This window comes from Scatophagus argus, chromosome 3 (genome assembly GCF_020382885.2).
Source record: "Scatophagus argus isolate fScaArg1 chromosome 3, fScaArg1.pri, whole genome shotgun sequence".
Lineage (NCBI taxonomy): Eukaryota > Metazoa > Chordata > Actinopteri > Scatophagidae > Scatophagus > Scatophagus argus.
The window spans coordinates 10,486,053-10,551,010 of NC_058495.1; the positions used below are offsets into that span (position 1 = coordinate 10,486,053).

A 64,958-nucleotide genomic window follows, 5' to 3' on the forward strand; every position below is an offset into this window, starting at 1 on the left:
AATAACTGAAATAAAACACGGTTTTAACTTGATTAGTCTCATATTCAGTTTTCAGTTTAGGGTTTAAGGCTGCATATCACACTAAATATAGAGTAAAGATTGATTAAACTTATCAGAGGACAATGACATTTTGCCCAGTAGGGGATCAGCATTTTCTGATAACAGCAGCATCACTTAATTTTTTATTTTTATCTAGCGAAGGGGAGCCCAGTGTGACCATGCCCCGAGGAAGATCAGCTACAAGTGCCCGCTCAGACAGCAGTGAGATGGATGCTGATGGTACTGGTTGTATTGTTATTATTAACTATTAGATGTTGGTGGGCTCTAGTAGTTGCATGCTTTAAACAAATAACAATATGTATGTGATGTTTTTAAAGCAGAAACAGAGATGGACAAACTGCAGAGACAGTTCAGGGTCATGGAAGGAGATCGGCAGGCCTACAACATTCAGGCCCGGGAGCAGATACGCAAACAACAGTGAATATCCACTACACTTATATGGTCTTTTCAACAGTGTTTGTGTGAGTTTTTATATTTACCTGATATGTGCTGTGGATACAGGCAGGAGATGGACAAGCTGCTGAAGGAACAGGAGGAGCTACAGCGAAACCTTGTTGCGTGTAAGAGCTTTTCACGCCAACAACAGGACAGTGAGGACATACAGAGTCTTTGTGCTCTGCGGGAGCAGGAAGACATTGTAGATGAGGCGATAGAGAAAGAGAGGCAGAGCCAAAAAGCAGTAGAGAAAGAGGTGATGTAGTTATTTTCTCTCTACATGTCACTAATTTTAGTGTCATTTCATGTTTACTGATATTTTAGGACACAGTCCACAGATTATGTCATGTGTCTGTAATGTGGGCAGGTTGCCAACATGCAGCTGAAGCTAGCAGACCTGAGAAAAGGGGAGGCTGGCACTAGTGATACACAAAGGTCTGAGCAGCGGCGAACTCAGAAGGCCATACGCACTTTGGAATACAAACTTGACAGAGTGAGTCATGAAACTCAATACCACAAAAGCAAGAAAACAAACACATCACTTATCGTGTCATGTCGAAGTTATGTTGTTGCTTTTTGTCATTCAGTAGCACTGGTTTTCACAAGTGCATTTTATCACATATTTCTATGTTGCATTGTATTTTTTTCAAAGTTTGTGTGTGTTTGATATCCTGCCCAGGCCTTGACTCGATTCAATGAGCAACTGACTAGCAACAAACACCTGAGAGAGGAGTTGCAGTCTCTTCACATTGAGCGTGTCCGTTTCCAGCAACTACAAAACAGGCTGGAAAAGGTCAGAGGTCATACCTTAGGTGATTCAGAAACAAGGCCCCAAACAACTTTTGGCTTTTTTTGTTTAGGCTTCTTCTTACTAAGCTTGTTAGTCGAGTTTTTACATTCACAAATACATATCTCTGCACTGATTCTTGAACTTTGTAGGAACTTCACGATGTCCGTAAGAAAATTGGGGAAATTGTCAACCTTTCCACTGCTGCTTATGACGCCAGGTCAGATTTCAGACAGTTATGTAGTAAAAACCAGCACTGTAATATGCCCCTCACAGTCTTCGTCTGTGAATATCTTATGTATAAAGTTTTCTGCTTCAGGGTGGAGGCTCAGTCCAAGATCACCATGATGAGAGAGAAGGCAGAGAAGGATCTTGACCAGTACAACACTGAGATGAAGGAACTGGAGAGGATTATTGCACATGAGTGTAGCCTGAAAGACTTCATGACCACCAAGTGCAGTGAGAGGAGCAGGCAGGATGATGGCCACGAGATGGGACACACACAGTGTAAATTAAAGTTGTATGATCTGATTTTGAACTGAGTGCTGCATAGTAACAAAAATACAGATATCATTTAGATGTAAACATTTAGGGGAATGAGACTTAAAATATCAACCAATCAAGGTAATTTATTTATTTATTTATTTATTTTTCATCGCAGAAATGTAAGTTGTAGCCCCTTTGTGCAACACACACAGAAACAAATATTTAAGTTTAGAATAAACTAAAACTTTTAAATATTTTAATATATTTGTATATATATTTACTTTTGCTTTTATTTATTTGTATATATTATACATGCGTATACAGTACATAAGGATAGATGACATAGACGCTCACCAAACGTGAAGCCAAAACATCGCTATCGCCCCCTGGTGTTGGGACCCATTATAGGTCATTAATCCCTATTATCTATTTAAGTTTGCCAAATATCGGCAGTCAGACTAATGAGGAATATGTGATTAAGAAAAATTTTTGTTTCATCATTCTTAGTAGTAATAGTATTTCTGACAGTGCTGCTCTTACAAAGTTTTGATGATACTGATATGATGATAATATTGTTCATTTGCCCCAGTGTCAGAGCTGAAGGAGCAGAGGAGGATGGACACGGGGGAAGAGTCACTAGACGCTCTTGAGGAGGTGTTTAAAAGGATCCAGGCTGTGACAGGGGAGGACAACCTGGACATGCTGGTCACCAGGTTCATCCAGGGTAAGTCTTAGCAGCAAAATGTGGCTATTTGATACTCATACATACCCATCTTCATGAATATATAATAATCATTAAAAACAAAATCGACAAATTGTACACTATGACTAGATCTGTTTCAGTGTGTGTTAGAAAAATATCTCTTGTATAAAGTCCTACTTTAATAATATATAATCAGTCACAGTTCAGAAGATTTAAATACATCTCACTGCTGTCTTGCTGTTTTGCTGTGCAGTCGAAGACCGGAACTTTGCACTCTTTAATTTTGTAAATGAGCAAAACAATGAGGCCAAGGGACTAAGTGATCAAATCAGCCAGGTGAGTATCCTTCCTCTATTTGACTGTGGTAGAATGGTAGAATGTTCTCAATTTCTTGTTCACAAGGCAAGCAGCATTAAGAACTTCAAAATCCAGTTGAGTTCTGATGAGATTTACCCTCTATTGCATGGTGTTGTCATACGGTAACAATTTCTTTATCTCAGTTTTACTGAAAGGTAGTAATTTAGAATTCACGTTTTACTGTTTAGGCGTGAAAATGGGATCTTTTATTTTGATAGGACAAATACACATGACATTACACGACCAGGAAACCCTGTTTGTACCTTTTATATGGAGACTTTTCCATGTGAGACTAAGAGGACCATGATATGAGGGCTCCAAAAATTGACAAATTGTTCTACATTTTGGCAAAATTTCTTTTAAAAAAAGGAAAGTGAAATACTATCTGGAGTGAATTAACTTTGAATTTTCTTCTTCAAAACCAGTGTAGATGTTTTTTGTAAGATGGTACATTGAATTTGTTGTCATATGACATAGTAGTCTACAAACAGTTCATTTTCATGTTTGTATATAATTGGATTCTAAATGACCTTCATAGCACTAGGCTATTCTGAGGCTGTGGTTACAACTTTGATGACATTTAAAAGAGAAAAAAAATGTTATAAATATTTTGTGATCTTAGATATTTTGTAATTGTAATTGTCTGGAATATAAATTACACCACCAGAATTCATAATGCTGGCAGATTTAATTACAATATCCCATCCAACCCAGCTAGAGGACAGTGATGAGGAGAAGGATGTTGACGTGAAACTGGATGAGAGCAGTGACAGTTTGCAGTCAGAGTCAGGCACAGATACAGAGCCACAAGCAGAACCAAGAAAACAGGTTGTGGTATCAGATATTTCATCCTTTAGTGTGTGTCTTTGTGCAGTGAGATTTGATTGAAAAGTATGTTTGTGATGACCAAATGCAATGAATTATAGTCAAAGAAAGTTATTAAATTAAACAGGAAATATTGTGAGGAGCAGTTGCTCCGATTGTTTCATGTTCCTCTGATTCAACAGTGACAGGGATCTTCTGACAAGGGGTGAAATTGGGTCAAAATGGAGAATTATTATTAATTTGTTCAAAAAAAATGTTAATGATGTCTAAATGAAATGAATGATATTGAATGAAATGATTAAATGAAATTAAATAGTAATATGGAAGGAAAAAATATGTCACTGTGTCCTATTACAGGTGCATTTAAGTATATTATTATAGTATTAATATTACCATACATTCCATCTAACAATTGAAGTTCTGTTCATTTGAATGAAGAAGAATGTAGTCCTGTTTGTATTATGAATGAAACACATTAAAGCATTTTGTCATGTTTAAGTAATAATTGATGCAATAGAGGGTTATGATAAAATTTAAAGAGGACAGCTCTGACAGCAGTCCTTTGTGAAGTGGATTAAAGGAAGCATGTAGTTGCATGTATCAAGAATCTATATATTTATCTGTTTATGCTGAAATGTTTGAATCTGCAGATACAAGCAGAAATTGAGCAGTTTCGAGTATCAGGTTTGCAAAGGGAGAATGATCATTGCTCTTTGCTGAGAGACATTGATGAGCAGCAAAAGAAAACCGAGTCTCAAGCTGAGGACTATGAAAACCAAGCCAGCATCATAAGCAAAGTCCTTGATGAGATTAAAACAGGTTTGGGAACACTTCTTTTTATGGGTATGTAATTTCTTAATAATTTCCTAGGAAGTTTCCCTGCAAGATGTCATTTGATAGTAATTACTTGGGAAACAGAGGCAGGCTTTACTTAGCATGATCCATTGATTGATGATTGATAGCACAACCTGGAGTCTTTCAGTTAGTCAGTTAATCCTCTATTTTCTCCCAAATTTGCCTCAAATATATATATAATATTTTTTAAGTTTTTTCTTTCTAGGAAACTTCTCATGGAATTATCAGAAAATTACAGACAACTAAAATACTGTAAATTAATGTTCATCAGTATACACACTCAAGTTATTACAACTAAGACGAAACATGCTGCAATTTTGGCTGGGTATTTGTATTCCACAAGAACACACAGACAGTTGTAGTTGCTCCTGACTGGTTTCTCCCCACTCACAGGTGTGAACAGCATCTTCTCTAAATTGGAATGCGACCGCTCTGTAATAGAAGACACGCTGGGCTCCTCTACAGGGATCAGTGAAAACAACATCATGTCCTTCCTGGGTCTGGTGGAACAGAAGACCAACGAGCTGCTCACCATACAAGCTTTCCTCAGTTCAAAAGTATCCTGTCAGCCTGTGGCCCTGTCCTACTCTCTATTACATCCCTTCCTTTTGTATTCACACTACTTTCTTTTCTTCCTCTTCAGAATCTGGAAAAGGACTACAATTCAAAAAACCTGGCCAAATTCCTTTTGGGTCAAAATCCAGAGCTGCTTCAGCAGAATATTAGCATCCAGCCTGCAATCAAGAAGTGGGCCTTTTAGCTGTTTTTTTGTTTGTTTGTTTGCTTTTCTATATATACATTTAAACACTTTGAATGTCAGGTTGATGAGTGTGTTGGTTGGACTCCACAGTGTGGATTATGATGCAGAAGAGTCTCCTGTCACTGATGAGGAAGAACAGCCCCTTTCACAGGAGGAACTTCGCAAAAGAATAATGAAAGGGGTTAGTGCAGTACATTTGAGTGATTATGTATGGCTTATGTCATGATCACTTTTTTAAGGAACTTTGTTCATTTGAGTTTTCTGGATTTGATTTATAGATTCTACAGAAAGAGAGTTCGGTCCAGCAGGCAACCACCAAAGCATCAAAGATCGGTCAGCAGTTTGATGGCAGACGCCGCTCCCTGGAAGAGCCACTTATCTGACATAATGACCCGATCAGTGTCCCGTAATAAAAAGGGGATCTTCATCCACAGTTGAAGGGCCTGCTTTCATTATTTACTGTAAAATAGATCAATGATCATGACCGCTGATGGCGCCAGCTGGAGCAGCTTGCACACGTAAACATTTAAAGCTTAATTATGTTATGTGTGTGGTGCCTTTTATGATGAATCATTGGCATGGCCTGTATATTGTATCTTGGTGTGATTTGTTTAGTTGTAACTAATTACATTTTGAGCTATAAAGATGCCTTTTCAGACTCTGGTAACCAGCCGTCCTTTTGATGTGTGACTTGCCATCTGGCTTTGACTATGCAATCTGGTTTCAGTAGAGACCTCCCTCACTGGCAGCGTTTCCTTACATGATGCTCGCTGCTATGCTCAAAAGGAAAGGTTGGGGGCAGCAGAACCTTTTGTAATCATAATTGGTATGCTGAGACCTTGGGTCTGTTGCCAAGAAGGAGGTGAGAAGCTTTTTTCTCTTTATTGTACATACTGACTTTGAACACATTTGTTGGAGAAATAATAATAATTTTTCCAGTTTATTTTAGTACATCATGATCAGTTATTTAGATTTTATTTGTCTCTGTGTCATTATTAAACCAACCGTACTCAATTAGCTTTCTATCAGATGACTTCTCCGTTCATACACACTACAAACATTAACATTAGCCCATTTACCTTTTTTTTTTTTTTTTTAACATGGGCATATGAGGCAAATTACCATATTATTCCCATGTGTGCCCATGTATCTTTTTTTCTAAAGCAGTCAGTGAAAACTTCACTTTGATCCTCAGGAGTTTCAAATGTCATCTTATCCAAACATCCTGGAGCGAGCCTGTGTTGGGGCAAAGATGGCAGTCACTGTGCGGAGAGCAACTTCCTCTGTACAAAAGCGAACGTCAGGATGAGGAACTTATTTTAAGAAACATATTTTTAACAACAGCTCAGTGAAACAATTAACAAAGCATCTTGTCTATATTTAGGTTTTACAGCTCACTCTGATACCATCATGGTGTTTTTTGTTTTCTTTTTTTGTCGTGTGCTGTACACTGAAAGGGTTTGATTTGACAGAAGTGTACCTGTCAAAGCCAAAAAGAGACACATTCAGGTCATTATGTTAATTATTTAGCTTGTGCTTTTTGTAATCAGCTTATCTGTTAATGTTTTTTATGCAGAGATGTTGACATTTGTAATTTCAGGAAGTGAAACTGCTACACATTTATGCTACATTTATGAGTGGCTTGGTTTGCTGAAGATAATCCCCTACACACACACACACACACCGCCTTTGCAGTCTCAACTGTGTGGCTATGAAAACAGATTATTAGCGATAAAAGGGTGCTGTGGAAAAGCAGAGGGGTGGCAGCGGTGGGAGATGAGATGGAGGAGGCTGCTTTCTTTGAAATTCTACTCTCACTTAGCCCCCTCCACTCCCAACAAATTCTCTGTGCACACGGCTCTCTACATTGCCATAGAAACCTTCCTTTTAATCACAACAGAAACCTCATTTCCTACTCATGACAAAGAGTCCTCATTGCCTGTAGAGACCGCCCGCATCAGCCATTTCTAAGGCCCACCTCCTTCTGCAGGCTGCGCCTACCAGCAGCACCCCTCCTCTCCATATAAGCACATTTTCCACCTTTTCTCCTCCTTTAGCCCAACAGTTTCCCGATTCTCAAGCACACCTTCTGCTTCACACCTCATAATCTCTTGTCATTTTAATGCTTCTTACTCATTCTTTTGTATGCCCTGCTGGCAGTTGACTCTGTATTTAGTTCAACTCATCCTAATTAAGAAATAGTAATCCAAACACTTACACACCCAACTGTGCAAACAAAAACATGCAAGCACAGGTAGTGTTTCTCCACATTGTTATCTGGGAGCTACATGCATGTCTGCAGATTATTCATCTGTTCCTTGTCAAACTGTTGGACCAGCTGTAACAGCCCACGTGCTGTTATGCTAGTCATAGTGTTTCTCTCAGTTTCACTCAAGTCTCTCCAAAAACGAATGCTGGCATCAATCATTGTTTCAAGCAGCTAGACGTTTATAATGTATTGAATAGATCTTGTTAACTTCTCAACAAAGACAAAGTTTTCAGTAAAATGTGGTCTACTTCCTGTCCCCGGTCTGTTTTAGGAACGAACTCTGGTAGCACTTATAAAATGCCTTGTTCTCTTTATCTCTACACAAGACTGTTATCTGGACTACACCCCTGTCCTCTGTCCTCTCGTCCTCTCTCTCTCTCTCTCTCTCTCTCTCTCTCTCTCCCTCTCTCGTTTGTTTATTTGGGAATTGTGCCAGGTATTTCCCCAGTCAGTCTGCCTGCACCCAGAATGCTTCATCCCCTTGACGAACACCCCCCCCCACACACACACTCACGCCCCACACCCCATCCCCCCAATCACTCACACCCTCCCATTCACATCCCACCCTCCCATGAGTGTTGCTAAGCAACCACCCACTGGTGCATTTTCCAGCCAATCAAATGGGTGAACATATTTTTGAACAGTGTTGAGGAAGGAAAGAGGATAGCCTATCACTTTCTTCCTGCCAAGTCCTTCATCAAGTATGGAGTTTATACCTTGCAGGTAATTGCAGCTGTTCCATCTTATTACACATGCATGCTTTGGAGAAATGAGCCTTTGATCATTTTCTGTTCATCTCCAGCATGTACTGGCAGTCCACCGCTGGGTGGCAGCAGGATCGGTTTCTGTGTTATCACACAGGCTGCAAGAATTTTTTTACCCCTGTTGCTAAGCAATCCTGACTCTCATGTCTTACCTGTGAAACATTTGTGATTTTTACAGATGTCCCTGACACCATTTTGTCTTTGTTTTACACCATTTTGTAATCCACAATATTCCATGTGAAAAAGTACACAAAATTTTGATTGGACTATAAAATAATATTCACATAGGACTGAATGAGATGCCTGTTGTGTTTGAGGAACAGGTTTGGGTTAAATATTAGCCTTGAACAGCTTCAGCTGACTTCATCTCATAAGGCAGGAGGCAGGAAATGTGCTCTTGAGTGATTAGGCCAGCAGCTCTTGTCTTCCACTTTACCAGCAGTGGAGAGAGCCATATACTCTCTGGGTTCACATGTTGAGTGGCTTCTTGTTTTCTTCTTCGTCTACAAACCTCTGAGATATGAACATCTACTGTTTTAATGTTCCAGGCATCAAATCTAAATGTTTCTTTATTACTGATTTGTTTTCTTTATTTACACTCTCCAGGTCCCTGTGTGTCATTGTCCCACCCCCCCTTTAGTTCCCCTGTGTGCGAGTCCCTCATCTGAGCTTTGGTTGCTGTGCAGATGGCTCTTTGTTGGTGCTTCACAATGGGTCTAAGGTCAATGTGGCTCATGCCATCAACACATTCAAACTTCTCCACTCCAGCTGTCTCGTGGCTGTTTTTGCACTTTATCTAAAACAATTGTCTATCAAGCATTAGACCTGCTCATGTGTACATGGTTGCAGTGTGGTCTTGAATCAAGAGGAAGTTAAAAAAAGAAAGAAACCACAACCATGTAATGTAAAGGTAGCCTGGACCTCTCAGGCTGTAAACACGTTGACAGATATCATCTTGTTTTCTGTATCTGAGCCACACCTTCTTTATAATCTCCTAAGTTCTCGTCACATTTCTCAGTTGTAGGCAACCTACATAGCATGCAGTATTTCTGAAACAAACCAGACAGCAGAATATCAGATCAGCCAGAGAAATAGAAATGCAAATCTGCCATCTGTTCTGTGATCCTCAACCAACCCTTGTTCAACATTCAAGAGCAAATGTAACAGTTACACATATCTTAACCATTAATATTTATTCAGAGGGTAACAAGATACTACACATCTTCAAAATAGTAAATAAAGTAACGGCTGAGTAAGCTCTTCCACTGAGAGATCAGTGAAAATGACACATATAAAAAAAACACTTCACTTAATACACTTTTGTATTGTGGGTCTGGCTGACATCCAACTGAAATAAGAGATGACACTCAAATCTTTTACATACTCAATATGATGATCGTATTTCTGTGGCAGTATACAATAATTTATAGATCAATGATGGTGCTGGGTAAATAAAAATATGTTATTTTATGTTTTATGTGAGAAATAGTGCACTATATAAATCATAGACATCGCAGGGTTCAGCAGCAGAGCGCCATGAAGTCTTCAGCAGGAAAGAGCAGGTAGAGTGAAAGGCGGGAAACTAGAAGGAGGAGGAGGAGGAGCCTTTCTTGCAAAGCAGAGGAATTACTGGAAATTTCCACTTTTCTCTGGCAGGGCAGTTGCAGGGGTGGAGCTAAGAGGTGAAATAAATAAGGTAGTAGCTACAGCTGGACTTAAACAGAGCAGAGGGAAAACTTTGTTTCTCTTTCAAATACAGTCTGCTGAGGTTTATGAAATCTAGTGGACATTTTTAGATTATGTGTAATATTGCAGTGTAAATTAGAGTCCATTTTTATGTTTAATTTACATAATACCATGACACATTATGCATACATTTTTCACATATCCATCTGATCACTGACATCTGTGTTTATATTTTGTATTACTGTGTTTGTTGAATTATGCGCCCTTAACATATTAAATTTGAGCATAAGAAAATGTACCAACAGCAATAGGTTGCAAATAATTATGTTTTGGCCAAGAAATCAGTACATAATTTTTGATCAATCATATAGCAAACACAGACAGTAGTGTTTTTTTTTTAGTGTTTTAAAACACTTAGGTTATCTGACTTGAATGAATCAAAAGTTCTCTTTGATAGACACTCAATTGAATGTACAAAAATAAGATCAAACTTTCTCTCTCTTTCTCTCACTCTCTCTCTCTCTCTGACACACACACACACACACACACACAGATAGACAGATCCCCAGCAGTGTTGTCCAACACTCCCGCCAAGCGATCCAATGCCAGCTGGGAGATGTTGTCCCTGTGGTAGGACCAGGGTCTGTTCTGGGTTGTGTCCTGGGTTCTACGCTATCCAGTGTGAAGTTTGGCAGTTTTCCAATATTTCAGCTGCTTGTATTCACTTTATGATTTTTGGTCAGGTTCAAATTAAAGTCCAAGAACTGCACCAAATGGTTCAGCTCTGTCTTCAGCACCACAGTCCACTACAATGGCTGCATTACTGCAGTTGATGCACTTTACCTGCTCTCATCTCATAATCCTTTCCACCCACATTCATTAATAATGAAACCCTGAAATATCTGAACTCCTTTGCATGGGGTGGTTGCTTTCCCTTAGCTTGGGACAAGACATCCTTTATTGGACGGAATCCTGAGCCTCAGTTTAGGAGGTTACTTTACACCCAGTAGCAGCCGGCTCCTGTGGGATCCGAAATAGAGCCAGAAGCAACAAGGTTGGCAAATCCAACATTGACAGAGAAACATTCTCCACACTTTGGCTGCACCTTACATCCTGCCCATGATTATCGCTAATAGGGAAGGAGACAACGCACATCCTTGAATAAATCCAATGTCCATTTTTGAACTGGCTTGAGACAGTGGTAAACTCTACTTTAAATCCAGAGTGTGCAGAGACCAAAGGACTTGCAGCACTGAGAAACACATTTTCCACATTGTCAAAGCACCTACAGGCTAATCCATGTGACACTGAAGAGACACGTCAACCACAGCAGCATCAACCATAGAACCAGAGGATTTCAGGATCTCTTGGCACCGCGTCTCTGTGAGGAGCTTTGGTTTACATTATGTGTGTTTCTGTTAACTCAGATACAGTTTTTCACATTACTGTTCCGTGTTGCATATACATTTGGTTTTTGTTTCTTTCCTGACTTGTATTTTTAGTTTTATTGTTTTGTTGAGTATATGTATTTATACATACTGATTCAATGCAGTATGTATAAATACATGGGTTCACACATAACTGATGTGAATTCTTTTGTTTTCTTTGTTATGTACTCTTTTTTAAAAAAAGCTGTTTAATTCTACTATTGACTGCGGACAGTACAATTAATAGATTACATTCTTTTATGTTTTACTCCTGCATTAGTCTTTATATGTAAACAATTTATGCAACAATTCATTTCAATTGTTGATTTATGCTTATGTTAAGTGAAAGCTTTATTTAACCCTGGAATGTGAAATTATTTTGTTCAATTATTATTTTATGTATTATTATTTATTAAATTATCATACTGCCCATCTATGTATTTATGTACTTATTTATTTGTTATTCATTGCAGTTGTAGTCTTGCTATTGTTTTATTTTTTGTGTATCTTCTTATTGCTTCTTCAAGTATTTGCTCCGTATGTCACACAATAACTAAAAAAGAATGTTTTGCTTTTGCGGAAAAGACATCTCACAACAATATTCATACATTCAGTGCTGTTTCCTTCAAAATAGATGAAACTTTATTTTGTGTGTGTGTGTCTATCACACATTTACTGTGACACTTGGTCAAAATAATTACTTAAGGAACATCCCTGCAGATGTTTTTTTTAAAATACAGCATGAGCCCCTGGAGGTCTCGTGGCCACGCTACAAATGCACATGTCTTCATTGTCAACGGTGACTGTACTTAATTGTGTTAATTATGGATCAGTTATATGAACGCGCTTTCTCCCTCCCTGTGTATTAGACTGAAGAATTCCTGTGAGAAGTCAAATTTATGTTGTGCTCTGAAAATCAGAGAAAGCCAGCCAGACCATGCAGGACACTGCTGTTCAAAACAAAAGAGCTCAGTTTGCCCCCACCGATCCCTCCAATTATAAGGACCCTTCCCCCGCCTAATCCTGACCTCTGCTCTTTGATGGGCCCCACTTTGCTCTACCCCCGAGCACTGACATTCCTCAAGTCAGGTCAGTCCTTTGTCCTAAAGAAATTAAGGTGAAATTTAGGTGCTGTACTTCCCATTCTATATCCTTTATCCACTGACCTGCAAGCACAGCAGTGAACAGTTGAACAGTCAAAGAAGTGTTTCCTCAGGCTATGGGAAAGGAAGCAAAATACTTCATTTACTTTCAAACGTGTCATTGTGAACACAAAGAGGCTTTTCTTTTATACAGTATTGCTTTTTGTGGTTCCATGAAGTTGACTAGTATAAAAAAAAGTTTTCCAGTTCATACTTGTGGAAATTGTGGTAAACACTCCAGTTGTTGGCAAATAAGAAGTTAATAAAAGTCACTACATAAAATGCATCTGTTCTTTAACTTCCCTTCACTGTCCAACACACTACAACAGTTTGGTTCACTTCTTTACCTGCAAAATGAGCAGGCTGCCCACAGATAGGTTTTTTCTTCTTTGCAACATATTGGTGGCACATGGAAATATGTTGAAGAGGGCATACACGGGAAAAAAAAACAGACAGGAAATGATCTCACAAACACTCCCCCTCTCTCTCTGATTGCTCCCATTTTCCAGTTACAGAGTGAGAGTGAGTAATGCCTGCTTTTTAGACTGTTCCTCCGTTCCTCCCATGGATCTTCTGAAGTTTCAGCACACACTGAGGCCATTACATTGTTGATATCTGCTTCAGAGCTCTGCACTCACCGCATGGTCTTCATTTCTTAAATAAAAGGTTAACAGTTTATGCAATACCCCTTATCTTCAAGTGCAGTCAAGTGTGATAATGTCTTTCATTGCTGCTTTGTGTCTTAATTTGAACCACACAATATGAAGTAAATGCTGGGAATAATGCAATATGATTATCTTTTTTTTCCACTTCTGCGGTATAGTCACCAGGCCATATAATGGCTTCAGCTTAAATGAATAAATGTCCTTATATAAGACAGAAAATAAATAACCAGCTAGTACACTGACACGCGGCCCTTTGATCTCTGTATGTAATTGCAGTCTTCATAATTATATTTAAGATGAATGTGAGGTGAATGACTAAAGAGGGCCTGAAGGCTTCCTCAAAATCAACGGTTTGAACATTATTCAACATAGCCAGGAGAAGATAACTGAGGCAGCTTAGGTCTGAGGAGGCCCTAGAATTAGAGGCTGAAGAAACAACTGTGTGAAGATATGAATGTGGAAGGGTGAAAAAAAAAATGTTGTTTTGGGCCAGACAGTTCAGATCTTCTTCCACATGTGATCTTCATTAAACTGAAGATATCATTCAATAAATGACACAACAATGTTGAGAATTCAATGTGGAATATGTTTTACTGATGGAGCAAAGAGCAATTATTGTCAAACAATTATTGTCTCTGTCAGTCTTTGCCACTTTGAAAGTAAGTTGATAATTTATTAATATTCTACACTGTTGTGTGAGTTTAATTATCAGAATCAGAATCAGAATTCCTTTATTTATCCCCGAAGGGAAATTCTTTTTCGTACAGACATTGCACTTGCAGTTTTCCCGACCAAGAAAGAAAAGTGAAAGCTATAAAAATAGAATAAACAAAAGCAAGATAAGTATAAATCTAAAAATCTAAAAATACAGGTATTTACATGTGTTAAAATTTTACAAATACAGGTATTTACATTTGTGAAAGTGTGTCCGTGGAGAGTTTAAATGTTTTATATGTTATATTTATATGTTTTGATTCCACACATTTTGATGTGTGACACTAGAAAAATATTCACCAAAATATCTTTCTTGGGTGTGTTTTGGCAAGTTCAGCATACAAACATTAAGTAAGGCTGTGTGACGAGAAACATTTGAAATCCAGATCACACTGGTGTCATATCACGTTGAGAACATGCAAATATGTTTTGTACATGTGAGTTAAGCAAGTGGAAATTACACTGTTGCTTTGTCAACTATGTGACAGGTAAACTTTATGAAAATAAATGACAGCTGCATGTGGGTAGGAACAGTGACAGGTGTGGCAAATAAGGTGGTTTAAGGTCAAATGATTTTGTTTATACTTGAGGAATTCTACTGTTGATCAGAAGGGATGACACAATGTTTGTAGATTTTACCTGTGATTATCTTTTTTCCCTCTTTTCAGGTCAAAAGGAGACGCTGGCCATATGCAGATTTAAAGACTTCAGGGCCTGCAAGGTTTTACGTTGCCACTTCCTTTGGTTTAACAGTTGAACGAGCGAGTGCAGTGATGGCACAGAAACTTCACCTCAAATAACTTCTGAAGGAGAACGGGAAGAAAACAGCCAGTTTGGGACATCAGACAATAATTTCCCAACAAGAGCAAAGAGTTTTTAATCAACAGGAATAGGGGAAACATTTTTTGAAGGAATGTTACATTTAAATCACGTTTTATTAGTTATGGTTAAAGTATGAATTAAAGAATATGCTGTTTTCAAAAAAATCAAAGGCCTCTGAGGTCTGGCAAATCACTTCAATTTGCCATCAAATACAACCAGACGCTGTATTCATCAAGTGCAAGCTCTAATTTTTCAGTCTTGTGTTAGTGCACATGTATATATTCTTGTAAATGTCACTGCCATTTTGTGATTAAGACCTTACCTCAGATTTGTACAGCCCTTCATTTCACCTTTAGTGACATTAGCTGTAACTGAACGCATGCCATAAAGTAACCTACTGTAGGCAGGCGCACACACTGACTGCACCACACACTACACCCCGGTGTCTGATACACTCACAAATCACAAAGCAACATATTTATTGCTTAGTCAATCCTCAGCTAGAATGTGGAACATCTTTTTTCCCCCTTTTCTTCTTGTATCAAATAATGTTTGAAACAGACAGCTAGTTTGTTTGTGGATTGTTCTTCAACAACTATAATGACATTTAAAAATATAGACCTTTTAAGTTAGGTCATGTTTATGTTGATATGAAAGAATTATTCAATTTCCAACTGTAATATCTGAAAGGTATTTTGAATTTCTAAAATGGATGTATACCTGTGTGTGCATTGTATGCCATGCATCTGGATTATCATTTTGTAACAGAATAATGAATTAAATATGATTTGTGTGTTAGAGATTGAACCGTTTACCAGGTTTGTAAATAGTGAAAGTGTAAGCACACTTAAGCAGGAACACATTTCGTTAAAAGTGTTAAATATAGAAGGGAGGAGTGGCCACATGGTTTTCACATCGTCACATTCCTCTTTTGCATGTAATTTGATACCGAACGTTTGCAGAGAAAGAGCGCTAAGACAAAAGATGTCGCCAATGTTCTCGAACTTTTACAATCTATCACTTAAGACAGTCTTCAGTCATCAGTAGACTCTGGAGATTTGTCGAAATGTTAACATCAGGCCATTTACATTCGTTGTTCGGAATTTGGTACAAACATCAAACATAAACTGATGTGTAGTACAAAAAAGAACTCTGGTGTCATAGTGCAGCGCTTTAAAACAATTGACCAATCAACAATGAGATTGGCAGAAGGCGGAACGTTTCGCCACGTTTGACAAGACATTTACCCAATAGAATACTGCGGTGGTCGACATTGTCCAATCGCGTGCGGGATCGACTTGCAGTATCCAACGAGAGTAGATTTTCAACGAGCTCGAGAGAAAAGCGGAGACGGGCAGACACCATTTCTCTCTCAGCGTCTTTGGACTATCTACACGAAGGCAAAGAGACGAGATTCAAAAGTCTTTTTCGGAACAGGAATATAGTTATCTACATTAATTCACCAAATTAACCATGGCCGACACAGCTGTTGACACGACCGCATCTGCAGAGGTTACAGCCAAGGTGAGTTTCATTCACTATTTTTTTCGGTTGAACTGTCGTGTTAAAAGATTGTGGGAAGTTTATTTAAGTTATATTATTTGTATGAACGGTTGGTTTCGCTCGCACCTGTTAAATAACCTTCGGTTATTCCGCGGTTGCGATAACGTTTAACGTTACCATTAATTTTAATGTAAGTTGAAACAGTAATTGGGGAAAATATTAATTACCTAAATAACTGTTATCGTGAAATGTACCTTGTCGACAACCATACACTGCAGAAGTGAATTGTGTGTAATTAGTAGCGTCAACAGCTAAATATTCTGTCTGGAAACTCTAGCGTATGTGATGTGGTTAGCTAAAAATGTCTTGTTTAGCAGACAAAGCAGTAGAAACGGTACAGCTGGTGAAGCGGAGCTGCTGCTGTGGGCGGGAAGCCACAGTAACGTTAACGTTACATTACTGGCTAGAATGAAAACGTTCAGCATCGCCAGTAATTATTTTTAATAGTCTTATTTAATTTTTAAATACGTGATGTGTGATTTCTTTCAATTAAAACCAGACGTGGCAAGAGCGCGTGGCACTTCAGAATAAACTCTTTACTGAACGTCACGTTTTTTTAATGGACATGCTTTTATTTTGTAGGAGCTGAAAGAGAAGAAAGAAGTAGAAGTGGAGGAGGAGAAGACCGACAACGGGGACGCACCTGCCAATGGCACAGTGAGTTGAAGACGAGGACCAGCCTCATGGCCTTTTGTCTTAGCACCCCTCATCATGCAGGTGTCGCTGCACCCGCCTCCCCCTCCTGTTCAGCTGCTCTTCACACAGTGCTTTGTTTGGGTTGTGAAATAGCACAGATGTTAGTTAGCCAGTCTTTGGACGTTTCCATTGGTGTCTCATGTGTATCTTGGTAGCTAATCCCCCGGGGAGTAATAGGAGCTCTAAACATATCATTTTTTGCATCCCCAGAGGAGTCTGTACATGCAAAACTCTGGGAGGATTATTTAAAATATGCTTGGGATTCACAGTGTGTGTATGTGTGTGTACCCTACAATATAAGAAAAGAAAAAGTGCAATCATGGCACGATGTGTAACTGGATTGACATTTCCCTCTCTTCATTCAGAATGGCGCTGAACACAGTGACAAAGTGGAAGAACCTGTGGAGGAGAAACACGAGAATGGAGATGGTATGTTCATGTAGAGCAGTTATTTTCTGAAAAGGTCTCCAAAATTCTCAGTTTGTTGGCTCTGATTTGCCTCATAAATGCTGTTATACTGTGTGGCATTGAGTTTGAAATTACATCTTCACAAGATTTGTTTTTCCATGAAGATAATTTTTTTCATTTATCCTCTTTTAATTACACTCTAAGTAAGGGATGTGTCTTCTGAAGTGACTAACTGTGCTTGCAGGGACTGCAGAGGAGGCGCCCCCTGCTGAGGAGACTGATGCACAGCCCGTGAAGCGTGCAGCTGAAGAGGAGGAGGTGGGTGGTCACCAGGCTATACAGTTTTATTCAATTAGTTTTTAATATGTTGACTAATCTGGAGAACTTTAATCTTTGCTAATGAAAGAAATATTTCATGTTTTTTATCAGGAGAAAGTGGAGACAAAAAAGCAGAAGACAGAGGAAAATGGAGAGTCAAAAGAGGCAGAAGTGGAGGCTTAGGTCTCTGCCCTGCTACTCATTTGCAGCACTGTCTTACCAGCCTGGTCAACATTGTGTTGTAGAGCTTGTGCTTTCTCCTACCTTTAAGAAATATTTTTTTTTGTTTGCTCCCATGTTATCACATTGCACTGGAGTCCTGAAAGATAGTGGCCCTGCATCCTTTTTTATGAAATGTTATTTATTGGTCTTTAAAAATGATCTTTTTGATCTTTTTTTCTTTTTTTTTAACTTGTACAAATAGGGCCACACTATGAGATCAGTTTTTCATTTCTTGAGGTTTTATATCGGTATGTTAGAAGCACAGTCTCTATTATGCCAGTGATGACCAGATAATTCATTCATACAGGCAGCTGCTCACCCCCTCCAAGGCTCATGTTGACCTCTCAGATTCACTTAAAGGACCAAAGATAAGTTTTAAGCAGGGGCTAATGGACAGTTGTTTGCATTATTAGTTGAGGCATAATTTTTTGTGTTAAGCTGCTACTTAATCCTTGGCTTGGCTGCCCTGTTAACATAACAGATGGTGCAAATGAATAAAGGGGCTCTGTCTTGCACCTTCATGATAAGATTACTTGATCTTGTTTTGTGGAAGCAGGATTTTGCAATGTTAATTAACCCCTCTTAAATCTTAAGGCTTTGGTCATTTGTTCTGTATGCATTCCACGCAAGTTTGTACCATTTATACTTGTTTTTCTTACATTTTCAATGAGTTTTATGTTATGGCTGGGTAGCCCAGTTTTGTGTCCAAGACTGCCTTTTTCAGAACCAGAATGACATTCGGTTACTTCAGCCACTGCTTTGTATATTCTGATTAACAAATAAATTGTCTTTTTACTTAAGTATCTGTTTTGTGTCTGATATCTGTTTATAAATCCTTATTCTTCTTACGACCATGGCTTTATAAGTAGATGATGTCACTTGACCCAATTTTTCTTAACATGGAAAATGGCTGGCTTAGATGCAGGAAGGAACAGGAATAATCTCACTTGGTAATGGAAAAGGGTACACAGAACCAGCCGATTGTGGTTTTATGTCTTCTGGCTCCCCCATGTGGTGTACTTTGACACTGGAGATTATTAATACTTGAGTCAAGTGAGGTGACAACCAGTATGAGCCACAATGATAATCGGCAAAAACAATAATTGACACAGGAGTCCAAAATGGCAAAATCATCATTTTAGTTGTAACTGAACCCTGAATAAAGTTAGCTTTTACAGTGACACTGCTAATATTAAGCAATAGGTGGTAACATATAACACAAAAACTCAATGTTTTCTTTTTCTTTTAGTCAAGCAAGCTGCAACAGTATGACCCATACAGCTACTGTTTCCTCAGAAACATTAGCATGGTGTGCAACCAGTCTGTTCAGTTGGCTTTAATAGTAGGAAATCACTGACATTCTGCTGAGGCCGCACCTATGGTTGGCACCATAACGTGTGCGAGCCAGTCAATGAAACCATCGTGAGGGTGGGCTTAAAATAGGTTATGCACAAAACATAACCTTTTGTTAAAGCCCGAAAGTCAGGCTTGGTGCCTGGGTTGAAGCATAACAGACAAAGCATATTGTATGCCATGGCACAACAGATGTAAGAAATACATTATATGTGCCATTTTACTGATGGAGATGGCATCTTCAGGATGGAAAAAAGAATGAAGTTTGATGCCTCCTGTTGAGAACTTGGCTAACAAATGCAAGGTCATCATCACTACTCTGAGTTGATGGACTGAGCGTGGTGGTGCAGAAGCCTACTACCTTGAGCATGCGCCCTAATGATGACAATAAGCACTTTCTGCTGGCTCTATGAACCCCCATAGTCTTTCCTTTCAGTGATGTCCACCTTCAGGGTTACCCATTGTTCACATGAGTCTTCTCCCTGTTTGCTGTTCTTCTGTTTTGTTCGGTTTCCAACTGAATGCAGATTCACGCCCCAGTTTCAACTTCTCCTCTTCCTGATAATGACAAGAATCACTGTCATTATTACAATGGCATGGCCAGGAGCAGGGTGACAGCTCACGGCTGTCCATGGCTTACTGAGGGCCCAGACAGAATTTGCCACCAGTACACATTTCTCTGTGTTTTTGAATGCTTGGGAACGAGCATGTGCATATGTGTGAACCATATAGTCATGGCTCTGTGGTGATTAAGTGTTTAATTGTCATTGTAGCCATACTTGGGAATTGATTAAGAGTCACCCAGCACCAAAAAGAAATTTGTGGATAGCACAATGATAAGTCTCATAAAGACTGGATGGTGTAGAAAGTGTTGTTTCAATTTGCTAATAAAATGTGAACAATGTGAAGCCCTTCAAGACGGTTACTGTGATTAAGCGTTGTTCAGCTTCATTTGAATATTCAATATGTGTTTGCTAAATTATGCCAGAAGAGCTCTTGAATTAATGAAGAGGAATTAAGAGTGAGTGTAAGTGGTCACTGGCAGCACATTCATCTAGTCAGTAAATCCTGCCGAAGGTGTGATGCTAATATGCTAACTCAGAGAAACAGGCAGGTAGACATTCCCTTGGCCATATGACCAAAACAAGATGTTAACACAAGGCTTTGAGAGATTACAGTGCAGGTCATGCGAAAGGTAGGGAACTGATAAAAGAAGAAGAGAAAGAGGGGAAAGCTGTGGTTAGCCTGTACGTAGTGATCAGCATTTCTATTCTAAACACCAACAAGCAAGAAAAGGTGATTTTTACAGCAAACAATCACACACAAGATCAGCTTAGGTTTGCCTATACTGAAAGAGTTCAGTCACGGTCTCTCTCTCTCTCTCACACACACACACACACACACATCACACACACACACACACAAACACATTTGCCCCACATTGCATTCAAAAAGGTCACACATTTAGTTTGGAAAAAGTCAGGAAACTATGCATGGGCACACAGACTGTATGAACACACAGGTCATGTAAACACATACTAGAGCAGTGGCCAGTGTCTGTCTGTCTGTCTGTCTAGCTCTGAGAAAGAACAGTGCTGATTGCTGTGAAACAATATATGGAAATGTGCTGTACAGTGTGCGGCAGGGTGTATGGTGTGTTTGTCCTATCAGCGCTGTGAAGGTCAACACACTCAGACACTAAGCGGCTGCGAGAGAGCGTGTGGGGCGCTAAATGTGTGCGTGAGGTAATTTAAGAGGCTTCTTTTTTTTCTTTTTTCTTTTTTTCTAAATGTGCACCAATAGTGGCTGGGTCTCACTTTCGGGTGGCTCACCCTCAGGGGGGGGAAGCTGGTACACCACGCAGAGAGAGGAGTACAGGCAGCCCACGAATGACATCAGGCTTGAAAAGTACATCACTCCCTGGGCCCCACCCACCAGTGTGGTCAGAGGTCCCATCGCCACAGAGACCAGGATCTGAGCCAGGAAATACTGGCAGCTAAGCAGAGAGATGTCCACCCCCATGCCTCGTCTGGTCCCTTCCTCTGATGACCCACAAAACTGAGGAAGATATGCAAATAGTTTCATTACATAATCAATTAAAGCAGTGCACTGCAAATCAGCACAGCGTTAAAGGAATAATTCAACATTTTGGGAAATGTTCTTATTTGCTTGCTTGCAGACAGTTAGATGATAAGATTGATACCATTCTTGTGTATAGTATATATAAACTACAGCTAACACAAGCATAATCCCCATAAAACTGAGGAGTGGACTCTCAATAGCAGCATGCTATTGAGATCTTCGGAGGTACTAATGCTGGACTTTGTTTCACTGTTTCAAGTCTTTGCACTAAACTAAGCTAACTGGCTGCTGGCTACACTGCACAGACATAAGTGTGATCAGTCTTCTCCTCTAACTCTAGAGTGCATTTCCTACTCAACATTCCCTCAATATTCCTTTAAGCTGATCCTGAAAACATAATTTCAAGCACCAACCGATTACCCTGCAAACGAGTACGTTATCTAGATACTGACCTGAGGGCTCTGGTAGTATTCACACAGCAGAGAGTAAGGCAGTGTGCACAGAGAGGAGAAGAGCACCCCATAGGTGACACAGAGAGAAAGTACCACATAGAGGTTGGTGGACAGTGTAGCCAGGCCTGTGCCCAAACCAAATGCCAGGTAGGCAAAAAAATATAGAGTGCGAAGGGAGAAACGCTCCTCCAGTTTCTCCAATATGGCTGGAAATTGAAAAAGAAACCCAGAAAGAAACAGAGAGAACATATGTAAAGCTCGCCAATGAAAGTCAGACAAACTACAGGTAAAATTACTTGTCCTTGGCCAGAGAAAACTCCAGAAATGTCATGATTAGGAGTACAACTTTACCTGAGTAAAAAGCAGCACTGAATGCATAGATGCACATGCCCCAGCAGCCCATGCTAACACCTGCATTGTAGCGTTGGTAAGCCTCGGAGTCATGGGGCGCCTTTGGGTCTCCTTCAAACACAACTTCCCCCATGAAGTCAGTGTAAAAGAGCAGCATGCCTTCAAAAGACAGCCAACCTAGAGAGAAGTATAACAGCTAAAATGAAACACAAAACAGAATGTTTTGAAGTGTTGCATTGTTTTATGTGTTACTTAATTTAAATGATTAAGTGATTATTCTCACCCAAAAAATGATTAGTGCATAAACTCCGCAGAGAAGGAGGCATCCTGTAGATGGCTATACACAGCAGCTTCATTGACATTTGGGACTCTCCTGTCTCCACATTGTCACTCAGATCACTCTCATAGCGCACCCCATTCAGCAAAATGTTTGCAACCTTATTCAGAGGAAAAAAGACAGACATTGTGTTAAAAATGTTGTGGTGGCAACTGACTAAACAGCTTTTGTCATTTTCAGAATACGTGTCTGACCTGCTGGCTGAAGGTCACTGTTCTCCTACGTCCATTCTCCAGCCCAACAATCTGGGCTGCCATGGGCTCCTCCATTAGTGCAAGACTCTGAGGTCGCTTCAGGATACCAGCAGAAGAGCCCCGATGTGGCCCTGCACCAGGCTGAGCCCCAGCTGTGACCTGAGATGCCCCAAGAGATTCTGCATCTCCCTCTGGCTGTGGTGCTTCTGCATTCTGAGCTTCCCCAGCTGGATGACACACCACATCAGTCTGGGTCTGTCCCGCAGGATGGCTCTCTGCTTCCTGTGTGGACTCGTTAAGAGGAGGGGAGTCCCCTGGAGGCAGAGGTGCAGTGGTGGAGATCGGAGCCAAGGCCTGCGGTGTCTGCTGACCTGTGTAGCAGTTTATAAGCACACTGTCTATATAGGAGGTTCCTAATGAGGAGGCAAACTCATTGATGCCAGTGAGTGAGCTGTCCCTACTAATAAAGCTGCCATATTTGGGTGTGAGGGGGCTCAGGGGTGATATAGGGCTAGTGAGGCCAGCACAGAGACGTGCATTGGCACTGCAAGAATGAGCCAGGGGGTCAGAGTTACATGAGTGAGACTTTGGAGAAAAATGGTAGCTATAAAGACCATCCTCGTCTTCCTCATCCAGCCCCAATGATGAACCTGGAGGAACAGGGGGAGAGGGGGGAAGAGGGAGGCTGGGGCTTTTTAGATGACTTTTGCTGGGGTTCTTATGTGGCAGGCTCTTTGGCAGGGGTCGTTCGGGGATGCTTATTAGAGTCATGGCTGTGGCGATTACCAAAGTGACACTTGTGAACAAGTATATGACACGCAGTTGGCCTCCCATCGACCTTCCAAATTGTGTCTGGTCCCAGTTGATACCACCCACAATGTAGCCAAATCCACCTCCTAGTCCTGCAGACCAAGATTGAAAAAACAACAAAATTACGTTTTTTTAACAGCTGTCTCAAAGCCTTATCTTTGGTCACTTTTATTCAGATTATCTTGAGAGAATATATCAGTAAATTATAACTGCCATTTCTTATGCTACTATGCAACTGTATAATGATGAAGTAATCCTGAGTATGTGACTGTGCAAAGTGTTTTCTAACCTGCCAGTAGCGCATGGATGTTTAGCCCCCGATCCTGGTCCTCTGGGCTGCACACATCCATCATGTAGGCATGACTCGGGTTGTCGGCTGAATCAGCACTGAAGTCCATCAGAACCACACCGCACACCGTCAGGACAATTCCCCACTTGTGATTTGATGCTGTGTCGGCCAGCACACCTCCAATGTCCCGGCCATTCAGCACCAAGGATAGACCAACCAAAGCTCCTATGAGGACGAAGAAGGGTTTTTTTTTATGTTAAAACTAGAATTCAACAGACATCTTGATAAGTGGGAAACCTTGGCTAATTTTCATTTTTTCTTGGCTAAATTTCAATTTACTAGTCATGGTAGGTAATGCAAAGCCAGCCGACATAGTTATACAATGTCAACTGAGCTGTGGAGTCTGAGAGACATCAGCATGTGCCACGTAGGAAAGGTCTAACAAAAGATGTGTATCAAATTGCATTAAACTTAGAGTCCAACATTTCTGCTACAAATTTTATAGTAAAAATCACGATATCTCACCTTTTGCCACTGTTTTTTAAAAAATGTCTCTCATAAATTTATGTAAGTAGGACATAATGCTACATCACTAAAGTACATTTCTTACCTATAGCCAAGGCAAAAATAAAGGGTCTCCTTCGCCCAAACCGCGATGTACAACGATCACTCCATGCTCCAATGAGAGGCTGAACGAGGAATCCTTCAAGATATAGACAGAAGACAGAGTTAGAGTGCGAAGAGTACGGTACAAGATTAATGCTACTCAAAATAATGTGATGGTGTATTGCATATGCCTATCCAAAAGGTGATCTTCTGGCCCTGCTGTTCACTTACCCAGTATGGGACTGATAAACCACACCAAGCTGTAGAACTGATCAGGCAAGCCCATCTGTAGAAGCACAGGTGTCACATAGGCTGTTTCCATGGCATAGCTAAATTCAATACCAAACAGTATACAGCCATTGAAGAGCAGCTCTTGGAAAGTACGCCTAGGGGGAAGCTCACTGAGGTCCAGCTGGTCCAGGGGACAGGGTGTGTTTGGCGGTGGAGGTGGCGAAGGTCTTATCAGCTTCCGACGCTTTGGCTGTCTTTGGAAGTTGTTGGCTCGGTGACTGAGGTGACGAGTGGTGGATGTGGGGAAGCTGGCAGTTTTGGGCAGTGAGCTCCTCCAAATACCTTCCTGAGCTGTGGATAACCTCCCTCCTGGACTGGCCAGAAGGGGGTCACTGGGGGTGCCCATGCCCGGAGATGACATCTCTCACACCGGCTTATGCTGCAGCACACAAAAGGGTAATAAACAAGTTAAACAAGTTATAACTTGTTTAGGGTCCAGTATTCATATTAGAGGTCATTCAAGATCATAACATTGTATAGCACAGAAGAGTGACTGAGAGAGTAAGTAACTTAGAGCTACTAATGGTTATGCAGTGCTACCAAGAGGACACTGCAGTCATCGGCAGACAGGAACAATGGCTCTGCAATGATGGGCACGACACACTGCAACCAATGCGCATGTTAGTGTTGTGCGCAAAGCCCATGTGCTCGGCGTGGCTATCTACAGCACTGTAGTATGCGGCACCGCTCTCATGAAGCCTGTTTCCATTTTAATTTTTCATGGAGGGAGCTCAAATCGGACACAGCTGGGCCACCGAGGGCTGTAATTCTATGTGTTATTGCTTTTAAGACAATTACAAGGCTAACGTAGCTCACCGTCGTCCAAATTTAAACAAAAAAACTGATCATTATAGAGCCTATATGTAAGCACACCGCCGATAGATTGATTCCCCCCCAGTTTATTCGGCTAATTATCCTCGATATTTTCTTCAATTTGACAATTGGGTTTTATAAGTGGAGACCACTAATCGACTTGACTGTGTTAGAAGATGAAGCAGGCGTGCAAAATGAAAGATGATAATTACCTTATTGGGGAGGCTCGTCATATATTGCGGCATACTGTGTAGCTAAACTGACCGAAAATTCTGCTTATCATTAAAGAAAAACGTAGGATGGATTACAGGAGCCATGATTGTTGTTTTTTTTTTTCCTTTTCACGCAGTCATCCCCCCGCTCTCTCCTCCGTCCCTTCTCCTTCCCCCTCTTCTCCTCTCCCCCTTCGCCTATTCCTCTCGGTCTCTCCCGTGACGTCACGCCCCTCCCTGCAGCATCAGCACCGCGGACTGTCCCCGCGGAGAGAGGAGACACCGCTGTCTCCACATATCCGTCCTCTGACTTGACGTCAGGATTGCACAACAGAGATGATAGTGAGTCCATGATTTGTCGAGGGGCAGAACTTTGTGTTAAGGTACAAAAGGTACTCTTTCTAACACCTTGTTGCGGTCTGTTTGTTAGATATAAAAGATGTGTTTCAGGCAAATGCCTCAAGTGTATTAACCAGATACAGTATGCAATATTCAAGGATCCCTAGTAGTAGCTAATAACTTTAACCCCTTACAAACTCATATTTTCGATGTCCTGTTTTCAAAGATGCCTAATACACCAGGCTGTTTTTTTGGAGGAATGTGTTTAAAATGACAGACAAATAAAATCTAGAATATTAAGTAAAATTGTGTCTTGGGTTTGAATATTTCAGAATATGTGTGCACATGCAAGGAATTCAACTCTGATTTTAGGTTGCTGTCAATGTTATACACATCTCCAAGAAGGTTCTCCAGGAAGACAGAAATAGATGCAAGCCTATTGCTAAAAAAGCTGAACAAATACAGGTAAAAATAAACAGAACTGTTTTGTGAACAGGCTCACCATAGAACTCTAATGAAGATGTGGAACAAGCTGAATATAAAACCTGTCAGATACTGTATAATAAGACAATTGTAGCCTCAAGGGGAAAAAGAAAACAGCATGTGGAAGTGTTCCATAAATCGCAATCCCCCTTTCCATTTAATGTTTATAATTTGCAAATTATGATGGCATTAGTCATTTATATTCATGTCACTCACTAACACTTGTCTTCCATTATCTACCACGGTTGGTTAATTTATGGACCCCTAAATTACTATAGTGTACAAATATGTCATTGTGCCCCCCCTTTTTTTATGAAAAAATTAATGGATAATTTAAAATGTTCAATTTGATACAGATAGATATACAGATAGTGCAGATTTTGGTGTATTTATTTGGACCTAAAATAGTGGATGTCAGGTTAAAGCAGAACATAATGATTGTCCCAGGCTAACAGAAAACAGACAAGTGGGACAAACGTAACAGCAATAAAAAAAAGAAGAGCAGAAGAGCAAACAGAGGACGTGCAATAAACCTCATTACCTTTGAGCTCACCTGTAACACAAGTTATGAAACCTGCAATGTGGAAAAACTTTATATTTTCAAATATTCAACAGTCAACTTTACTGCAATTCATGTTACACTGGTGAGACGATATTTGACGCGTAGCACCAGGTAAGAAAAGAGTAAACATAAGGAAACAGTAATTGTGTTTAAGGAAAAAGAATCTTAACAGCTTATTGTAGTGGTGATGCACGTGCAGCAAGTTGCCCTGACGAAGTCCCGCCTTTTTTCCATGCGCTGTAATTGGCGTGTTTTTCAGCACTAGCAGAGTCTGATTGGATGTCTGCGCTCAGTGGGTGTATCCGGATGTAGTTGTTTTGCAACTGTTGTGCTGGCGTTACTCAATCATCTTTACTACACGGCTTGTTTTCTGTACACCTCTTGTACGGGTGTTGCTACTTTCCGTCCGTATACAAAATGGCAAAAGTCGACCTTGCTCAAGTTGGAAAGAACCTACTGAAGAGTGAAACTGGAGAGGTAAGCCATAAAACTGGGCGACTGTTTAGTTCTGTTGTACAACTTTGAGTTTCCCTCGTCCTCGTCATATGTTTTCAGATAATTGGTTTGTCTTTAAAAGCCTTTTCATTTGACGGTGGGCTGTTAGGTTGCTCTGCTCCCCTCAGGGTCCTGTGTTCCCTGCTGAGACCTACTGTAACCTGCCATTACCTAACTGCATTGATGTAATTGCTGTCAAATGACGCCTCTCGGGTGACATAATGATGATCTGAAGGGAATACATGTGAATATGAATCATTATATTGAATCCATAATGTATGATCTTTCAGGTAAAATTAGGACAGTCTACCTGCACCAGTGCTCACATGTTGCCTGTGTTTTGTGGTTTCTCTGTTTCTGTTAAAATCTATTGGGTACACTGAAGTCTGTGTGAGAGACCCACAGATAAATAGGTGTCCAAGTCGAAAGGACTCAGCAGCTTAGTTTTATTTCTTTGTAGTTTTATTTGGGTTAGTATGTCTGGTTTGAGCTCTGCAAAGACCAACACCAACAGGGACTTAAATGGCATCCCATTCTATATACACAGACAGCTTTGCACCTGTAAAAGTTTCCACTCTTCTGGGAAGATTTTTCACAAGATTTCCATCCCAAAGGTGTTGGATGGGGTTGAGATCAGGGCTCTGTGTGGGTCAGTCAAGTTCTTCCACACCAAATTCATCAAACCATGTCTGTATGGAGTTTGGGGGCACAGTCAACACAGTCTTCCAGCACAGTCTTGCTGGAATTGACAAGGGCTTTCCCCAAACTGTTGCCACAAAGTTGGAAGCATAGCATCGTCCAAAAAAGCTGAAGCATTAAGCATTTCTCTTCACTGGAAGTCAGGGGCTGAGCCCAACCCCTGACAAACAGCCCCATACCACACTGAATTCAACATTAAAGAGGTGTCCGAACACTTTTGTCTGTATAGTGTAATTGCACTTTTGCATTTGTGCTGCCCACCCTGTCTCAATGGGATCATGTGAGCTCAGAGGGACTTCTAACAGTTTCATTGTTTTGAGTGTTTCCCTGTGTGTGTATTTTAGAGTGTAGAGCTCCAGTCTCTCTGGCAGGACCAGCCGGTGGTCTTCTTCTTCCTGCGTAGGTTTGGCTGCCAGGTGTGTCGATGGATGGCTTCAGAGATCAGCGAACTAGAGCCGGACCTGAGAGCCAGTGGTGTAGCCCTGGTAGGCGTCGGACCTGAAGAGCTTGGACTCAAAGAGTTCAAGGAAGGAGGGTTTTTCAAAGGATGTAAGCAGTAGGTCTACTTGTACTCACCTAACACAAAGCAGGGTCTTTATTTTTGATATTTGTATTGCACATGTGGTGCTTTAACTAGTATTTAAAAACATCTTTATTCCATTAATTTCCCATTTTCAGGTTACTTTCAAATAAGCAGACCTTCTGTTACCCTGGAAGTAAAACAAAAATCTGCTGGCATGAATGTTTTGCTTTATTTGGCTGCATTGCACCTCTTTCATAACAAAACTAAACAGAAAGATTGGATGTGTCACAAGGATTCACTGAGCCCATTGCTCTCAGCAGGCAATTCATTTCTGGCAGGGAAAATAATCATCAATCATCTTCTCTTTTAGCCATTTATGTCGATGAACAGAAGAAAAGCTACAAGGATTTGGGCTTCAAAAGGTAGGTGCAGTACTGCCAATGTTCCCTTCAAGTAACTGAGAAGCTGTTTAATGACAGTTTGCCTTGACCCTGATTTGAATTACTTTTCTTTTTTCAAACACTATCAGTGTTGATCAACATAATAATAAACTATTTTGATAATCAGTTTATTGTTTTAATCATTTTTCAAGCAAAAATGCCAAAAATCCAGCAAAACAACAAAATTATCCTGTTCTAATTATCCCTTTTGTGTACCTTGGACTTAATTTTCCTTTTTTCCATCAAAATTTAAAACTCCTTACAAATGCTAATGTCCTCTCTGATTTCTAATTGAGAAACTGTTTTTTTACTCTCAGGTACACAGCCATAAGTGTGCTTCCTGCTGCTATGGGGAAGAAAGTTCGAGATATATCTGCAAAGGTGTGTATATACATGATTATACTGCATGGTTACTTAATGCTTCATGTGTCATGTGTCTCCTCCATATAAACTTATATGGAGGAGAGTTGCTGACACTCACATTTAGAAACTGATTGGCTGTTTTCTCTGCTGTTTTCAGGCCAAAGCTGAAGGCATCCAGGGAAACTTTTCAGGAGATCTGCTGCAGAGTGGAGGCATGCTCATTGTGTCCAAAGGTACTTTCCATACACACCAGCAGGGCATCTTAGTAAGGGTCTGTTTTGTGAAGGTATACAAGTAAACTTGGAAAAGCAGTGGCAGTTGTAAATGACATTGTAGCATGTTGCTGAAAAGGCCGAATATAAATAAATGGTCAAAGAAAGACTTTTTTTACAGTCTCTCCTCTAGAGGGCAATGCTGCATCACATTATTGTCTTTTGGTTCAGAGTTTTCTCCAAACCGCTCACCCAGTGTCAGTGCTCTGCAAGGCTCTTCAAGGCTTCAAGGCTACTGACTTTCCTCACTTTTTAAAAATATTCTTGTATCCACACAAATCTAAGGATGAAGCTGCTTAGTCAAATCTGCAGTAGTGTGTTGGCCTAATAATGCTCCACAGAACTTACGTCTCAGCATTAGCAAACTTAAGAAGATGGTTGACATTTTTTGAAAAAATAATATGCAATAAGAGAGCAAATATTTTTTTGTCAGCTTATGTGAGAAGAAAAAAAAACATGCTCCAGATAAAACGTCAGTCAGACTAACATTGTCTGTTAGTATGGTGATACTCTCTTCCATGGTGTGGTATGAGCATCATCTTCTTGTGGAAAGAAATTTAAGTTTAAAAAGATTGGTTGGCTTTGATGTTTTTGGAGACAGTTCTCACCAAGTGTTACTTCTCTCTTTTGATGCCTACCCACCTCATGAGTCTCAGGCCTAAATCTGAATGTTATTGGAAGCCATTTAGCTAAAGTTATAAAACAAAAGCTTTGAAGTGAAACCACACCATATTGCACTTTTTTTTACCATCTACAAATGCTGGTATTAATACTGTAAGTCACTTTTTTATCGCCAGTAACAACTGGAAATGAAATCTGTGTTAGATATTGAATTGAGCTTGGTGCCATATTTTATCACTGATTTTATGTGTCAGCCTGAGTCATGAGTTCTCCAAAGTTCATAAACTTTCATAAAAATCTTTGATTATAAGGGCTTAAGTCAACAAACTGCTCGCTCACTGATTACTCTTAAATTTTGTTTTGATCCTCAAAGGGGGAGAAAAGGTCCTGCTGCACTTCATCCAGGATTCACCGGGGGACCACCCACCTCTGGAGGATATTTCCGGGGCTTTGGGTGTCTCAGCCACAGTGACAGCAGGACAGAGGCCAGTGGTAAGACAGACCACAAACATACAAGAAACATACAATGCATTCTTGATTCCTTTGTCCCCACTATTTTCTTCACTCCCCCACTTCAACTATTAATTTTCTGCTGGTGCTCATGGACGGCATAGGTCACGTAAAGCTATACAGTGAAGGGTGAAATAAAATAGACCTAAATGGTGTCATTGTGCTTGCTAAAGGACACTGGTCTGATGTTTAGTTTTTTTCAGCCGACTCTGTTTTACGTCAGTAGCAACACAGGCATCAGAGTAGCCTCTTCAAAGACAATTTCACACTTATTACTCCATCTTCATGGTCTGTCAGTGTCCGTGTCAGAGTGTCCTTTTAAACTTGACTGACGATCTGTGCACCAGATTGTTCTTAAAAATGCTCCGAAAACGCATAGACGTTGTTACACAAATTCTAAATAAGTAGTCTAACATTGAAAAACCAGTTATGGCAGACTTGTCCAAGAACTATTAAATATATAGTCTTATTTTTTTCACAAAGACCGTCATATAGCTTCAGCAGTTCCCTATGGAATTAAATGTCAAGTATACACCACTGGAAAGTCTTTGCATAACATACATTTGCATGTACATAAGGCACACACGTATTTGAAAAATGACTGGCTGGCGGGCGACAAAGTAATGAACAGTCCCTCAGAGGTAAAACATGTCATGCAAGAAAGAAAATCAATAATAACAAAGACACAACAGGCATTTACTGAAGTATTAAATGTGAAGTATTAAACCCACGTGTGTAATACAAAGGCTTTGAATACTTTTAAATGTAGAGGAATAGTACAACATACAGTCTGAGAGAAAGATGCTTATTTCACTTTCTTGATAGGATTTATATGAGAAGGCACAGTAAACATGAAGCTGCAGCAAGACAGTGGTGGTTGGTTGGAAGTCTGCCTACCACCACCTGTAAAACTTTATCATTAACATGTTTTGTGTATATTTTTAATGAAAATGGAAGAGTTTGTGTAGTACACTGAAGACCAATAAAATGTAGTTGATTCACATTTTTAGCAGAACTCGGTGGGATCTCAGCTGTTTTTAAGTGTGTGATGAAGTTGAATTTAGAAAACATAAAGATGATGTGTATTGTATGAGTGGCTTTGGAGTCTGGATCATTCTCATTACTTTGGTGCAATAGTATATACTTTATAGATCTCAGAAAAAGAGCTATTTTATTTTACACTTTTATTGATAAACATCAAATTCAACTGCAAAATGCACATACATAAAGTGAGGGGCAGTGTGAACATTTACAGAGCTCTGTGTTCATAGCACACCAGTATTTATGACAGCAACGTAAAAAAAAAAAATGACATTTTCACTTTGAAGAAGAGAGAATGAGCCAAGCTGTTGATTAAAATCAAAAATGTAAGCTACAAATTAAAAATTAGTCCATCTCCTTGTCAATAAAAGCACACATAGAAACAAATTCCCCAGGGATCGTGCACATAAAATCTGAAGTCCAGGAGTACCCGGGGTTTTGTCCTGTGATCTTCAGAGCTTTCAGCTGTGGCCATGACTTGCTTGGCTCTTGGCTCTGTTGCTTTCTTTCCACAAAATGCACCATGTCAGATTGCAAGATTTGCAGTGGGCTTCCCCATGATCTGTCTGAAGATCAACAGATGTCATCGCTGCAGCTCAGGAACAGAATACACATTGTTTTCTCTGAAGGGTCAAAATGTAACAGAAACAAGTGTGAGTCACACGCTATCTGACATGCTTGCGTGGAAGAGGCCTCAAAAAAAGTTGAAGTTTGGTGAGGTCATTGGCTAATCGGGATAAAGCCAAGTTATGTCCTCTTGTTCAAACCTCTTCTGTTCAGCTGACAGACAGTGTTTACCTCTTTTATCTGTGTCTGCCACCCCAAACTAGATTTCCCCGATGAATCCCCGTGACTTAAGTCAGCACAATGATGCTGAGGCTCCATAAAAAAAACCTGCTTAAAGCTCAGTCAAAAGTCAACAACATTGTTCTTCACAAGTCAGTCCATGCTTTATCATTTAACCTGGTGTATCTCAACTTCCTCATTCTCTTCAGGTTTTCTGTGTGCTTTCCTTATGGCAATAAAATGAAATGAAATAACATTAAAACAAAGATTTTCAAAATCCACAGCAATTTTTCAACAGCATTTCATGAATAAAAACTAGGTGCTTCTTGAACATGTGGTCAGCAACAACAGAATATTAACCTTTAATGCTGAAGTTTTATTTTTTTTTCCATTTGATCGCTGACCATTGTCGCAATCAAAAACATTAGGAGCACATTTTCAATACATAATTTCTTCTACTTTATTTCCAACATGTGACCCAGAGAAAAGAAATTCTCTGTTTGACCACATAAGCAGTAAGGTATGCATGTTAATGGACTATTTAGCTTTAACAATAAATTAAGGCTGCTACTTTTCATTGTACATAAATATAACAATTATTTACTTGATTCACTGATTTGATACTTGGGTTTCGGAAATGTCAGGATGTAGTGAGAAATGTTTATCATTCTGTTTACAGTCGCTGCTTCTCACACTTGAGAAGCTGGAACAGGCATTTCTGCTTCAAAGATGTCTTAATCGATTAACTGACTACTCATTTCAGCACAATAAGTGGTGAGACAACTGGGCTGAGATGATCAGCTAATGAACCCGAGAACTAAGATCTTATTTGCTTTAACTGGATATATACGTCATTAAATGAGCTGTGTAAATATCCCTGATTGGTCTATCTGTACAGGCTATGAAAAAATATAGTGAAACAAACCTTTATATCTCTATCTGATAAGATAATGCATAGAACTGGAACAGTGAGTTCTTAAAGTTATTTAACCTCTTTTTGAAAGTTGAGACACAGACCCAGTGTTTTGAATTTGAATGTAACTCAGTGCTTAGCTGCTCTGTTCGGTTTCGAAGAAGTTTATATGGTTGCATTACAGCACTCATGGTTATTAGCAGGCAGGTTTTCAAAAAAAAGATATTTTTGATTTATTAATACCCAGAATGTGGCAAGAAAGGAAGTTTGTTCTAATGTAGAGTCAAAGCTGGAAACTGTTCTTGAGAAACTTGTCAGCCCTCTGCAGAGACATTCTGTGGTTGGGGACAGTAAAATATTTCCTCTCAATGTGGAAATATTTGTGTTTTGTGGTTTATTAATTTATGTATCTATAGAAGCCATTTTTCCCTCGCTCAGAGTTTTCAGCCATTAATCTGTCACCAAGGTTTTGACATCAATGATTTATATCGATGTTTTCCACAAAACCTGATGCAGGGGAGATTAGTTTGACTCCCCGTGAACCGATTTAAATGGGAGCATATCTGTTCCCCCTGGCGTCTTCTGCACAGACACGCTGTTAAACCTTTAGTTTGAACAACAAATGTCTCTTCCGTCCAACACCATGTAAACACTCACATATTATTTCACATTTAACCTTCGTGTTTCCTCTTGCAGTGCAACGATGATGTTTGCACACGATGATGACAGAGCTGCCCTTCTTACGACATGAGCGTCTTCTCGGCTGAAATTTCAGTGAAATGTCATCAAACTGCTAGAGTGCACAACTACAGCCAATACTTTTGTAATTTCTCTGTGACACATTCTTATCTTATCTGCAGTGAAACCAACTGTTTAAATTTCTGTATAATCATTACCTTTTACTTGTAAAAAATGGCATGAATTTAAACTTTGTATTGACATTCAAGATCATGTTTTAAATTTTCCCATTTGTGAATTTGCATTAACTACACTCACACTTTTGGAAATAAGTTATTTTTTGTTTTTACTGAAAAATTAGTTTCTGTATTTCTGTATTCTGTCTTTAATAAAAGTTTAAAATCACTAGTTTGCTTCAGCCAGTGAGCAGTTTCATGCAGACATGAGTGAAGAGGACGTATCTCCTTTAGACAAACTTGTGTACTGCAGATCAGTTGTTTGTTTACTACAAGAATAATTCAAAAATGCATCACCATTTGTGCACATCACCATCATAGTGCTTTCTTTTATTCCCCGTAAACAAATCTGTCACTTCATCTTATATCCACTCTCCATCAATGTGCTGACCTGAGGCCAGTGGTGAAATGCTGCACATTTGAGCGATATAGTACTTAAGTTATAAATTAAATCTAGCTGTAGTTAACCTGAATATTTGATTTCTAATTGAGAAACTGTTTTCAGGCAAATGTTGTACTTTTTATATTTGTCTGAAAGTTCTAGTTACTAGTGTTCGTCTTTGTGTCAAGAAAATTCTTCTTCTTAAGATAAATAAACTATTTAAAATTGGATTAGCTGGAAAATGTATGATCACAAAGCTATTTTCTGGGCTTATGAAACTTTTTTGAGTCACATGGTTCTCATAGGACAGTGATGCTAGAGACATATCATGATCTTGAAGAATAGGATGCACTGCTGTAGATTAAACTGCCAAACAGGATATAACCACAATCATCTTCAGCAGTAAAATACACAGATTATCTAAAAATATTGGCTATAGTAGTAAAGCACTGATAAGGAACATTTTACTACATAATGAGTACTTTTACTCTTTATACTTACAGCACATAAACGTTACAAAATGGCAAATTGACCTAAGCTGCTTAAGTAAACAAGTAAGAAAAGTAAGAGCAGAAATAAAATCTGAATCTCCCACACAACAGACACGATGACCAACAATTGTGGCAGTAAATGTAAGTGTCTAAAGAGTAATATTAAGTTACATGGGAACATTTCCAAGATGTTTTGTATTAATTTAGCATTTTAGTACAGTGTTCATAGTATAGTGTAACTGATTGCTAAGCATGACCAATTACTGTACTGCATTAGAACCACTGCGCCATCCTGATTCACATGACTATAAACTGAAGTAGCCCAAGCTTTGGTTCATAATGCAGTAAGACGAAAAATGACAGTGTGACTGTAAAACGAAGGTGAACCTAATGTCTTTGAGTGCTTTTATGCAAGCATCACAAACACAAGATCCATGTGATCTTTTTCCTTTGCATGGACAAGAATGAATCCTACTGCATTTTGTCAGGTTTTAGATAAACATGTTCCAAAAACTTAAAGTGAACAGATTTAAAGGAGAGACTTGAGATCGTACCAGCTGAGACAGTCACTTTAATAGCAGTCTAGATAATTACATAGCAGCAAGAACATTCATAAAACATCTTAAACATCTGAATTCTTGCAAAGCAACAACGTTATTTCATCAATATTCATGTAGATAAATAAACTCTTTTGATTTGTATACAGATGAAACATGTTCATAAATGACAAAAATGAATTGTACTTGGCTGGTAATTTTGTAATGACACAATTTCACTACATTAGTAAATGTGAAGCTAGAACTAAGGTAAGAAATGTATGCTCTCTTTCTTACCTGATCTGAATCCTTTATATGTAAATACTGCAGTAAAGAACATTGAGTATCTACAATAACACTTTGTAGCCTATATGATGTACCCCTTGTGTTCAGTCCAAAATGTTGAACTGTTACTCATTTTGAGGAAAACCAGACAAAATATACAAGAGTCTGAGCTGTTGCCCTTCAAATGGCAACCCAGTGTTGCACCGATTTATCCCCCAGCATTTCTTTGAACTAGACATGACAAATGTGCCCTGATGTTTAAAGGAATATTTTGATATTTGGGGGAAATACGCTTCTTTGCTTTCTTCTTTGCTTGAGTGGGATAAGAGGATTGATACCCCTCTGATGTATGTCTGTTAAATGTTAAGATAAGCTTGACCAAACACAAAGACTGGACAGACTGGACTGAAAGTGATTTTACTTGTTGGTTTTTGATTAAACCTTTTTGAGATAAAATGTGTTAATTAGTGAGCTTAAAGGTGCTGTAAGACAGATGTTGTTACTGATGGGCAGAGCCAGGCTAGTTGTTTCCAGTCTTAATGCCAAGCTATGCTAAACAGCTGCTGGCTGTAGCTTATATTTAAATGGCAGAAATGAGAGATTATTAATTTAATCATCAAACTCTCTACCAGAAAAAGACAAGAAGTGAATTCCTCAAAATGTCAAACGTGCACTTTAAGATGGCAACACACACAGCATTTTAATTCTGAACAGTCTCTCTAAAGTAGTCTTTGATAAATGTGTCCTTTCTCTATGCTAAACACAACAGTATTTACCAGTATGAGATATGAGAGACCCACTGAGAGTGTAAAGCTTCAATGTGCACATTCAGTTTGGCCTAAAAAGTCGTGTTCAGCTTACGAAGGCATCCTGAATGAGACCAGTGACATTCAAAACCGACTGTGTGTCTGTGTGTTTGTTGTGTTTGAAAGCTCTATTCAGCACAAAAATGACAGCTATCTAGAGCCACTACATCCGTTCTCTCTCATAAGTTCTGTTCTGCTTTGATTCTCCTGCCATTACTTGTTAATAAAGGTAGAAAATAACAGTCCTGGCCCTGGCCATCTCTTTAATGACAAGCCCCATTCTCCAGTGTGTCTGCCCGCGGGCTTGTGGTTTGGCTACAGCGGTCACCACGCTTGAGCACACCACACTTTATTCTTTCATCTTACACAGCACTGATCAATGTGAGATCAGGAGGCAGACCACTTCATCTGCTGCTTGTCTATGTGTGAGTATATCTGAGGGGGTTTCTTCTCCCCTTCCTGTAGTATGTAATTGGTGGTGTATTGACGCTAAAGGTCTGGTAATCACTGTGTGTCTCAGGAGATTGTGTGGAAGAAACAGCTCTTCTTCAAATCCATCAACATGTCAAGTAAAATGTAACCTTACAGATATTATTTAAGCAGACATGAGGATTTTGAATAAATGTAGGTAAGTACCATCTAACGAATGGCATATATTAGAGGAGTTATATATAAGCCCACTGGAAACACTTGGGAGTAAAAGGTGGCACATATGAGAGGGAGCCAGCATCGAACACACACAACACGGCTGAGATTATCAACTGAATTTACATCCAAACCTGTACATAAATCTGTCAGTAACAAATAATGAAATAAAGTGACACATGTTTTCACAGTATCACTCTCCAACAGGTGTTTTCTCTCTAGCTAAAAAGTACCATCGCATACATATACATTTCTGCAGTGAGTCTTGATTAACAATCATTGACAGAATGTGATAAAGAAACTAAAAAAAAAATCCTTCCAAAAATACTAAGTAGCTTTGTAAATTTTATATATTTATCCACTCTGTAAAGTGTAAAAACGCTGAAAGCTGCGGCTCTCTCAGAATGTTAATTTAAGGTTAAAGCTGCAAAGATTTAACAGTCTTAAAGTCTTTAGATAATTTGTTTCATGTTACAGTGAATGACCAAACTCTCAGAGTGTGACTAATTCTATTGTAGCTTTACTTCAGCAAAGCTTTTATTTCATTTATTTCATACTCTTCAGTCAGACTTAGATTTGTTCACTATTGTTTGTTCTGAAGTGGCACAACGTCTTGAAAACAATACACCAGAGGAAAGACACCAAGGCAACTCAGTGCCGGATGAAAATGATAAATAACAAAGATCTTCACAAGAGATTATTTTTTCTGAATTATGAGTTCAAGAAAGGCTGGCAAAGCATTTAAAGTCAACCATATAAGCTTTTACCTTTTCACAAGATCTAATTTTTCTACATAGCCTTTTTGTTCATGTACCCACTCGTCATCTGTCATGGGACACAACAATAGAAGAACAAGTGACCTAGTCATCTATAAACAATACTTCAAGCTTGAGAAGATACTCAAGGAAGTTGGGTTTATATAGTATGCGTGCTGCAAGTTTTGAAACTAGGGTGTAGTCCAGGATGTTATTCATCTGAAATACATCTACAGTATATTCAGGTATCTGTGTCATCGTTCTGTCTCAAGTAAATTGGAATAAGCAGGATGTATCCGTAGGTTTAAGAAGTACAACTTGTTCTTTTGATATGAGTTGCCCATGTGAAGAAAATCTCAAGTAAAACTTTCTACCAGACACGGCACTTCAGCTCGGGATTCATTGGACTGCCTTTTTGGCACTGGAAAGCTTCTGAGAATGCTTCAAAATTCTGGAGAGATCCAAGCACCCTAAAGACAAAAGAAAAACAAAATATTTTCAGATTAATAACAGCCAAAGTATGTTATGAATGCTAGATGAGCACTGCTGAGTGTGAGTTAATGTCCTCATATTCGGATGAGCGAAAGGAACTGCACTGATTTCAATGATTAAATGAGTTGTGCTTGGTGCAGCAAAATACTTTTCCTGCAGATTTATGGTGAATCTTTCAATTTAGTGGGGCAAAGTTGAGATGAATGAATGTTCAAAAAAGAAAAAAAACATCTGCAGAGATAGTAAGAACAACAGAAGGTAAACTTGATGTACAAAGACATTAATTAAAGACACAAGAGATATGAGACTGAAGCAAAACAGTGAGGCTGCGGATAACAGAAAACAAACACTAAAATGCTCCTTAGAGTATTGAATTGCGATTGATAATTCTAGTAATGTGAGTCACAATATCCTTACCTGTATTCTAAGGGACTGTGTGAGTCAGTCTTGATGGACTGGCTGGCATATTCAGGCCGATAAGCACCACACCACACCTGGAAAAAAGGACTAAATTTAAAAAAGTCTCTGCAGATTGTTAACATTAAAATCACCTGATATAGAACTTCTGTTTTTACTATATATTTAGAGCATGTTGCATCTAACAATTCCTCTAAGTCAAAGATCTTCCATGTGCAGGTTTGGTATAAGTCACACAGTCACACTGACTTGTAAAATTCACCATCCCTGAAAATGATTCCTAACGAGAGTTTGATCTATTTTATTGTCAATGACGGTGAAAATGACTGATGTTTCTGAATTGACTGGTGCCAAGATGCTCTTTATTTTGGCAGCTCCTCTCACATCTGACCCTTTCCCATGTTTCCTATATTTCCTATGTTCCCAGTGCTTCCTTTCAAGCACAAAACATCCACTAAGAAATGCATTTATGGTGCTTTAGCCCTGGATTCCAGATTGAGAAATTATGGTCTGCTCCCTCTCTCTCTCTCTCTCTCTCTATCTCTCTCTTTCTCTCTCTGATGAAATAATACATTCAGAAATAACAGGTTCCTGCAATGTTCTTACTCACTTGGGCAAAGTTGAGAAAGAAAAGCTGCTTGTGATCCATGTCTAGACCAGGTAGACGAGGCTCCTCACCCTCCATCTCCACCCACTTTAGATAAGCCTGTACACAAACACACACACATTTAAAACAGAGTTAGGCAATGCGGCTGAAACAGTAATATGGTTTTGTACTTTAACAGCTAACTTCAACCTTGTACGCTTGACGAACCCCTCCGTTGTCTGCAATGTTCTCCCCCAAAGTGCTGATTCCACTGACCTGCAGTCACACAGGCAAAACCATGAGCACACAGCATCATGAAAACCCTCATTCTGGTGGTCACTTAATACATGGTTCACATTGGCAGGGATTACAGTCAAGACAAGACATCTCATTTCATGCATGCCACTGGGTGCTTACATTTTGTCCACCTGCTAGCTTCCAGTTGAAGTTGCCATATTGTTGCACCATACACTGTGACTGCTCTTTAAAATGCTCAGCAGAGTAATTACTCCACCAGTTTAGCATATTACCATCCTTGTCAAAATTACGCCCTGCAAGGAAACATAACACATTTAGGAAAATACTGTTTACCATACATGGTGCATCTAACCTTTCTTGGTCAACTGTTAGTAACAGCAAACTCGAAACAAAATGTTATTGCAAAATGACAGCAATGATAAATACATTTATCAGTTTGGCTTTCCCAGAATATCCTATCACTCATGTCTCACCATTGTCATCGAAGCCATGTGTGATTTCATGTCCAATGACCATCCCTATTCCACCAAAGTTAAGGGCCTGGTGCTGCTGTTTACTGAAGAAAGGTGGCTGCAGGATTCCTGCTGGAAAAACTGGCCAGACAAAAAAAAGGAGCGAAAATTCAATATGTAAACAGGATAACAATGAGGAGTGACTGTGTTGCAACAAAAAAAAAGCATATGTTATTTGTCACAGAGGCTGCGGGTGGTGCTCTCACCTATCTGGTTTCTGTTGGGGGAGTAGAATGCATTCACCACAGCAGCACCGATGATCCACCTGAGGAGTGATTTGGTGAAAGGCTTTATAATTGATAAAAGAGCACTAGACTGCGTTTTCATTTAATGATAGAATACTGTAAACTCCACGCCCAGAGCATTTTTTGCACAATGAAACAAAATATTTTAAGCCATCCTGGTGCTGGAGCCTATCCCAGCAGGCGGGGTACACCGTGGAGGTGACAGCACTAACCACTGCACTACCATGGCACCAAAATTTCAGATTTATCAACAGCTTACAAGTCTGGGTCAACTGGTTCTCTGAGCTTCTTCAGACTCTTGTGAGCTTCAGACCTGAGGTTCTCAAGGATGTTCTCGAAGTAGTGTTCTTCACTAAAATTAAGCTGTGAAGAAAATCAAGAGAAATCAGAGATCAGTGATAACTTCGTCTGTCCGTTATTCAAAGTGTGGTTTGGAAATGTGTTCAATTCTTACTTACATGAGCGTACTCCTGGTCAAGTTTCTGGTTGCTCTCCTGCAGAATATGATCTGGATAGCCAATATGCTCCTTGATTGCCATGGCCTAAATTAGATGCAGAACAGTTCAGTGTGATGATACTTAACATGTAGAGATGAACACCTTGGCCAGTTGTACTTTACCTTCTCTCTTGCTTTCTCCTTGGAAGGAGCATCCATCCAGCTTAACTCCTCAAGTGTTTCCACATAGGCGTTCTGAATCTTACCGATGAGGTCACTGACCTGTGAATGGTACAATCACAATAACATACAGGAAACAAGCTTTCATTAAGAACGCATACAGTGCAGAAAATGGATCGAGGCACACAATAAACACTGCATGTCACAAAATGCAGGTGAAGAAAATGAAAATGAAATGATATTGCTTCACTTGTTGTCTTTGTGATGAATGTTATGTGGTTTTTTTTTGTTTTTTTTTGGTAACAATTAAAATAGTACCTGCATTTCATGCTACAAAAAGTGGACTTCATATCCAGGTGGTCCCTGAAGCGCTACTTCAATTACTTCATTGTTTTCTTGATTTAGTGTCAGATGATATTCCATGAATTTCTACTAACAATTCAGCATGTGACATTTACAGCTGGAATTAATTCGTTTGAATTTGAACCATTTCCACACTCTAATAGAGGGATTTCAAGACCAAATGGACTTACCATTTGTTTACTTTCTCCAGCAAAAGTCTCACGCACATACAGAGCACCAACTGCATTCTCCATACTGCTCTGGACATAGCGCACGCATTCTCGCCACCAAGCATCCTCCACAGTGGTCCCATAAAGAGTCTGATCATACACAGACAGACACACAAACTGCAATTTATTTTTCCGACAAGCTCATGTAAATATGTGCTGTTCTGATATGTCATGCTCATCGCACCTTCCTGTAACGTGCTCTGGCATCTTTGAAACGGCGGCTCAGGCTGTTAACTCTGTCAATGATGAGCTGCCAAGTGAGGTAGTTCTGCACAGTTCTGCAAACATACATTTGCCTTCGTTAAACTGCTGTGCTGAATTGTAGCTGTTCTATAATCACTAAATTGTCATCAACTCATCTTTAAATAACACTCTTGGACTGACCTAATACTGTGTTTGGAGAGAACGTCATTCATCTTCTCAAGGTAGGGAGAGCCATACACCACCACCTCCTCCTCTAGATGGACCTCAATGGACACACTGGACAGTACACCCTGAATAAATCGTGTCCAGTTGAAACCCTGGAAAACAAAAGGGCGGCGATATCTTTTATATTAATGTTACTGAATATGATTAGAATACCATATGGTTAAAACTATTTATCATGAGAACTCAGGTACAGCAAGGCTTCTCAGTGGTACGTTTAATTACCATAGAAGTACACACTGTTACTATGTACACAAATGATGATCAAGGCTGCGGTAAAGAATACTCCAGACGGTGGACTGGCCGCTGTCCCATTGTTATCTATATCAGGACACTATCACACTTAGTATAGAACAAATATTTTGGAAAGCACTGTTTTGTTCAGAGTCACCTGAACTAAGTTAGCTATGACAATTAAAATTTCCACTCATTCTTGCTGAGTGTTGCACAGCCAAATGCAGCTAGCTTGGCTGTGTCCAAAGGTGACAAAATTCTTCTACCAGCACCTCTAAATCTCATTAATTACCATGTTGTATCATCTTAATTTCTGCTGTCACTTTTCGCTTGTCATGCAAGGATGTAAAGCCACAACATATTTTACTTTGCTTTACAGATTAGTCAACTTCAGAGATGCTGATAGACAAATTTTAATTTTGTTTCCTCTAGACAAAGCCAAGTCCAGCTGTTTTCCTGTTTTTTTAGGTTTTGCACAAAGCGAACTCGTTAGCTTCATTGTTATCATACAGAAATGAGAGTGGTATCAATCTTCTCTCTGGACAGAAAAGGACAAAATAGTGTGTGTATTGTCCAAAATGTCACACTGCTCATTTAATAGACATGTGCTAATTAGAAGTTAGTATTTTTCATGGCCATAGTATAACCTTACTATAAATAATGCACCACACTTATTTAATTTCCTTATGATTCACTGAAAGGGGGACAGTTGACAACCGCCCATCTTAAGGGCACCTCAACAGTACTTATGTATTAAGTGGAAACATCCTCATTACCGGTAATTTGATTTCTCTACTCAGACTGTCAAACATACAGCAGTTACATGAATCAGTGACCACTTAATGTAACACACAAAAAAAAGTGAAATCACACTTACATTAAGGCTGAATGTACTCTGTAGCTCTCCAAGTGTCATCTTATTGTAGAGAACAGTGACATCTTGGCGCTCCTCTGCTGGTGATGTGGCCTGTCCAACAACAGGAAAGATAAGCCTGCTATAAACTGAAGCTTGGTTTTATATATATGTATTTACATTTTGCTCTCCTTTCATCAGTTAAGTCTCATTTTTCATGCTCTTGACAGACATGAAAAAAATGGTTAAAAGCTTGGCTGATCCCCTATGTCTGCTCTAAATGTAGCCTGGTTCTTTCATTTGCTGGAAGCAGAGAGCAGGTACTCATTTTTCATCTTGTCATTATTAATTTTCCTTTGCTCTTGTCCCACAATTCCATTTCCTGTTGTGGCTGGCACTCACATTGGCGATGTCAGTCTCCAGCTCCAGCACTTGCATCATTTCATCCCACACACGGTCGTCATCCTGAGTCAAGTTCCTGTCTTCTCGGGTTATCTTCGCAATAGACACCATGAAATGGAGGTAGGCCTCGCGAACCTACAATGCCATACAATCACAATAAATATTGTTTGCACAAGAATGATATCTGTACCACACAAATAAAATTACAGTTTTCAATAAAAACAAACTCATTTGTACAAGTTCTTCATAGGAAAGTACAACCCAGGCAGCTGTAACTGACACTGTTTCTGTAAAGAGCTAACACACAAGTAAAATCCCTTTCACCTCAATTGTACAGTGGTGGAGGCAGAAATCTGAGAGGAGAGATACCTCAAAACCATCACCAGCAAAACCAAAAGGATCTGCGTCATAAGATACCAAGAGAGTGAAGTCGGAAAATGTGTCTCCCATGTGATTTGAGTGAACTTAACCTTTTTGTAGTTTCCATCATTGAAGTAATAATCTCTTGATGGCATTCCAAGTCCCGGCTGGTCAATCTAACCAGAATGCAAGAACAACAATTAATCATTTTGTATGTGTGTAATCTTTTTGTAATATTTACATTGCTGTGTTTTAAAGAGTCTGATCAAATTCTGTGGCTGGTGATCTTCTATATCTTCCCTGTTGTCAACAAAGCACATGAAAAAAGACCAAAAGCAGCAATAAATATTGTCTGTGTTGTCAAAGCCTGATATGTCTTCCTCTGCTGTGGTCCAAAAACTATTAAATACACATCAGTGAGTGACACTGTTGCACTACGTGACATGGTTCTTTATTATCATGAAATTATGCACTGTAGTTTATATTGAGCCCATCACATGTACTCAGTCCTAAAAACTCCTAAGCAGCCTAAAAATGTATAATGCATCACTGAAAATAGAACCCAACAAACACATTATTTACTCTTGTTTGAGTAATGTTTGAAACTATAAGTTGGAATTTATTTATCCTTTCAAGTAAATGAAACTTTTTATTTGGTAACTATTTTCATAGATTTACAATGCATCTTCAGTAGCTTTCACTGAGACCCACAGACAGAGTAGGGAATTCGCAAATTTGATGTTTTCATGGGATTTGTTGATGATAAAAATATAGAATAACATCTGCCTTATCTATCATAAATGCATAATGACATATTGGTTCTATTACGCTACTTGTGCTCCAATAGACAGTGATCTTACATAAATAATATGGCGGCGAGAGTCGCGGTCATCCGTCCACACATACATGTCTAGCAGAACCTTCTTATGAAAATGAGCAGTGAGCATTGCCAGTGTGTCTTCAAGGCTCCATGCTTCCTCTGCAATGATACGAAAAAACAAACACTGCTAAACACATTTTCCTGGCCATAAAGAAATATTTAGTGTAGCTGGCTGTAAAAACCGGGCCCTCTGCTGCTCTTTAACTAGGCTTTCTGTGTATATCTGTGTGTGCAGATGCAGCTGTGTGGGGATAATTCTGTTTGAGCCACCGTCCATGATTACATTTAATTAAAATGGCAAGGGCCAGGAGCTTGGGGATGAGCAGAGTAGACTATTTAAAACATCCTGAGCTCCGCAGCCCACTCATCACACTCCCGAACTCCACACCTGACTGCTCAGCAGAAGAGCTTCGGCCTCTCGATCCCTTTAACAAAGCTCATACTCAGCAATTCACTGCGTGTAAATATAGATACAGGGGCTCTACATGCGCACACATATTTGAGTAGGAACGTGAGTGCTTGCTTGTGCGGATCTACTGCATGTGCAGATTTGTTCAGAACAACAAACTGTCAACATTTTCAGAGTGTGGTGTGTGATTCGTGGGTATTTCTACCGGTAGTGGTGTTCCAGTCATCAGACGCCACAGGCCAGTCTCCGATACTGTCAATGAGCTTCAGGAGGGGCTGGGAGTCACGCTGCTCTATGAGGCCTGCAGGTAAAATACAACAACCACAACCCTGATTCCAAAAATATTGCCAAACTTTAAATAGAAACAATATATTGCTATATTCAGCACAAAGGCAAGATATTTAATGTTCAAACTGATAAACTTTATGAGTTTGTCTTCTTCCACTTCTTTTTAAAATCTTTTTCTTCTTCCTTCTTCGTCTGACTCACTGCTGAGCAGCACCTATAAGAACTGTTTTGTTTCTGTCAGAAGATGTTATATACCTATAAAGCAAACGTGAGATTGCGTCAACTGTGATTTGTGCTGCAGGAGGCACTTCAGTCTTATTTTGTGGAGTTTCAGTCAGCACCGTCAGACCGGTAAAAGTTCTGTTTTCACTGTTAGCTAGAGTGGGTTGAAAATCTCGAATAAATAGTCATGTTTAATTCATTCATGCTTTATAAGCAGCTTTTCTATGTCCACACTACTCTAATTAGGTCAATTGTATCTTATAATAAATGTTATATTCTACTAGACTGGTAAGTACTCAAAAGACGTGTTATAATAATAATTCAGTTCAAAGTCACATTGCCTCCACTGGTTTTTCATCAAACTTTCACACCCTGGACAGTACAATCATGAAACTAAAAGCCAAAATGTATTCAGTTGCATTTTATGAAATGTTTAAAAAGATCTTGCTGTAACTTGAACCCCGAAGAAACCCTGTCTGAAGAAGATTATTTGATAAGATCAAGAGCTCCACAAACACAAACCGCTTTTTTGTCAATATGCTTTATGTTTTCATGCCTTCTTTCAAAAGTAAAATAGGCTCCCTGTGTCCAGACAACATGAAGAGAGCCTTACTTTCATTCATGCAGGAGCTGTAAAGGATCTTGGCCTTCCTGACAGCATCTCTGTCCTGTTCATTTTCCATCTCAAGAACACCTGCAACAACAAAGCACATGCAGACATTTTCCCTCTGAACGAAACCCACGCATAGCTGAAAGTGCTGCAGCCCGCTGACCACTGAAGATTAAGCTGACCTTTGAGGACAATCTCAAGCTTGTCCCTTAGAATGTCAAAGACACTGTGACGGGAGCTTGTCTCCGGTATGACATGTCGCTCCAGCCATCCCCCGCAAGCGAACTGGTAGAAATTGTCACAAGGCTTCACAGACTTATCCATGTTCTGCAAGAGCCGAGCAGCTTTAAAGTATCGCAGAGGTAAGAGGGGAAAGAGAGGCACAGGGACAACACAGTGAAGATTCACATGTTGTCAGGGAGTGACTTTGTAACATGACACAGCAGGAGAGCAAAGGAAAAAACAATTCCCCTCACCTGCAGTAACACAGTCCGCAGTTGTGCACTCACTGCTCAGGCTGGAACGAAACAGCTGGCCTGCAAACGTCAACATTTACGAGAAAGTATGTGTAGTACGCTGAGAAAAGGAGGATTTTATGTGACATATAGAGCTAATGCTAAATAGCCTAGATCCATGGTACAGTCTGCGTGTGTCAAGGGCAATGTCTATGTCAGCAGTGACTCTGTTCTTTCACTTTTGTGTGGCACTGCTGATCCCGCAGTAAAGAGAATTACAGTATTACAATGACTATCAGAGGTGAGGCTCCAATATGACGCATGCCCGCTTATCCCACATTGTATCCTCTGTTCAGTTTATAAGCTTAAAGTGACCAACACTCACCTGTTGAACTCCTTGACGTGCTCGACCTGTTAGATTGCTCTGGATTGGTTGGAAAAAAACTGATTTTAGACAATATACAGACACAGTCAGGACCATTTTATTCTCAATTATAATGATAACTACAGCTGATTTTATCGAATGGTGACATTTCACCATAAGAAAATACTCTCAACTCTTTTAGAGCAGTCCACAAAAATAATCTACTCTTGGAAACAAATCAAAACAAGAGCTGCAGTTTCCTACTTAAAGGTTATATTTTTGTGTTTAGTGTCTACACGCTGTAATAAGTCCACCCCCCCACCCCTTTGATTATTTGCTTGAGTAACATTAACCTTTAAAAATCTCTGTAAAGGTTAACTGATAACAAACAGTCATGGGCATATCTGAAAGCATTTTATAGGACCAGGAACATTCCCAATGTCAATGCCAGTGTGCAGTCACACTGAAAACAGAGCAGGGAGACACTTGTCATTACTGCTGCCATATGAAATATCTGGATCCTTTCACAGTGAATCTGACCGAGCTATTACCTTTCACAACCGATGTGTAGAGGACTACCAGCCCGGCTAAGGCACAGCTGACCAACAGCAGCAGCACAGACAGACCGATTTCTGCAACAGTCCAACGACGCTTTCCAGGTTTACTTGATTTCTCCATTATATCCATCTGGCTTTCGGATTTGCCCATATTCCTCTTGACTGCCGGCTCTGTGGAAAAGACACCGTTTGAGTGTGGGATGGTCCAGGCAGAGAGCTACCAGTGCGTGTGCTTGTGTGTGTGTGTGTGTGTGTGGGTTGTGCAGTGATCCATCTGTAAACGGTGCCAGCTGACCTGCAGTGAGTGAGCTTCAATTGCTGAACACCTACAACAACTTTGCTGACAGGAGTTGTGAAACTGTTGGTCTTGTTGCTTGAAAACACTTTGTCACTCTGTGTGTTATTATTTTCCAGGGGTGGGAGAAGTATTCAAATCCTTTACTTAAGTGAAAGTATTAACACCACACTGTGAAAATAGTCACAACAAGCAAAAGTCCTTATTTAAGTAGAAGTATTACTGTAAGTAAGTCTGATATGTAGTGGAGTAGAAGTAGAAAGCAACATAGAAAAAGTTTTATCCTAAAGTATCTTTATACTTAAATACAACACTTAAGTAAATGTAATTCATTACATTCCTTCATTGTTTTAAAATGACTTTAACAGATTTAGCCCTAGGCAGGTTTAGTTTATGGATTTACAGAAAAGTAATCTGATTTCAAAATCTATCCGTTGACACACAAGAAGCTAGTAATTTAAGGAGCTCCACTTTCCTGGTGTTATGTGAATTCTGGCAGCAGCAGTCTGGACAGGCTGCAGCTGTCTGATTGATTTTCTTGACCTGTGAAGACAGCATTTCAATAGTGAACAAGTTTTCCTGTTTCTTGTTCAGACAGAAATCCTTGATTCTTGCAGTGTTGGTAGCAGCAGGCTGATTTTGTAAATGTGGTTGTGAATTCACTTTTGTACAGTGGGATGAAGTGGATCAGTTTCCCCACCCCTTTTCACGTTCGTTTAGCAGTATCTGTCTTATCAAGTGTGTCTAATGCAGCACTGAAATGCAGTAATATAAAAACCGACATTTTTGATGCATCACTGCTCAAATGAACATTATTTAAATTTTAGCAAACCGCACTCTCAGTGCTGTGGTTACTGTCGTGTGGTCCAAATCCAAATGGAAACACATAAAGAAACTATTTTGCGCTACTAAAGCATTAAGTTGCCAAACAAAACAGCCTTTAAATGATCTCTCCCACAAAGGGTCGATTTCATATGGGCCTCTAGTTATTTATTACTGAGGCATCCAGATTAGACTTTAATAAATGAGATTTAGTAATTGCGGTCTTTACGGCCCTTGGAAGAAGGCCTGACTGAAGAGAATTATTGTATCTATCTGTAGTACATCTGATGCAGTTAAAAACATCTCTCAAGAGACTTGTAGGCATAAGGTTTTAAACAATCAAGTTGCACAATTTAGAGGGTCAGTTGTTCTGTTGCAGAAGCACAAGTGGTATAGCCATTTTGCCCAAGAGGAGGCTACAGTGTGTCTTATCTTTAGAATTTTACAAAGTTTGCCCACCACAGTAATTAAGGTTGAATTATTGTTATTTTTATAATTTTTGTTATTTTATTTTAATGGTCTCAGAGAAAAATGTAAAACAAAACTGCCTTGTCCCATTTGGTTCAAAGTTATACACATGAAGTCTCTCTTTGTAGATGTCATGGTGAACCTGGTTTTTCACCACCTGTGTTCCGTCATTACCATTTTATTTTTTTCCTACATTATTCTGCAACAAATCAGAATTTCTATGTAACAGCATGGTGGGATTTATGATAAGACTGTTGCTAAGCTGACATTTATATAGCCGTGCTTGTGCTACAGTAATAACCCACCACGGTGTCTGAAAACCACAGAGTTTTTCCATCCCCCCTTCCATCTCCCCTTCCTACATGTGTAGGTTCTGGCTATGTCACACACAGTTCTTATCTCACTGGATGAGCTTTGAAAGGCGATAATCAAGGCCATAGTTGAAATAATAACTATTTTAAGCTGTGTGCCATGCCACGGGAAGCGCAGCCCTGTGTTAGACGCCACCGCGCTCACCACAGGAAAACAATGGCACAGTGAGCTCAGAGCGGTTTTACTGCTGATCATGTGAAGAAGGCTGAAGGTCTGCAGGTGTCCCCTCCTCCTAATTGGAAAGTGTCATGAGACAACTTTTATTGTGATTTGGCGCTATATGAATAAATTGAACTGAGCTGAATTGATTAAAAATGTGCAGACAGTTGGAAATATTTAGATCTAAAATTGTTATGTATCAAATCTTTTACATGATGAAAGGTCCAAAGTTGTCCGGGATGCCATCTTTGGGATTATCAGTATGAACACTAAAATCACTCATGAAGTAATCACACCATATTTTATGATCCGCCAACCAGCAAAGTTTTTCATCTCAAGTTTTGTTTGGCTTAAATAGCTTCTTATTTGCGAGTCCAGTGCACGTTCTGAGCTGCATGTATGGGTGCACGGGTCCTGGCTAACGTCTGAGCTAACATAACACATTACACGTTAGCTCTGTGCTCCAACCAATTATTTTGAATGATCACGCAATAATTTCGAATGATCACAGGATGATTATAATCATAAGAAATAAAAATAATAATCATATCATTCAAAATAATGGTTCATTTTTCTGACATAACAATAAATTTTCCATTTCCCATGTGAAATGTAGTACTTTGAGCTCTTCAGCCCTTTCAAATGAAAAAAATCTAAGGAAGATAATAAGATGTTTTCTTGAACAAAGTGGCCAGTAAGTTGTTGTGAGGGGTGGAAATGTACATTACTTCGGATCTTTAAACTAGATATTCATGAGTCAAGTGCAATATCTCACTCTGAGTATGTTTAGAGGACAAAAACTTTGTCTCTGTGCTGCTGTAGGTGTATCATTGTAAGAAATTTATTGTCCATTGTATAAAGGTAATTTGGTAGCTGTTTTTATATATACCTGTGTACTGTTACACAATTTAGTAACTAATTTAACAATACCTATCTGGTTTTATCAGCTGGTGCTGCAACACTACCTTATGTGATATTTTTCCATTTTGTATTGGAAACAGATATCACAGTCTGCACTGCACATATTTAATCCATTATATTTAGTGTATGAGTTCATTTAAAGCTCGCTTTATCACTGAGCTCCATATGTCGTTAATATAGGCTAGAATAGGTTTCTTGTGTCTCTTAATGTGATATTTACTCTGAAGACAATTTTGGGAGCAGTAAATTAACCATTAAACTTAGTTTCAGTGACTATTGTTTAAAATGCCTCCCCCCTCGCCACCTTGCACCCTCTACCACCACTATCATGAGCACACACACACCACAAACACACACACACACACACCAGACCTCTCACCATAAGCTGTCTTCCAAAGAGCAAATTTCTATGCACAATAATTATGTATGTGTGAACACAATATTCCAAATGAGCATTTGTGCAGGGACAAAACGACAATCACCCGTGGCTTTCAGCAGCATTACTTCACATCTATTCACTCTGCAGCACCTGTTTCTCCATAACCAGCCCCATTGCCCTATCATTAGGCCTGACAGGGGACGGGCTATAAATCAGAGGTTCACATTGCTGTGCCCCATTAGCCCTTCCTGATGAATACTCATGGGCACATATCTGGCACTACAGTGATGAAGAGCAGGCAGGGGCTTGTTAAAGCTGCACTGACATCCACACTCTCTGAGGCAAAATCCTGTGAGACTGCATTAAAGACAGGCCTCACAGGCCTCCTGGAAAATGTGTTAATAATGTGAAGTCCACTGTGTCAGATCAAAATTTGTGGTCCAAAAGTAGGAGTTATTTATTTATTTACTTTATGACCACAGATAACTATGCTAAATTTCTATTTAAGTTCTTAGGACAAGATATAGGCAGAATTTAACCATTTAGTTGAATATCTTTAATAACTGTAACAACACCTGTAACATACATTTTTATTGTATTTATATTTATATATATATATATTATTCTCATTGTATTTATTTTATTTATTTATTTCAATACATCAAACAGGGCAAAATTGCTCATTAAGCAATGTCTTTTTTTTAATGTTAAGCCTTGGTAAAATGGCTCTACATGTCCAGTCTGTTGTATTTAGTGGCTTCCAGCAGTGAGGTTGCAGATTACAACCAAATGAAAACTATGGTGACCAAGAGGGGTCAACAAATTGCAAATAGACAAAAGATTTTAAGATTTTAAGATTTTAAAAATAACAGCTTCATTAGTTTGACAGCATTTGCACTGAAAATACACAAAACACAACCATTATTGTGTGTTTTTGGCCAGATTATTTGAACTGACAGCAGAAAAAGCTTACATTTTAGCTCATTTTACAACACCAAAGACTTCCATGACATTATGAGTAACATACAACAATAAGCACGTCCCAAGCTCTCTTAGCGTTTAGTCCATTAAGTAAGCATATTCATGGAATGTCAAGAAAGGAAATATTCTTACATTTCCCTTACTAAACACCGTCTGAACTCAATTTTATCTATTTTACCAAGTTAAAACAAGCTTAATTAGTTAAAACACTGTACTAGTTAACACATTGTAAAACACCCTTCACTCAATCGAGACATAAATGTGGTAAAACTCAGCAAAACCAATTTGGTTTGTCTTTTCACAGTCACCTCCGGTTTGCTAAAAATAAATCCTCAGTTCATCAAGTAAGGTGTGAAAATATTTCGGTTCTACTAGTCATTTTCACCAGCTACTGATGCCTGACTCTCTTGTCCCTTCTTCTTCTCATCCCCTTGGTGAAAGTCCACATGGTAGCCACTGGAAGTCACCTATGTGCTGTATTCCCTGTCCACAAACTGACCTCTGCTGGTCTTGGACATCAGTCTGGTGTCCAGACTGCTCAGTCTGGTCAAGTTGACTCCCTTTGCCCATACTGACTCCACCCCACGACCCAAGGTTGTGATCCTGACACAATCCAGTCAGTTATAGGGCCACCAACTTCACTGCTGACTGAGATATTCCTGCATGGGCTCAGGAAAACTTTGTAAAACAGGATGTTTGCAAATGCTTGTATGCTGTGTTTAATTGTGTTTTACAAAGTGTCAAAGCCTTTTAAAAATCAGGGCTGTGAAGTACTAAGAATCTTACTAAATGTGTATTGTGCTACAAAGCAGCTGTTGCTGTGACCAAATCAAAACTTCTTGCGTTTAGTTACATTATGATGATATTAGTGTTCTTGGCAGTTTTTGAAGTTGAGTACGTCTAAATAACAGCTGTGGTGGCCGCCAAGGACAAATAAGCTTATGTTCAAACACATGCATTTCCTAAATGCTGTGCATGTGTTGTCAAATTGATGAGGATGTTTTCCTAACTTGCTTGTGCTTTGTCTAATTGCATGTGTTTTCTTAAGCTGCAGCATGTTTGCCCTTGAGAGCCACTGTAAATATGCTGCTAAATATTTTTTTGAAGAAGAAGAAGAAGAACACTTAAGACAGAAAATATAGAATACAACAATTATTAACTAGTTTTAGTCATGATTAGCACCGTCACTGATGGTGTTCTATCTGTATTTCAACCTACACTTTTATGTTGTTATCTTTGTTTTTCCTGACTTTTTTTCATCTATTTTTGTAAAGCACTTTGTAACCTTGCTTTGAAATGTGCTAAGTAAATAAAATGTGTATTATTGTTATTAAGAGTAATAGTAATACCGGTGGTAGTAGAAGTAACCTATATAATTTTCTTTTAGTAAATAAGACTATTGTGTTTCTCTTTGCTAACACAAAATGGAAAAAAATATAGGGGAAGTAGTGAGAAGTACTCAACAAATTATCATAACGCAAACCCCACAAAATCTGAGAAGTGGTGTGCAGAAGTATATTGGATTCGAACCATGGACGGACAAATCACTGATGAGGGCAAGGCTGTTATGTATGGCTACATATACATCAAAATATATACAAATGTTTTGCCCTTATAAAAATAATGGTGGAAGTGGTACGTGCATGCTGTCCACCAACCTGTTGGTTCCGACAGCCTCTTCTCAGAGACAACACCCAGGGTATAAAACCTGCTTCTCAAAGCTGTGTGCGCAAGGTAACAGTTGACTTCACAAGTGTATTTGCATTTCTATCAGCTAAGATAGACAGTCGGCAACAGAACAAAAAGCTGCACTGACAGAGAAAATTTGCTTGGCTTCCTGCAGTTCTACACAACCTTCTCTAGCTGTATGCACCACAGTGTGGCAAAGGCCTGTGCAGATGATTCTTTCACCCAGTTACAGGTCAGAACAAGAAGGCAGCATTAAAACGATGTTAGGTACAAAAAACATAAGCAGACTAAGACAACTGTCACAACCACACACATTGACCGATACTTTCCAGCAGTAATCAGCTCTGACAATTTGAAGTCCTTCTGTGCTTTTTGACTAACTTTGTCAGGAAACCGACATCTATGGAGCATAGTGAGAATGAAGGCCATATAGCTTTTGTTATCTAAAAATGATTGTACGTACATCCATGAGGTGGAACCCGGCTTGGACAGATTTATATAGAAAACACTAAGGCACTCTCAGTAATGAGTGAGTGGAGCATCAGGGCAGAAAAGCTACTGATTCAGTCGATGTCACTGATGATTCAGTATGCTGAGTTCAGCTCGAGGACTTAAAAGAAGACTTAAAAATGTGTTCGCTCATGTATTGAACATCTGTAGAGTGACTGAGTGAGTGACCACAAAGAACAATTTTCTGAATATGTCCACAGCATCTCTGAAGTGACCATGTCAAGAAAGTAAGTAAGTGTATTATATGATGCATGATACAAAGTGTTAACATTACCAGTGACATGGTGTAATCTCACAGGTCACAGATACTAAATGTACTAAATGTTTTAAGGTCTTCTTGTTTTAAGCACATTAACATTACTGCGACTGTGTTCAGTGACTGGTACTGTTCTTCTCTAAACTTAGTGTTCCAAACAAAACAAGGATTAACTCACAGGTCAGGCTGCCAATAATCTGCACACTTTCTCCAGTGGTATTTGCTTAGCCACTGACCATATACATTTAAATTTATAATAACGAAAGCAGGATTCATTTTCCACAAGGAGGAATGGGTTAGAAACAGCTCAAAATCTTTGCTGGGACTGTTAACAATCTGACATGAGTGATACCTTACGTCTCAGGTGGCTTTAACTCTAACCTCTTCTACTTTGATACTTGATAGCAAACAGGAATCTGAAGGATCTAGAGGCTTACCTTTGTATGTGGATGATAGAAGTCCCTGAGCCGTTCCCCCACAGCGGGCTAATATCTCAAACACCCCTGCTGAGCATCCACTCAGAGCTGGTGTGTAGAGAAATGAGTCTGTGCTGCTGTGGGTTGAAGGAGACGTTATCCAGTTCACTGTGTTGCTCAGGGAATGAGTGAGGCAGAGAGAGAGAGAGAGAGAGAGAGAGAACATGAGATAGAAAGAGGGAGGGAGGGATGGAGGGAGGGATAGAGGGAGGGAGGGAGGAACAGAAAGAAGGCAGATGGGAGGTGAGAATACTGGATTGTTTTCAGTTTTATAATGCTGTGATAAGAGAAAAATGTTAGGGACATGTGCGTTATGAGGGGCTGAGGTGGGTTATGATATGTGTCTGTCTGAGGGCTCAGCAGGATATGTCACGGTGAGCATCAGTTTATTTTTTCTCGCTGTGGAGTGTCCCCAGCTGCTGAGCAGAAAAGGGCAGAAAAACCTGGAAATCTTACAGAGATAAAACAAACACAATGTTAATGCGCTTTACAGACAGATAATCTAGTAGCACAGAGTTTTTAAGCCTTTTTTTTAATCATGCCTGTAGCCATAAGGGTGTGGATTTAAGTGCTTATGTTATCATCAAACACCTCTCATTACTGTGGCCCTTGTTATCCCTCTCTACTCCTCTTGTGTCCAGGAAAAGCTCCTCTTCAGGGAGATCTCGGATGCTCGCGGTGTGCTTGGTGGGGATCTGACCTCTGGCCTGGTGTCAGACGGAAATGGCATGGCGCCCAGGCTCATTATCAGCCTGATTAACCACACTAATTAGCTGATAATAAGAAGAAAGAGGGAGCCACGGTGTGTTTAGCTGATACTCGTGGGCACCTAGTTTCTCAGGTGGTGTTGCTTCCCAAGCCAAGATCACAGAAAACAATTTCAGTGGCTCAGTCCTAAAATAGAAGATGCATTTAAGATGCACTCACACATTAATGATCACACTGTTGTCTGCTAACATGCTGCATCATTTAAATTTAGAAGTGAAGAAGCTTGCAGTCATTTAAGAACAACATGACTGATGGAGCGCAACACAGTGGGGGTTGAGGTTTGCAACTGAGGTAATAATTTATTGATAGATTTTATTTAGCAGAGAGAATGCTTCCTCTCGGGAATAACTGTACTTTTGGAATAGTAGCAATTTCTTATATTTAAGACATAGTGAAACATCATGACAAACTTGTTTGCCTAAAAAGCTTAATTTCTGTAATGGTTTAATAATCTTGCAGATGACAAAAGGTTCAGTGATGAATCTAAATACTCTGCCGTGCTTCATCTTCTAAGGTGAAGCATATTGGTCACATATGAGCACTGTTTCCAGTGACTGGTTGAGGGCTACATGTTGTTCCTGCAGGGAACTGCTTGTATACCACCCCACCCCACCCCCCCCCCCCCCCCCCCCCCGAAATCAGAAGAGGCAAAGAGTGAACATGTAATCAGGCATAAAAGTGTTTCTTCTTTCTGTCCCCCGAAACATGAGGTCATCCAGCATGGTGGTAGGTGTACTGCATACAGGAGACTCATATCTCGGCCCATGTGACTGTTGCAAAGAGCAATGAAGTGAAAGTAAAATTTATGCCTCTGAATATCCTAAAAGTCCCTGCTTACAGAATAGCATCTGCTCTGACTAATGTATTTCTGCTAATTTGAGCTTTCATCTAAAGTAAATGAACATCGTTGCTTTTAAAGGCTTGGTAGCTTTTGGATGTGAGTTTTCTTCTCCTTTTTCCTTTCAAAGAGTTGCTGTGCTGGTAGGATTTTTCTCACATTTTCCGGAGTCGCAACCTTCTGCTTTTTGCGAGCTGTGTTTGTGCTTCCTGCTCTGTGTTGCAGCACTGTCAGCTAATGTGTTGCTTCGCTTTCATTTTATCCTGATCATTATTTAACTCTAGCTAAGCTGTTTGAAAACATCAAATCTCTGCTACAGTTTCAAGTCTCGATATTGCATGAATAAGTGCAAGAGTAAGTTTAATTATGTTTAAGTAGGGAACCTTAAATTCGATTATTACAGATTTATTTGCTGTAAGCGGGTGTATGTTTGTTCTCACGCAGGCCATAAACAAATACTGGACTGTCTCAATGATTGGTGGATCTGAAAAACAAGCTTGAAAGCTTTTTAATTAGGCTATTGTTGATGAATGCTACTGTACGTATTTGATGGAGAAGGCTGCTCAACTTTGCTAAAAGCCTGTGGCTGAAAATGAAATGTGTGCTTGGAAACTGTCAGAGTAAAAAGAGGAGAGAAGGCAGTTGTTGTTGTTGTTGTTGTTAAGGGATGACAGTTTTTATATTTTGGCTAAGAAAAAATCGTAACTAAAAATGATATCAAATTACAGGTTGCATAACATGGCACCAAATGAGAATGTACTTTTCTTTGGTTCCAACAGAAGACCTAGAAAATAGTCTTATTTGCAGCCACATTCATTAATCAGCATATCGTTTTTCCATTTCAGTTTTTGGTTTTGCCTAAAATCTCTATTTTTGAGCTTACAGCTTGACAATAGTAGTAATCACTGCTTTATGCTCTCCTCTCCCTATTAATTATGTCCCATGCTAAATACTGTCGGATTAGGCCAGCACTCAGCATGAGCTTAACCAGAACAGAATATTTGAAGTTTTAATTGCAACGCTTAAAGCCGTTTTCAAGCAGGAAACTTATTTATTGTGACTGTGATGAGGTGATACTATCTTGTCCCTTCTTACATATCAGGATGTTTGCTGACAGCAGTAGAGACTGGATGAAATAGCAGCATTGATTGTTGTTTGACACATGGCTGCTGAGGCAATCTGTCTGTCTGACATGACAGTGTTAGTTGTTCTTACGCACTCTCTGTCAGCTCTGCAGCGTTCAGTTAGATTCATTGTCTTCCCTCAACCCCAAAACAAAGGGTGTGATTAACTGGTATGTTCCTGCTCTGTTGATTCACTGCATGTGTTTAATAGGCCTCAAAGAAGCACACAGGTCATTAAGCACAGCGGTGACATAAGAGTCCCAAAAAGAGGTCTGTGCCGACTAACTCAGGAACCAAACGTGAAGCAAACCTCATGGTCTCTGTCTTCGTCACACAATTCAGCATCCATTAGATCGCCACTTTCAGGTGTAATATGATGAAATACGTGTGAGCGCAGCATGGTTGCTGGAGTCAACATTCACATTTTCATCTTCACTCTCACTTGGGCAAAACCCAACAGAAGTTAAGTCAGAGTGTTTGAAAAAGAAAAGGAATCTACTTATGCAGGGCCCTGCAGCACAGAAAATATTAAGCGTGTGTTAGTGTCAGTTTTCCTTTCTGTACATTATGTGTGCTTACTACTCTCAGTGAACATGGTGCAGTTGCAACAATACAGAAAGCACAATGTAAATGTAACGTCCCCTGATCTCAGCTTTTAGAAAGCCTTTTTAGCAGAGACATTAACAAGAACAAATATTTCTTTCTTTAAATTATTTTGTCAAAAGGATGTAAAACAGGACAGAAAATAATGATCAAAGGTTATGCAGTGAGAGCAGCACAACATCTTTTCTCTGGTTTGCAACAGACATCTCTACCATAAAAATATTCTTGTCATAAAAGGCCAGACAAACAGCTCATGAGGCATCCCTAATAAAAAATCAGAGTGGGAAGTGTACTTGAATTTTTACACTCAGTGGGCACTTTATTAGGTACCTCTGTATCTAATATTGATGGTATGATCAGTCCAACAACACTCAGAAGCAGGTTTAAAAAGGTTTAATGTGAAGCTCAGGTTAAAGGTGGCAGAATAACATTAGAATCAAGTAAGACATAAGAAACAAAAACAAGAATTCAGCCAGTGAATGTGACTACCACTGTGGACATGAACAAACTGGTGGAGATTGAGTGGAGAGCCAAGGTTGATTTACTGCAGCAGCTTGATGAGGCAACGGTCAGTGCACCAACCGCAGGTGTCCAGGAGCAGAAGGGAGGTAGCCAAGTGAGTGAGTAACAGCCAGCATCGACAATGTTTGTATCTGTATGTTTGTGTTCAGTTTAGCCTCTGACTGAATTCAGCTCTCACACTGACAAGCAAGAGTGAATATAAAACCACTTTTTAATCTCAAACGTTTAAAAATAAAATGTGGTCTTCTTGACTATGAGCATTTTCAATGGCTCTGTCTTCCAGAGTTCACTAGCTCAGTGCTGTCTGTCAGGTAGTTAACTCACCCAACAATGTCCCTCTGCTCAAGTCTGTTAGTATAATTAACCTCACAGCCAACTGCATTCTTTGTCTGATAGTTGCATGAAAAATTCTTCAAAAGTCACTAACATCTCACACACAGATGAGAGGTCAAGTTCAATGACTTGAATCAGCTGAGGCGAAGCCCGAATGACCATGCCCTTAATTATGTATAATTAACTATAAATAACTTAGCCTTAATATAATATAAATAAGTGAGTTACATAAAAATTCACCTTAGTACAGTTGTCATGAACAGAGTAATCAGTTGTAGAGACCCAAGCTGTTTTTTGTACCAGGATGTAAACATATTTATTTCTGCTGTAAAGTTAGGCATTGACTTGGTTTTGGGGCCAGCTTCAATGGTTATTCAAGAAACTGCAGTTTTGGCACTTCTGTATTGGCTTCATTTTTCAACCAACAATGAGGTACATTTTGATAAAAATATAGTATACTTCTCATAGGCACCATCTTATTTTTTGAGTACCTTTGAGTACCTTTTCAGTACCTTTGATACTAGTTTCTGTTATGTACTGCAACATTTTTAATGCTTTTAATGGGATTTTGTAACACTGTGGTATTGCTACATTTCTTTGAGTGATGAGTGTGAATACTTTATCCACCACTGATAAAGATTTTGGTTGTCTGTTTTTCAAGCTTGTGACAGAGTTGCTCGAAGTAATAAATACTGCTTGGATTCCTCTTAATCCAGAAAATATCCTATTAAATCATCAACTGCGCGTGAATCAGTCCTTTTGGTCATTGACAGGCAAAGTAACAACAAACCTCCCAAATGGGGTCTGTTACTCTCCACCTGTCCACCAGGTTGTAGCAGCTAGGACAGCGATGTGGCAGGTCTAATCCTCCTTATCTTAATGGCATCCACCACCTATCGCTTAGGTGGTGGGGACAATCGACCCTTTTCCTTTCTTTATCAGCAAAACCCACTTCCCCATCAATCCTGCTGGTAAGCCCCTTGTGTCAGACCCCCCCCCCCCCCACACACACACACACAGTGGGACATTACATAGACTTACATTCATTTCCTGGAGGCTTAACCACCACCCAACCATAACAATACTTACCTAATCCTAACCATTACTATAACCTCACCCTAACCTTAACCAAACCTTATACCTACAACCTATAGCAACAATATTCAATGTTTTATGTTTCAGTCCCAACAATGTGACCATGCAAACAGATTTTTGTCCCTACAACTACAGGAATATGCATCCATGCACACACACACACACCTCCATCAGTTCCTTGGCTGGTCTTTTGCTCTCTGGTCTTACCTCATCTCATTGTGCTCTGTCACAATCTCACCTGACTAGCATTTATTTGGATGTGCCTGGTTTCAGGAAAATATAAAAAGCTTGTCAGGAGAAGGTACTGCTGTTGAAAAGGACAAATGGTCAATGTTTGCACAAGCTCACACACATGCACACACAACACACAGGGCAGATGTGTAGCTTGGCCTTGGATTGTTTTGCTTTCCTTTCTCATATTCCCACTGTGACAAGGGTCATTTTGCAAAGACGGAGTCAAGAGAGACTTTTCAGATCAGATAATAAAAACAACAAAAAGGAGAGATAGCTGCAAGCAGTGGACCCTATGGCAATGCCAAGTTTTCTTTTCCAAGCCCTCACACAGTGTGGTTTGTAGAACCACAGTACCTCAAACTCTTTCCTTAGATGATTGATCAACTCAAGATAAGTGTAGAGATTATGTTTTAACAGACATACCTCTCAGATGAATGGCAAACTTTATTTCTGAAAGATTTATTCAGTGAAACTCATTGTACTTTACTTTATAACAACATTTACACTGACTGATTGTTTCGGGAGTTGGTTAAATTGAAGTAAATAAAACCACAACCTCAGTTTAAATACCTGTTTCACTGCTTTGTCTTTGTCCCCGGTGTGTTTCTCTTTCTTTTTCCTCCACTAGAAACTGGTGATAGCTGAGCTAAATGGAAAAATGTAATATCCAAATATATTGTTGTGACTTAAAATACCAATGATGACTGATGATTTGGCTATGATTTCATACAAACCCCTGATGTATACTGACTTACTGTACTATTCAGGACTTGTTAAACTATCAACAATAAGGGAAAACGCTTTATACAAAAGCTGTTATATTTAAATTTCCACTTTTAAAAAATAATATGAAGTTAGAACTGAACTTCGTTGCTCATTTAGTCATAAATATTTCAGGATTTGAAAACAAGTGTTAAGTGGCTGTAAGTAAATAAAGTTCAGTTGTTCAAAAAACAGGCAAATTATTTAGCATACATTTTCATTAGTGTTTAAATCACTGTCGTATCCTGTTCGTGCATGCATACATATTATTACTGATTCTTGATTGGTTGATTTAGTAGATATAAAGATAAATTTTGATGGCAGAGACATGACTCAACTGTCTTAAACATATCAAGACCAAATCATCAGCAATATGCTCATCATCTCTCTGTTATATGATTCATTTTCCAATAACTTTGACTCCTTTCCCTTAAACACACCTTTTGTTTCCTCCAAATAATGACATAAAAATATTTTTTCTCAGGTGATATTTTGTTGTTAAGCAGAAATATAAGTAATTCCTCTTTTTCTTTTGTTTTTGTTGTTGATGCGTCCGTTATCTATGCCTAATGAACGATAAAGCGTTCTGGCGGCAGGCAGTAATTGCTTGGAGCCCAACAGTGGGGGTGTAATTAGAGAGACAGGGAGGAGTATATGACTTCATGACTGGCACCATTTAATGATAATGGGGTGCAACTCCACACTGCTGTGGTCAACTAATCATACTGGACTGGCCTGCACAGCTCTCAGTGCAAATGAGCCGTGACTGGAATACTGAATAGTAGCTCGCCCACCCATTTCCACGCCATTCACTCCACAGGGGATCAGGCAGATGATTATGGCTGTGACCCTGCACCACCTGCAGCACTGTCATTAGTGCCACCACGGATGGACAGGTTTAATGTAAATAAACTAAAGTTATCAAGCTACCCAACAGAGGTTGAATCCGTATTACTGTTGCCACATTTACAAGCACAGGTTGTTCTCATCACAAGCACTACAACCTACACTATGTAGACAAAAGTATTGGTATGGGGCTGTTTTTAAGGGGTTGGGTTAGGCCTCCGGGCGGGACGGCGGTGCAGTGATTAGCACTGTCGCCTCATAGCAAGAGGGTTCCAGGTTCGAATCCCGGTCTGGGCCTTCTATGTGGAGTTTACATGTTCTTCCTGTGCCTGCGTGGGTTTTCTCTGGGTACTCCGGCTTCCTCCCACAATACCAAAAACATGCACATTAGGTTAATTGGCTACTCTAAATTGGTTGTCTGTCTTTGTGTGTTGGCCCTGCAATTGACTGGCGACCAGTCCAGGGTGTACCCTGCCTCTCGCCCGTAGTTAGCTGGGATAGGCTCCAGCTCCCCCGCGACCCTGGCGGATAAGCGGTATAGAAAATGGATGGATGGGTTAGGCCTCGTGCTTCCAGTGAAGAGAAATCTTAGTGCTTCAGCATACCACAGTTGGGGAAGGCCAGCATGACAGTGTCCCAGTGCACAAAGCATAGCTCCATAAAGACATGGATGGATGAGTTTGGTGTGGAAGAACTTGACTGGCCCACACAGGGCCCTGACCTCAAGTCCATCAAACACCTTTGGGATGAACTGGAATGGAGACTGCAAGCTAGGCCTTTTGGTCCAACATCAGTGTCTGACTTCACAAATGCTCTACTGCATGAATGGGCAAAAATTCCCACAGAAACACTCCAAAATCTTGAGAAGAGTGGAAGCTGTTTTAGCTGCAAAGCTGTCTGTGTATTTAGAATGGGATGACATTAAAACCCTGTTGGTGTAATGAGCAGGTATCCCAATACTTTTGTCTATACAGATGTAACAAACTCAAATTTGGAGTATAATATACGTAGGTATGTAAACTAAGGAAAGTCTGTCCTCCATAGATCTTTAACAGGCCTCCAACGTTACTGCTTTGGTTCAGTCTTCACTACAGGACATAGCTGGTTAGTGTTAAAAACAAAACAAAACAACAAAAGCTCCAATAAGTCCGACACCAAATAAAAAGGTAGAAAGATTAAGGAACTAGTATTAGCTGATAAGCATAGTGGAGCAGCTTAAGAGTCAGATATTTCCCCCAGGAGTTGATGGAAACCAAAATGAAGATAAAAGGTGAGTGAGTGAACGTTCATGAGGTGAAAGTACAATAAGTCAGTGTTGTGACTTACAGGTTATTCCAATGCCCCCAAGTGTCCAAAAATATATACAGTATATTAGTCTAATTTGTGATGAAATAAACACACACACACTCCACCAAGTAGCTCTTTTGAAAAACATGGAACTGCTCTCTATTGAAAATGACAATATCTTTTATGACTCATGAACACACGCTTACATCATTAAGGACATCTGTAAAATCTGATGCAATCAGCTCTGCCACTTATTACTCCTTTACAAAGCTTAGGCCAGTTGGTGTTAATACTGAGGTCATTGTTAGTGATGTGTTGTATTGTTTTGGTTGTGTTGCAATTATACTGAAATATATTTCACTGTTGCAAACCAGAGCCTAAATAGTAATATATACCGTAATTAAACTACGACACTATCAATCAAAACTGAAGCTGTTGTATTGGATTACATTAGAATACCTTTCTTGGGTTTACCTAATAATGTGGTCATTGAAAATAAAATTGAAAAGACTACACTGACAAAAACAACATGAAAAGAAACATGAATTTAATGCTACTGTCTAGGATCTGCTACTGTTTGTCCATATGGGATTGGTGAACTCCTCATCTGATATTTCAAGTTGTTGAAGTTTGAACCTTTGACTTCCCTCCTGAGACGGAGGATGTCAGACCAATTTGGATTTTAGTTGCTTTCTGTAAATGAATGTGCAGACACAATTGTTTTCATAAACCTCTATAGAATAAAGGTTTTTTTCTTGTAACCCTGGCCTCTAAATCTGTCCATAATTTCCTGTTACTTCTGGGTTCATTATTTTGTCTTGGCACCTCTTGCAGTTGTCCTCGTA

General features: G+C 39.5%; 5 protein-coding genes across 13 annotated transcripts; 3 read left to right on the plus strand and 2 right to left on the minus strand.

The window, feature by feature from the left end:
* Positions 1 to 190: 190 nt before the first annotated feature.
* On the plus strand, positions 191 to 5,700 carry odad1 (outer dynein arm docking complex subunit 1). Of its 3 annotated transcripts, none has more exons than XM_046383345.1 (14): positions 191 to 279; positions 381 to 477; positions 562 to 988; positions 1,175 to 1,288; positions 1,435 to 1,502; positions 1,602 to 1,789; positions 2,358 to 2,492; positions 2,725 to 2,807; positions 3,543 to 3,656; positions 4,304 to 4,472; positions 4,902 to 5,065; positions 5,152 to 5,255; positions 5,359 to 5,449; positions 5,547 to 5,700. In XM_046383345.1, exons 3-14 carry the CDS (start codon positions 872 to 874, stop codon positions 5,649 to 5,651), a joined length of 1,452 nt encoding a protein of 483 aa, XP_046239301.1. In that variant the 5' UTR covers positions 191 to 279; positions 381 to 477; positions 562 to 871; the 3' UTR covers positions 5,652 to 5,700. The 3 variants fall into 3 exon arrangements, with proteins under 3 accessions (XP_046239301.1, XP_046239300.1, XP_046239303.1); XM_046383344.1 differs by having other exon boundaries at positions 192 to 279; positions 378 to 477; XM_046383347.1 differs by lacking the exon at positions 3,543 to 3,656 and having other exon boundaries at positions 192 to 279; positions 378 to 477.
* A 10,381-nt stretch (positions 5,701 to 16,081) lies between these two features.
* si:ch211-222l21.1 (prothymosin alpha) lies at positions 16,082 to 18,764 on the plus strand. Its single transcript, XM_046383354.1, has 5 exons — positions 16,082 to 16,281; positions 16,903 to 16,977; positions 17,382 to 17,445; positions 17,669 to 17,742; positions 17,854 to 18,764. The coding sequence occupies exons 1-5, from the start codon at positions 16,231 to 16,233 to the stop codon at positions 17,923 to 17,925; spliced, it is 336 nt and encodes a 111-aa protein (XP_046239310.1). The 5' UTR covers positions 16,082 to 16,230; the 3' UTR covers positions 17,926 to 18,764.
* Positions 18,765 to 18,937: 173 nt separating this feature from the next.
* slc45a1 (solute carrier family 45 member 1) lies at positions 18,938 to 25,933 on the minus strand. 7 transcript variants are annotated; one of them, XM_046383349.1, is made up of 10 exons: positions 25,755 to 25,933; positions 24,670 to 25,108; positions 24,443 to 24,535; positions 23,833 to 24,057; positions 22,734 to 23,635; positions 22,486 to 22,639; positions 22,203 to 22,379; positions 21,852 to 22,057; positions 21,135 to 21,375; positions 18,992 to 19,875 (listed from the first exon to the last, which is right to left on the minus strand). In XM_046383349.1, the coding sequence occupies exons 2-10, from the start codon at positions 25,088 to 25,090 to the stop codon at positions 19,847 to 19,849; spliced, it is 2,448 nt and encodes an 815-aa protein (XP_046239305.1). In that variant the 5' UTR covers positions 25,091 to 25,108; positions 25,755 to 25,933; the 3' UTR covers positions 18,992 to 19,846. The 7 variants fall into 7 exon arrangements, 6 of the variants coding, with proteins under 6 accessions (XP_046239308.1, XP_046239304.1, XP_046239305.1 ...); XM_046383351.1 differs by having other exon boundaries at positions 18,996 to 19,875; positions 21,253 to 21,375; XM_046383350.1 differs by having other exon boundaries at positions 18,999 to 19,875; positions 21,150 to 21,375.
* Positions 25,934 to 27,430: 1,497 nt separating this feature from the next.
* Positions 27,431 to 34,884, plus strand: prxl2b (peroxiredoxin like 2B). Its single transcript, XM_046383356.1, has 7 exons — positions 27,431 to 27,615; positions 28,677 to 28,881; positions 29,226 to 29,277; positions 29,613 to 29,676; positions 29,816 to 29,891; positions 30,925 to 31,043; positions 34,498 to 34,884. Exons 1-7 carry the CDS (start codon positions 27,556 to 27,558, stop codon positions 34,522 to 34,524), a joined length of 603 nt encoding a protein of 200 aa, XP_046239312.1. The 5' UTR covers positions 27,431 to 27,555; the 3' UTR covers positions 34,525 to 34,884.
* A 1,232-nt stretch (positions 34,885 to 36,116) lies between these two features.
* mmel1 (membrane metallo-endopeptidase-like 1) lies at positions 36,117 to 55,814 on the minus strand. The gene is made up of 24 exons (XM_046383357.1): positions 55,663 to 55,814; positions 48,368 to 48,544; positions 47,838 to 47,876; positions 47,474 to 47,533; positions 47,180 to 47,341; positions 47,001 to 47,081; positions 46,083 to 46,178; positions 45,449 to 45,567; positions 44,699 to 44,764; positions 44,229 to 44,363; positions 43,851 to 43,940; positions 42,698 to 42,834; positions 42,498 to 42,591; positions 42,275 to 42,403; positions 41,745 to 41,843; positions 41,584 to 41,667; positions 41,385 to 41,488; positions 41,087 to 41,145; positions 40,842 to 40,961; positions 40,528 to 40,661; positions 40,321 to 40,386; positions 40,135 to 40,230; positions 39,525 to 39,601; positions 36,117 to 39,085 (listed from the first exon to the last, which is right to left on the minus strand). Exons 2-24 carry the CDS (start codon positions 48,522 to 48,524, stop codon positions 38,986 to 38,988), a joined length of 2,304 nt encoding a protein of 767 aa, XP_046239313.1. The 5' UTR covers positions 48,525 to 48,544; positions 55,663 to 55,814; the 3' UTR covers positions 36,117 to 38,985.
* Positions 55,815 to 64,958: the final 9,144 nt, after the last annotated feature.

Bases quoted from the DNA above. Each gene is read 5' to 3' on its own strand.
- odad1 (XM_046383345.1), top strand. From the start codon at position 872: ATGCAGCTGAAGCTAGCAGACCTGAGAAAAGGGGAGGCTGGCACTAGT. The intron at 989-1,174 runs GTGAGTCATGAA...TATCCTGCCCAG, and splicing joins TGGAATACAAACTTGACAGA to GCCTTGACTCGATTCAATGA. The intron at 1,790-2,357 runs GTAAATTAAAGT...CATTTGCCCCAG, and splicing joins CGAGATGGGACACACACAGT to TGTCAGAGCTGAAGGAGCAG.
- slc45a1 (XM_046383348.1), bottom strand. From the start codon at position 25,090: ATGTCATCTCCGGGCATGGGCACCCCCAGTGACCCCCTTCTGGCCAGT. The intron at 22,640-22,733 runs GTCAGACACGTA...CCTCTGAATAAG, and splicing joins CAGTGACCTTCAGCCAGCAG to GTTGCAAACATTTTGCTGAA. The intron at 22,058-22,202 runs GTAAAGTTGTAC...TTCAATTTCCAG, and splicing joins CAGTGCTGCTTTTTACTCAG to CCATATTGGAGAAACTGGAG.
- prxl2b (XM_046383356.1), top strand. From the start codon at position 27,556: ATGGCAAAAGTCGACCTTGCTCAAGTTGGAAAGAACCTACTGAAGAGT. The intron at 29,278-29,612 runs GTAGGTGCAGTA...TTTTACTCTCAG, and splicing joins AAGGATTTGGGCTTCAAAAG to GTACACAGCCATAAGTGTGC. The intron at 29,892-30,924 runs GTACTTTCCATA...TGATCCTCAAAG, and splicing joins CATGCTCATTGTGTCCAAAG to GGGGAGAAAAGGTCCTGCTG.
- mmel1 (XM_046383357.1), bottom strand. From the start codon at position 48,524: ATGGGCAAATCCGAAAGCCAGATGGATATAATGGAGAAATCAAGTAAA. The intron at 44,765-45,448 runs GTAAGATCACTG...CATTCTGGTTAG, and splicing joins CTCGCCGCCATATTATTTAT to ATTGACCAGCCGGGACTTGG. The intron at 41,489-41,583 runs GTAAGTAAGAAT...TTTTCTTCACAG, and splicing joins TTGACCAGGAGTACGCTCAT to CTTAATTTTAGTGAAGAACA.
- si:ch211-222l21.1 (XM_046383354.1), top strand. From the start codon at position 16,231: ATGGCCGACACAGCTGTTGACACGACCGCATCTGCAGAGGTTACAGCC. The intron at 17,446-17,668 runs GTATGTTCATGT...CTGTGCTTGCAG, and splicing joins GAAACACGAGAATGGAGATG to GGACTGCAGAGGAGGCGCCC. The intron at 17,743-17,853 runs GTGGGTGGTCAC...GTTTTTTATCAG, and splicing joins GTGCAGCTGAAGAGGAGGAG to GAGAAAGTGGAGACAAAAAA.